Source organism: Mesitornis unicolor, unplaced genomic scaffold (assembly GCF_000695765.1).
Source record: "Mesitornis unicolor isolate BGI_N332 unplaced genomic scaffold, ASM69576v1 scaffold2716, whole genome shotgun sequence".
In the NCBI taxonomy this organism is placed as follows: Eukaryota; Metazoa; Chordata; class Aves; order Mesitornithiformes; family Mesitornithidae; genus Mesitornis; species Mesitornis unicolor.
Genome location: NW_010191496.1, coordinates 1 through 50,799, shown reverse-complemented (window position 1 = coordinate 50,799; position 50,799 = coordinate 1). Strand labels below are relative to the sequence as shown.

General features: G+C 38.6%; 2 protein-coding genes across 2 annotated transcripts; one reads left to right on the top strand and one right to left on the bottom strand.

Annotated features, from left to right (window-relative positions):
• The first annotated feature begins 7,732 nt into the window (after positions 1 to 7,732).
• EPS15L1 (epidermal growth factor receptor pathway substrate 15-like 1) lies at positions 7,733 to 36,872 on the top strand. The gene is made up of 19 exons (XM_010186739.1): positions 7,733 to 7,768; positions 10,052 to 10,111; positions 10,439 to 10,675; positions 11,266 to 11,423; positions 11,862 to 12,018; positions 12,761 to 12,823; positions 14,343 to 14,428; positions 14,672 to 14,744; positions 15,286 to 15,447; positions 16,073 to 16,270; positions 16,549 to 16,713; positions 17,315 to 17,441; positions 17,564 to 17,614; positions 17,986 to 18,122; positions 18,675 to 18,735; positions 19,098 to 19,180; positions 20,692 to 20,824; positions 31,963 to 32,168; positions 36,726 to 36,872. The coding sequence occupies exons 1-19, from the start codon at positions 7,733 to 7,735 to the stop codon at positions 36,870 to 36,872; spliced, it is 2,340 nt and encodes a 779-aa protein (XP_010185041.1).
• A 12,215-nt stretch (positions 36,873 to 49,087) lies between these two features.
• LOC104535807 (Krueppel-like factor 2) lies at positions 49,088 to 50,744 on the bottom strand (the record flags this gene model as incomplete). Its single annotated transcript, XM_010186740.1, is given in 3 exon segments — positions 49,088 to 49,364; positions 49,848 to 50,609; positions 50,612 to 50,744. Coding segments are annotated over 3 exon segments (1,071 nt in total), but the record flags the coding sequence as incomplete, so codon positions are not given.
• Positions 50,745 to 50,799: the final 55 nt, after the last annotated feature.

Here is a 50,799-nt window from a genome sequence, read left to right as displayed (position 1 = left end):
TGGGGCAGGGCAACGCAGAGGCTTTTCCTCCCCAAGCTGCAGCTGCGGGGATTAATGCGGTCTGGAGGTCTGAGGTGCAGGGCTGGAGGGATGGGGGTCGCCGTCTGCTCGCGACTCTGGTTTTGGTCCTGTCACCCTGTTTTCCTCTCTGTCACACGGGGTTATGTGATGGCGTGACATGACTGTGCTTAATATTTGGGAGGTGCACCGGGAAAGGACTTGGTTCATAGGAATGGAAAGGAGACTTTCACCCATCAGCAGGAGAAATGAGGCTTCTGCAGGGGAGACCCTGAGCCATGGAGCTTGTCTGACACAAGGAGGATGGCACGTCTCTGGGCAGGGGCTGTTTTGAGCTCTGGTTTAATGTTTGGGATCCTTGGGCTGTTAGTGTTGTTGTAAGTTTTATCGATTTCTCACCCAAATAATGTAAGCCTGAACAGTGTGCTCACTGTTTATTCTCTCCCGTGCTTCTGTGAAGACAGTCAGTTTACATATTTCCTTTAAAACAAAAGAAAAGCAACACCACCCCAGCACCCCCCAATGCCTTGAAATTAAAACTGTTTTCTACACTGTGGCTTGGCCAGTCAGGAATTCAGAACAACTGCTATTAATAGTTCAAATTATTTAAATATATTTACTTCCTTTTAATAATGGACTTTTATTTCTGATACTCTGAAAATGTATCTTTCAATAGAGTTATGTGATGCTTGGTTAATGTGTGATTTGCTGTGTGCCTTAAGAAAGCACACTGCGTTTTAGCTTCCAAATAGCAGTAGGAGTCCTGATTAATGTCTGTTTAATTAAATGAACATGCTCAGAAACGTCTGAAAATGTCCATGAACATACAAATTGTTACCAGAAGTTTTCAAATTATGTGGTGCAAAATATATATGTAAATTAAACACTGGACTTGAAAGAGTTTGTTGTTGTGAAACCTTGATAGTGCATTGCTAAAAATGTATCAAATGCTTATTATACTAGAAATCCTGCTTTTGTGTGGTTTAAGTTCTAATTGATATTTGAGAGGCTGCCTTCAATAGTATCTTTAAAAAAAACCCAAAAAAACCCAACCCATTAGTACATTATCTTGGGGGGGGGAAGGGCCATTTTCTGTTAACATATCCGTTATTTTGACATATTATTTCCCAGTTAATTAATTGCAAGCATCTTAGTTTTCAAACTTTTTTTTCTATACTGAACTGTCAAGAGTAGTCTAGCTGTAATCAGGGCAGTAAACAGAATTTTCCTGGAAATTAATAAACTTTTTTAGTAGCCTCAATTTCATGATTACTACAGAGATACGTGCTAGTTACAGTAAATGCCAGAAATGCTTTGTATTAAAAAGAATAGGAGAGGTTACATGTGCTGTAATGTTGAATTATGTTCAATCAGAAAGATAAAAAATAAGAATATTGATATCAACATATTAGGAGCTAAAAGCAATATGGATAATTCAAGTATGTGAAAGTGTTTAATCATATTTGTTCTCATAAATGAATTTTATTATGGTTCTGTTGTTCTGTGAAGTTACATTTTTGATTATTTATGAAAGAGAACTTAGGTGTCTAAGTGTGCCAACTACTTCACATTAGAAGACAGCTGTCTTTTTTCAACTGGCTGTACCCAAAACCAGTTGAAGAGCAAGTGTGTAAAATCAGGCCTTGGAGTTAAACAACAACTGAAATTTGGTTTGATTTATTTTTGATATCTTTATTTTCTTGAATATTTGATCACCTTATCAGTGGTCTTTCCACTGTGCCAGGCATGTTCAACCTGCAGCCTCAGGAGGTTATGGAGAGTTACATTAGAGGTATTGGGGCAGTGCAGATCATTTTGTAGCTCAGTCTTTTGAAACAACTCAGGATACTCAGCAGGTAGAGTGAGGGCAAAGGTAATCTTTCTGGAGCAGCAGCAACCTTCTTTTGGCTCTCATCTTTGTGGGACACCTTGGTTTTACCTCTTTCACAGTACCTGTTTGTATCTGTTACATGATGTGACTAGAGTGGCCGGAAGAAAACTGTGAAACAAGAGGAAACCAGGGAAAAGAATTCATCTGATGCAGAGATCTTTGTGTTTGCCACAGCTTATGCCTGCACTTTTCCCAGACTTGTGTTAAGAGACATGGAGACGTATCCATGTGCGTACCAGATCTGCTGTGAGAGTGCAAGTTTGAGACTTGGAACTTCAGATTTGTATGGGAAATCAATTTAGAGACCAAACAACAAGGTACCAGGGTTTTGAAGTGTCTGGGAGGCTCTGTAAAGTGTTGGTCATAGGTGACATTTTTGGGAATATGGAGTAGGCATAGAAACCAGAGGGTTGTTGAACTGTAAGTCAAACTAAACTGCTCTCCTTTGACCACTTATCAACTGTAAACTCTTCAAAGTGTTTTTCTCTGTTTGCCAGCATTGATACTGTCTTGTGTAGGTTCTTCATCTGCAGAGTTCATCAAATTACAGAATCGTCTTGAGTGGTAGTGATGTGGTCACGTGTGGTGATGGGTAGGTAGGCAGCTATGCTATTTTTATCACTTGAGCCCATTTTGTCTGGTCTGCTTCATCACAGAGATGCAGTCATTTAGGTAAGTCGGTCAGAGGGGCTTAATCTTTGTAAAATTCTGCATGTAGATAGTCAAGTGATGAAGTGCTTTCCAGGAGTGCTTGGATGAATATATTGGTGTAGAAGAAACTTCACAGCACTTAAGCACATCACCCTGGATTCCTGCCACCTCTGCCAGGTAAGTCAGGTGTCTGTCAGGGCTGATGATACCAAATGAGGATGGCAAGAGTGGTGATGGGATGAGATCATTCAGCACTGCTGCTGGAGCGAGTTGCTCTGTATCTTGGTATGAATCCAGTCTCTGCATGCTCTAGGATACTCGCCAAATTAACGAGAGGAGCTTGTAGCTGGTCTTTGGCTGGCTTATCTGAGTCTCTGGATAAGTGAGAGGTATATGGTTGGGTGATAGCGGGCTAAAACGTACTAGATTTTATTCAGAGTTGCACAGGCTATTTCCTACTTCCACCTTTTCTCTGAATTATGTGTTTCCTACTTTGGACAGGAACGCAGTGCTTACCTGTGCTGATTGTGTAGAAGCCAGCAAGAAGATGAGTCACGTTTCTTAGTTATGGTCGAGGCTTTCCTCTGAGCTTCTGCCCAGCTTCTGGAAGAGCGAGAGCTTCTAGTGTTCTGATGTAGGATTGTCACAGTGGTTTATTTTGTTGATGGATAGAAGCGAAGTACATCTAAGATGTTTAGAAAGCTCTTCTGAAAATGCATAATCTTTCTAGCCAAGTAGAACACTTAGATCTTGAAAGAGCTTGGTGTTTGCTTTTGATTAATAGGGCTTAGTTATTTTGGGTAGCTTCTTAAATCAAGATTTGTATGTTTATTGTAAACTTACAGGAAGATTCTCTTTGTGTAAAGTAAAATTTCATGCTCTTCATTGGTCTTTCCTTTTATCAAATTCCTGTCTGCCTTCCCCTCAGTTTAGGCAGAACATCTGGAAGTCCACGTGGATGACAAGGAAGCGGGTAGCGTTTGGGAGGTGACATACCAATGATCAAAGTTACTGTGAAATAATCGTCCGTCAGGCGTCTGATTTGTGTCCTGTAGGTGGGGAGCAGTTGTCCTAAGTAGGTTCTGGGATGTTTCGACATCTCTGCATCTTGGTCATTAAACAGTATTTTTTCGGGTTGTTTTGTTGCTTGTTTTTTAAGGCTTTTGACCCCTCTAAGGATTGTAAAGTTTTTCTTTTGGCATTGAGGCTGGAGAATAGTGTTGAGGTATGACCTGCACGTGGCCAGAACTTGTGTGGCAGTTGTAGGAGGCAAGTGAGAAGATGAGTGCTAGGGCTTCTACCTCGTCTGGCATTTCAGTTCCCATTTGCTTGGAATGTCAGCAAGAGGAAAGAGGAATCTGCTTTTTCAGGGCACGAAAAAGCAGGGCCTGCCTTTGTCTGCTGCTTTGGTGTAAATCAGTGACAGCACCAAGCTGAAGTCTTCAAACAGCGTTGTCAGGGAATTGTGACATTTGTTAATTAACCACTCATTGTATTTTTTTACTTTGTTTCAGTTTAAGATCCTAGTCGTGAAAATGCATAAACACAGACACATTTTGATACCACAGTTCTGTGTGTGTATAATTGTCTGCTGAAAATATTCCATAAGTATGTGTACAATGCAGGAGGTGGTCAGGTCAGCATTATGTTGAAAACTCTGTCTTTGATATCAGCCTTTCTCAAAGTGTGACCTGAAATTCCTTGGCAAATAGTTCAAAGCTGTTCTACAAAACCTCATTACCATGTAGTGTTGTTAATTAAAAGTGCAAGCATACATATGGATGCTGGTGAATAAGAAGTTTTGAAATGTGACAGTAGTCTGTTGGCTGCGAGTTTTTGGGGTTTGCTGTTACCCACACTTTCAAGTTTCCAGTTTGGAACACAGCAGATTGCCTTACCAGTGTGTAGTTTTGATAGAAGTAATACACAAAGCACTATACACTTTTTTTTCTCTCGGTCCCTGAAGTTGGGCTATCAATGATTGCAGTTCACTCTTTGTTTTCTTAACGTCTCTTCTTGTTTTTCAGTTTTCTACTGGGAATCCATTATACGAAACTTACTACAAACAGGTAGTTGTTTTTGGTTTTTGTTTTTGTTTTTAAAAAGTGCAGTTTCCTCTTCCCTAGAATTTTCCTGTCTTTTTTTTTCCCCATTACAGTGCTAAACTTCTGTAGATTCTCTCTGCTGAGTGTTAATGCATGCTTGTATAAATCCTTTCGACCTAGAGACGAGAAGTTTCATTCTTTATCTCTGCTTTCATGACAGATGTGCTTCCACTGAATGAATTTTTGTATCTTTCAGGTAGATCCAACATACACGGGGAGAGTTGGGGCAAGTGAAGCTGCACTGTTTCTTAAAAAATCTGGTCTCTCTGATATTATCCTTGGAAAAGTAAGTTGAAGGAATTTGATAATGCAGCATTTATTTGCACAGTTGTTTAAAGCTAACGTTGAGCAGAACAGATTTTCAAAAAGGAATTTGGTGTAATGCAAATCAGATGCTTTGAACATTGGGTTAACCACAGATTGGTAACAGCTTCAGGTATTGCTCTGAGTTTTATAGGAATCTAGAAGGAAAAATTGTCTTTCGTATAACATTTTTCTTGTTAACTGGAGATTTAAATAAGAATGACTTTTATTTGGTATCTCCACAGATATGGGATTTGGCTGACCCGGAGGGTAAAGGATACTTGGATAAACAGGTAAATGGAATGTGTCTGTGGACCTTTTATGTTACCTTCCATAGATTAGCTTTGTTTCAAGAAAACCCTGAAATTAATAGCAGTTATCCTTGGGTTGCTGTTTTGAAAGTTTTGTTTACGGGTGTTTTTCCTAGCACTGCTTCTATCTGAGTATATTACTTAGTGAGGCTGCTGGGGAAGTTTTGATCTAATTTTCTGTCTCTTTTGTTTTGTAAATAATCAGTGTGTGTGATGTATAGATACAGTGTCATTAGGTCTTTCACGAATCCAAACTATGATTTTAAGATTTAATTTAGAAGTATTTCTTACATGAAAAGATACAACTAGCATTACTAAGAATGGCTAGGAATATCAAGTACCAAGTTACTTGTAGATATGGAGAATTTTAAAAACATCATTAGTTTTTAAGGAAAATGTTGAGATTTACTTAATAATGGGAGAGTCCTTCTTAAAAACAAGCTTTGAAGTTTTCTGCTCTTTGTTCCATGTAAAGTTTTTCCTGAATCATCTTTAAAGCAGTGGAGTGGTTGTCACTGTGCAGTTAACTGAATGGGGCTGTACATCTGTTGTTTCCATACTTCACTGAGTCGCACATGCACAGTGTTAGTAAAAATCATAAATGGGTAATTGGAGACTGATTTAAACCAGTTGCTTTTTTAAATAGAAAACACTGTTGTTTGTAGGGTTTCTATGTCGCATTGCGCCTTGTAGCCTGTGCACAGAATGGCCACGATGTTAACCTCACCAGTCTGAACTTGACTGTGCCACCTCCTAAATTTGTAAGTAATATATACCTAAATGTATGTGTGTGTTATACGAGAACTAAGTCTGCAGTTGGAATGCTGGGATAATCTTCTGTTTCATAAATGTCACTGTTCTGAGACTTCAGGCTGCTGTCAGACTGTTCCTTAAGACAACTGCAGTCATGGGTGCTGTAGTCCTGTCTTCCTGAGTAACATCTACCAGCCCCTTCCTGGACTGCAGAACTTATGCAAGTTTAACGACAGTCAGCTTGCTCGGGAAGCTGTTGTAGCTAGACTCTAAACTTCTGAAAAATAAAATTTCAGGTTTTTTTTTTAAAGGTTATTTATGGGCTAGGTCAACAGAAATGTGTAGTCAAGGGTATGACAGCAGCTTTGCCTGCAGTAGCTACTGTGGAACGTCCTTTAGCTTGTCTTAGTTCTGTGTTTGGTTTCTTAATGTCCTTATCGAAGTACTGTGATAGTATAAATCTGTATGACTCTTTTTTTTTTTTAATTTGGGTACATGTGCAGCTTTTTTTCCTTTTTTCAGTGTAGTTGAGCTTCGTGTATATATCTCTTAAAGCAATTAGTGAGGGTTAGAGGCAGAAGTGTCTGTATTTATATATACATATAAATAAAAAATTCTTTAACTTTTAGCATGACACTAGCAGTCCTTTGCTGGTCACACCACCTTCAACAGAGACTCACTGGGCTGTTAGGGTAAGTGTAAAAGACAACACATTCCATCCATTCTTTAAAAGTAAATATTTTCCTTGTCTGTAATTTTCCCAGTGAGAGTTCTGTATCAAATACAGTTCCCATTTCAGAAGCCCTCCCTTTCTGATGACAGAATTGTGCACAATAGAGAATATTGAGCTGTAGTTTTATATTTGAAATAAGTATTAAACAAACCTTTGACAACCCCTGGTGTGATGTTTTCAAGACACAATGAATTTTAATCTTCTGCCTGGATTTCTTCCAGAACCCTAATAGTAGGCACTTTCATGTTTGTATAAAGGATCCCCACTGAGAACGGCAAAGCATTTCACCAAATCCATCCCAAAGTATTAATTTAAAGCTTGAGTTCGTATGTTGTAATTAGTATTCAGTGATACACACACTGTATATCATTGGGAAAAAAGTAACTTTTTATACATACATGGGAATATTTGTGTTTGGTTAATTTTCAAATGCAAACATTTTCCAAAAGGTAGAAATTTAGTAAAATTATTTTGAATGCTGATTTGTTGTATCTTTTTACTTGCTTGTACATTAAAGTGGGAAGCAAATTATTTGGGAAGATTAGTTTTTAGTTTTACAGAGTTTGTCAAAGTTGGTTTAAAATCTGGCCAGCAGTGTTTTAGTCAGAATGCATTGTTCTTTTACAACACTACAGAAATGCATCCTGTATACCACATGTTAAAATCTCTTAGTTATCATAACCTTAGCTTTGAAATTAAGCTCCTAAATCTAGCTCCTTGGGGTTATGTTTAAATACAGCATGGTGGCACTTGCAAGGAAGCTTGGAAATTTAAACTGAATACTTGACTGACCAGTCTTAATTTCTTGCAAGATCTCATTTTCAACACTCACACAGGCACACTTTTTTACTTATTCAGGCTATTTCTTACCAACTAGGTGGAAGAAAAAGCAAAGTTTGATGGTATTTTTGAAAGCCTTTTGCCAGTAAATGGTTTACTTTCAGGAGACAAAGTAAAACCAGTACTGATGAATTCAAAGCTACCTCTTGATATCCTAGGAAGGGTAAGTATGCTGTTTAGATTCAGCTATTCTCTATTTAGCTTCTCGTAGTTGCAATGTTAAATATTTAAATGTAACTTATCAACATAGATCAGGTTTTGGCTGAGATTTTACATCAAGTGCATGCTGTATAGCAAGAGCATTAAGTAGGCTCTGAAGTCTTCCACTTAGAAATAATAATAATAGTAGTAGTAATTTGGGCCCTAGGATAGATTGGCTTCGTTATCTCTCTATTCATTTTAAGAGCTAGACATTTTGATTTTAATTGTTTAAAAACATGAAGAAGCTCTCCTAAACCATTATAGCTTTTATAGTATATTACACTGTTTTGTCATTTTTCCAAATACAAGTTATTAGGCATATCATTCAATCTATCTGCTGTTTGTACAAGAGAACACTTTAAAACATCGCAGTTTATTGTAGCTGTCAAATTGTCAAGTATTTTTTCCCATGTATTTTTATAAGTACTACTGAGATCTGAGTTTAGTGCATCGGTTGCATATTTGCAAGAGAAGCAAATCTTATTTGTCTGCTTCCATTTAAAATATGTATTCTTTGTTTTGCATATTGATATGAATGAATGCATTCTGTGTAAGAGCTGTATCTGCATGATATACTTTCATCTCTTCAGGAAGAACTGCCTCTTTCTCTATATTATCTACAGAATCCAAGTGTGACTTGTTTTAATTCTGTACTTGAATGTTGTGAAGTACACAGTCTTGAAGGCTTTATGTTCTTTTCTTGTTACTGTCACTACAGAAATGCAGGAAGCTTTTTCCACTTCCAGAAAAGTTTGTGGGCGAGATAGGAGACTGAGGAAATGGGCAAAGGACTAATCAGCTAGCTTAAATATGTACAGGGGGCCAGTGGTAAAGCTGGAAGTGGAGTTCAGATGGTTGAGCCTCAGTCTTAGCATTCTGTCTGCTCTACCATGCTGTGTCCAAGTCATACTGATGATTAAGTGGTGTTCGTTGATGGCTGAGTATTAGAGGGCACAAAGTTTTGTATCCTTCTTAAATCTCCTGCATGTTTCATTGGCTGGCTCTACTTGACCTAACAATGAACTAAAGTTGCTAAATCCTTAAATTCTCTTCTTCAGGGGGATGGATGTATATTTTTAACTGTGTCGTGGTTTAGGGCTGGGCTGGCCACTAAATCCTGGACAGACACTCTCTATTAACCCCTCTCCCCTCCCCAGAAGGGAGAAGAACAAGGGAGAGAGACTTTATGGGTTGGAAAATAGAACTAACAGATTTAATGAAACAATAATACTAGTCCTATAGGATAATAATGTAAACAGGGGAAAGTAATGGAATATGTACAAATATATATATATATAAAACAAATATAAAATCCTCCCCCCACACCTTCTAATGATGATTATGCCACCAGAGGCTCTGCGGAGCAGGGCACTGGAAAAGTCCCAGTCTGGACCCAGTAGCAAGTGGGAGCAGGATGCAGGAATTGGATTCAGGAACACACAGATCAGGATTGGAGGCAGATGAACTAACAGGGTTCTGCTCACACTTCGGCCATTGCAGGAGCAGAAGAGCAGAGGGCAGAGAAGGGGCCGAGACCCTTGTCATCCCTCAGCTTTATACCCAGTGTGACATACGTGGGATGGAATATTTAGTTGGTCAGTTTTGGGTCCGCTCCTCCCCACAGGTGCAGCTACGGCACCCATGGTGAGACAGCAGCCTTGTGATGTTTACATAACATTCAAGCACTATCACTTGTAGAAGTGAACGCTGTTCAGAAAAACATGCCGTTAGTTTCAGCAAGTACAGCCACTTACAAGAGACTGAGCTCAAAAGTAAAACCACTAAATAGAAAATTAGTTCTATTTAGCTCAAACCAGGACAAGCTAAAAATGAAAGCTAGAAATTTAGGAATGGAATGCAAATTAGAAATGCATTGACTTCTCTAAAATATTTTAATTTATAAGGCAAATTTGTACAGTCTGCTAGCCCACACCCTCTGGACAATCCTGAAAGCCATTGCTGGATGTTTTCAGTCAGCTTGATGCCTCCATAATTGCAACTTAGAAAGACGCAAACCTTGCCTGTGTTGTATCCAGAATTTGTAGAGCCAGCATTGATTCACGTTGTCAGAAAACTCTAATCCAGTCTGTTGCACCAGAGAATGTTTAGCAAGGTCTAATATAACTAATATGATCTTTGCAAAAAATCTATTAGGAGTCTTTAGAGAGCATGCTTAATATAATGACCATTAACATCAAAACCACAAAATGTAAATTGTTCTCTAAATCCTTGTTTTTATCAATAGGTCTGGGATCTCAGTGATATTGATAAAGATGGTCACCTGGACAAGGATGAATTTGCTGTGGTAGGTTGCTTTAAATTCTCAATTCACAGTGTGTCTGCCAGAGCAAATCGCTCAGTTTTTTCTGAAGGGCTTTGCAGCTTTCTCTGCTACAGTCAACTGTTCTATTACATTGTTCAGATGGAGTTATTAAATGATCTTTCTCAAATCCATCTACTGCCTCTTGCCTGTGTCATCAAGATTAAGGAATTACATTCAAAATTGTCTGCTCTGGTTTACATCTCTAATCTTACTGTCTTTGTTTTACTAATATGTAAATGACTGACACTGGAAAGTCTTGTTACTTTTTCTTCTAATTGTTAATATTATCTGACCTTTTTGCCTTTGCAGGCAATGCATTTGGTTTATAGAGCTCTTGAGAAAGAGCCAGTTCCTTCACTATTACCCCCTTCTCTCATACCACCTTCTAAAAGAAAGAAGACGCCTGTATTTCCTGGTGCAGTTCCTGTTCTCCCTGCAAGTCCTCCACCAAAAGACAGCCTCCGTTCTACCCCATCTCATGGTAGTGTCAACAGTCTGAACAGCACAGGGAGTTTGTCTCCCAAGCACAGCATCAAACAAGCACAGGTACAAATCTTCCCATCCCCTGTTTCCTTTTTCTTTTTTTTTTTTTTTTCTATTGGTAAATTGCAGGAAAAAACAAATCTGCTTTTTTATTTCTGCCTCATGTGAGCATTTTTCTGAAAATGTTTGTTGAGTGATTTGGATGGAGGGAATGAAATGAGACTGATAAGAGTTGGAAGAATGGAGGAAAAACAGGTCAATTATAGTCAGAGTGACATGAGGTAGCAAATCTTGGGGAATTTTCACTTTCCATAGAAAGTGAATCCACAGAAGGGTTTTATTAATGTATCTGTTTTAATGCCAAAGAAATAATTAATTTAGCTTCTAAAGCTACTGTGTTACTAGTCCGAGGACTTAGTATGCTTACTTGAGTCCATATTTCCAAAGAATGAATATTCTTCAACTGATTAATACCTGTTTATCAGTATTTATAATCCAGATTAAAAGTATTAAGATAAAACATTTAGAGGAAAAGGGGAATCAGATTTGATTGTGCAAGATTTTAAGAACATCCAACCCCGAATAATGTCATATATACTCAATGTATTGATAAATGCTGTTTATCTTTTGAAATATAAAACTTTGTTTTGCAGCCATCTGTGAATTGGGTAGTACCAATGTCCGAAAAAGTGCGATATGATGAAATTTTCTTAAAAACAGACACAGACATGGATGGTTTTGTGAGTGGCCAAGAAGTAAAGGACATTTTTATGCATTCAGGTCTGTCTCAGAATCTCCTAGCACATATATGGTAAGAATTCCCTAGTAGCTGCATTTTTGTAACTTGCTGATCTGGGAAGTCAGGTTATCCAGCTAGAATTGTAATCCTAACACTAAAAGAAAAAAAAGCCCCCAACCTCTTTTACTTGTCCTGTTGCTGTGCTACAATACATGGGCTATATGAAAAAAAAAAAGGAGAAATAAATACTCTGCTTTTCTGGGAAGAGGATATAGGTCAAGTCTGTGAATTTTGATTGTTTTTTTGAAGTTTTAGTGTTCTAAATATTTTCTCCAGCACCACTGCTCTATAAAGTTAAATATGTCTAATAAAATACTGCTCTGTTTATGGAGCTCTTTCACGAGAATAAACAAGCTCTGATGAGGCATAAGCAAAAGAAAATTACATGTGTATGGGTGGTAGAGGAGAGATAAGCTTTTCTGTTTATAAGTATGATCTATTTTTTACCAGGGCTTTGGCAGACACAAGACAGATGGGAAAGCTAAGCAAAGATCAGTTTGCACTAGCAATGTATCTCATTCAACAGAAGGTCAGTAAAGGGATTGATCCTCCGCAAGTGCTCTCCCCAGATATGATCCCTCCCACAGAGAGGAACACTCCCATACAGGTAAGTCATTGATTATTTGTAGAGAATGCTGAGCTTACGTGCTTTGAAAGTAGAGGGCTTTGAATGTTAATTTTGTAACACTTTTTTAATGTTGTGGTAAAGAATTGCCAAATACTTTTTACCTCCTCTTAAAAATTCTTTAACATTTGAAAATACGCATAAACTTTTAACAAAGCAAGACTGTAAGTAAAGAAGAATGCAGTAGAATATTCCATAAATAAAGCAATAATAATGCTGAGAAAAGCCTAGCATGAAAAATACTCCTCTGTCATAGGGAAGTTGGGGTTTTTTTTAACTTCAGGGAACTGTTAAAAGCAGCTGTTAAAAGCTGGTTTAGTAGCCTGTCCCTGACTGTGATCAGTACCAAATTCCTTTCGTGAAAATGTAATAATTTTTTTATGGCTAAATGGAAATTGATGACTTCCTAGTGTTGGGAATTAGTGGTTGAGTCATCCCTTGTAGCATGACAGTCCATACTCCTATATCCATCACTACTGACACCATTTTACTGTAGCATCTACTTTGTTCCTTTCCTTAATAGTGTGTTAGTATATTTCTGAAACTTAAATGAGTAAATACTTCTGCTCTGTCAACACATTCATCTTTTCTATAAATTGTATAATATTTTCCTTTACTTTTTTTTACTTTCCCTAACCAGAAAGCTTTTGAGCCTTTAAATATATTTTAATTGTTGCTGTTGCTCTGGTCCTTTTAAGGTTTTTCCTATATCCTTTTCCTATAGACTCTGTCAGGTTACTTGACCCCTGTAGGAACTGAGATCTCAGCACTAACAGAAATGCGTCGTGTGAGTAATTGTGATGTCCAAAACAATGCAAATTTGTTTGTGTACGCCACTTGTAGCTTTAAAAAGTTTTTATTTCTACACTTTCTCCTGTCTCTTTGCTCTTGTGTTCTGTGGCACTTGCACTTGGCATGAATGTAAAGTCACGGTATTGGCTGTCGACCTGGTGACATTGCTTCCCTCAACAATTCAAGATGCATTGGTCTGTCAAGACGTTCTTTGACAGGCAGCTCAGTGTTGGCATGTTAATGTTACTCGTGTTCTAGTTCTCCAAAGCTGTGGACAATAAATACACCTTGGTTCAAGAGCTTTAAGTTTTTCATTATATTCTGTTCATGGTATCCTTTTTTTTTTCTCCATCTAGTGTGGTTCAGTTGAATATTACATGAGATAAACTGTATGCTACTGTGAATATCGCAGATTAATTTTCTGTTCATGTGGAACAATGAACTGTGTTATCTTAACTAATACAGCAGCTTCATTTAAGTTATTTCATCATCAACTTGGGTAACACCTTATTATGATCCCGTACAGCATACAGTACAGGTCTCTCAGCAAATCTGTATCTATCTGAAAATATAAAAGTGGTATTAGAAGTCTTTGATTTGCTAGCTTGAAGGATTATTCTGGACTGGTGATGTTATTTATGATTACTCAATGGCATATTAAGAAAAGAAATGCTCACCCAAAAGCAAGGACTTAATTAACTTATTTAAACCTGTTGTTTCTACAAAAATGTCACATTTTACCATGCTACCTGTTTGTGGTTTATTGGTTGAGTTCTTGGGGTTTTTTAGTATTGAATAAAACCAAACTATCTGTGGTTATCGCAGTAATCTCAAAGTGAGCGAAGTAAGCAAACTGTACTTTTTTATTTTTAAAATACTATTTAAAAATGGTAGCTCTCCTGATTTGTCATACTAGCAGTGAGTTCAGTGTTGCAGTTTTTGCTCAGCTGCAGTGATTTTCTCAAAGAACTAGCACTCCTTCTCGTAATAATGACAAATTTTGTACCAAATGCTGAGATCCTTTCCTAAATACTTCTGATGACAATGTTCTTGCCTAAAAGGTGAAGAATACACTCTGAACCTTGCCTGATGTACACTTGGGTGGTTGTAGAAATACCCTGCGCTGCAGGAAGTTAGGTATAATTGCAGAAATGGGCATTAAGTTGAGACAAGGCTTAAGACATCTGAAATTAATCTGATTTTACTAAGTTCCCTGGAAGCTTTGCTGTTGCCTATAGCAGAGCTGAATTTTGAATTTTACTTCTACCATTGCCTGCAGTTTAGTCATTGATGTTGTGCATGTCCCATCTCTTAAAAGGACATAGAGAAAATTCTCCTGTCTCGCAGGTAGAATTGTGTGGCATGCTCAGTGGTTGTTGCAGATAATTTGATGGCTCCCATAGAATTTTGCAAATGCGTGTAATGAGGATTGCGTCCCATCTTTGTCCTCAGCCTTTAAAGGAAGATCTTCTGTTACGACGTGGCATTTTAATAGACTATTTCATTCTTAACAGGATAGTTCAAGCTCTGTTGGATCAGGAGAATTTACAGGGGTGAAGGAACTGGATGATATTAGCCAAGAAATTGCACAGCTGCAGAGGTAATAGTTGTGAAGTATTAACAGAAAATCTTGGAGTTGGAGAACCAATGAAGTATATAGTACTGATGTGTCTGTTACTTTTGTTTCCTTTTAGTCCACTTACTATTGCTTGTCACTGAAGTTAGTGGTAAACCTGCCACTGATAGGTAGTCAATTACATAAAGCCAGCCTGGATTCTACTAGGTGACTTCAGTGTTGTGTTATTTAACTGATCATTAATACATGTGTCTGTTTATCTTACAGAGAAAAATATTCTCTAGAGCAGGACATTAGGGAAAAGGAAGAATCAATCAGACAGAAAACCAATGAAGTTCAGGTAAAAACTCTGATTATCGTTATTAGTTTTCATTTTAATCTAAAATAATATATGGGGAAGTAAGGATTCTTTCTTCTGTCTTTCCTTAAGTTGTTTCTGGGCAAGTTTTTCCTCCTTTCTTGGGATTTTCCTCTAACTTATGGAAAGTTCTTTATTTTTCTGTTCTCCATTAGAAGAGTTCTTTTCTGATGCTGGTTAATATAAATAGAAGATGATATGTGAACAGTTCGAAATGTCCTTTTTTTTTTTGTAGTGCTCGACTAACTGTAATTTAGGAAATCATTGTTCAAAGAGTATTGGTTTTGATAATTAGGATAGCTCAATTACACATGCTCTGGGTCACGGTCTCTTTCCATCTTGTGGGCACTGATTTGTTTCCTGATGTCGCATACAAATTCCTGCAGAAACAAAATGTACGCGTGCAGGGAAGAGCCTGTGTGACAGAAAATCTTGAGGAGTCTGTTAGCCTCTTTGTCTGTGATTGATCACTCCTGTAAGACAACAGCTAAATGTAAGTTACAAACTGTGGGATTTTCCTCAGGAACTGCAAAATGATTTAGATAGGGAGACAAGTAACTTGCAAGAGCTAGAGGCTCAGAAACAAGATGCCCAAGACCGCCTGGATGAAATGGACCAGCAGAAAGCCAAACTGAAAGATATGCTGAATGACGTGAGGCAGAAATGCCAGGAAGAAACACAGGTGGTGAGTGTATGTCAATTCTGGACATGCTTAAGTGTATTTCGTCTTTCTTTGGAGGAAATTGTTTATCTAATGACCTATTAGGGTAGTTGAGAAACATTCTTCCTGACAGTCTATTGACAGTGGTGCATATTTTGATCACTGTGAACCTCGTGTCAGCATTCTGAGTTAAAAGAGGGTTTTCAAGGGCATACAACTGCCAATATAGCTAGCATGTCATCTTCACGTTGAAACTTAGTGTATGAGGTCATGTAAGAGTGTATGAGGAGAGTCAAATGCAACTGTGTAATTTTAACTCTTAATCAAGAGTTAAAAATCAATTTTATAATACTTGATAAATGTTTGAATGGAAAAAGACCCAAGTTCTGAAAATTACAAGGTAACCATCTAAGAAACACCTTTTAATTACCTTTATAATTAGTGTGGTGTTTCTGTCACTTAAAATATTAAAGTTTTGTGATTTTACTGAATATTCTGTGTTTGTGTACACTTCTTCATATTAAGTTCTTGTTATCTTCCTTAGCATTTGATAGGTTGTTTTACAACTTCTTATTTATTATAAATTCATAATTTATTAAGTTACATTTATTTCATGTTTCACTCTGATTTTTGTAATGTTTTGTTTCAGATTTCATCACTAAAAATGCAGATTCAATCTCAGGAATCAGATTTAAAATCACAGGAAGATGACCTTAATAGAGCAAAAGCAGAGCTGAATCGCCTCCAGCAAGAGGAAACTCAGCTAGAGCAGAGTATCCAGGCTGGAAAAGTGCAGCTTGAAACAATAATAAAATCTTTAAAATCAACACAGGAAGAAATAAACCAGGTATTCACTGTGGTTTATGTGACTCCTTTTTTGTTTCTTGAAAGGCTAAGAGTTGAACATCAACTAGAAAGATTATTTTTCAGAAGAGGAAAAAACATACTGGCTCATGAAAGAAGCCTTTTTGACTGGTGCTTAATAGGTTAATTCCCAGTTTGAGTCAGTAAAAGTTCAGCTCTGGTGGGGTAATATGCAGCTGTCTTGCTGCCGTGTTTAACAAGAATGCGAGAATGCCACTGTTGTTGAATACATAACATACTAATGTATTTTTCACTGCTTAGGCAAGTAGTAAACTTTCTCAACTTCAAGAGAGTCATCAAGAAGTCCATAAGAGTATAGAAGAATATAATGAAGCTCTCAACGGGGTTCACGGCGGTAGTCTGACGAATTTAGCAGACATTAGTGAAGGCCTTGGGCAGACAGAAAGAAGCAATTACGGAACTATGGTAAAAAAAAAAATCCTGATGTTTAGTGTATTTTATAATAATTAGGTTTGTAACTTGCACCTAATCGTCAAAATGTTGGTGTGATGCTCTTCCTGCCCTGTAGTGCTTTGTAAGGCAAAATCATTCTTGAGCTTAGAGCTTCAAGAATTGAGTTAACAAGAAGCAGTCTTGAGTATGACTACTCAATAGTAATGTTCTGTATTTGTAGTACACAAACGATTTGTGTATCCTTTCCTTTTAAATAACTGTCTCACCTGAAGCTGAGCTGTAAAACATCTGGGAGGGGAGAATTTTTGATAGCCTTATGGTTGGGAGTTTTGTTACGTGTTGTTATTTAAGTATTTGATAATTGAATGTATTAATATAAGAAAGAGTTTAACCTTTTATTATTATATGTTTTGTTACCTTTTGATGTGTAGCTCAGGGTTACACAGAACATTTCTTTCTACTGTGAAATTAATTCTGTTTAGAAGCCACTTATTCAGAAAGTTGTTGAGGAAGTAATCAGCAGAACCAAGATACCATAGAATTTCTGCTAAATGGGTAACTGAGCATTTTAATCATAGTAAGTTGCTATAATGTTTCTCCTCTTAATTTTTAGGATGATCCATTTAAGAATAAAGCCTTGATGTTTACCAATAATACACAAGAATTGCATACGGACCCATTCCAGTCAGAAGATCCTTTCAAGTCTGATCCATTTAAAGGAGCAGACCCTTTCAAAGGCAGTAAGTGACCAGTGGCTTACCTGAGAGCTTGAAGACCAGTTGTTGAGTAAATGGTATTTTCACAAACTTTTGTCATGTTGCTGAAGAGTGGATAAAACAAATTATTTTTCTATTCTGCATAGGTGACCCATTCCAGCATGATCCTTTTGCAGAACAACCGCCTGCACCAGCAGGTAATAGCCCTTTTGATGACAGGACAGATGTAATGTGAACAATCTGTAGCCAAATACAAAGTTTTCCAACATTTTCTTGGCTTCAAATTTGTAGTTTGCATGTGGGAACTTAAAAACCTGACAAGGTGTGCATTCAGGATCAGTATGCTAATAGTGTGTGTAACTCGTTATTAAAGTCCTTAACCTTAATATAAACATGTACTTGGTCAAACCTAGTTAATATCCTGTATCTGGAAGCTTATCGAATTTACCAAATCGTTCTGTGTTTTTATAAGAAAAATTACATCAATGAGTATGAGGTCTAACATAGACTGGTTCTTTATGGACACACTAGGTACTACATTCTGTTTACCTTTTAATACTCCTCCTAGATCCATTTGGAGGTGATCCATTTAAGGAAAGTGACCCATTTCGTAGTTCTGCTCCTGAAGATTTCTTCAAGAAACCGGTGAAGAGTGACCCATTTACCTCAGATCCATTCACAAAGCCCCCTGCGTTACCCACGAAGGTCAGTAATTTTAAAACCTACACTTAACAGATTTCTTTACTATTGACAAGATTATTGTCTGAAAGCTAAAAGGAATGAAATATCACTAGATACTTTCCTCCTAATTGATCATTTATGATTAATTTTATTCTTAAAATTAAGTATGGATTGTTAAGGCAATCAGCAGTTTATTCTTTCCAGTTCCACAATAATGATGTATATTCACCATGAAAATGCAGTTAGGTGGATTTTTTCTTTCCTCTCTCTGTTGGTAATTTCTGTGTGTAATTCCTTACTTTGCCCTGGTAATTAATATTGCTTTTATTTCAGTGTGATACACTTTTCCCTTGAATGTGTTTTGTTTGTAGGTACTTGGTATTTTATTCAATGCTTTCAATAGCCAAATGGACTAATAATGCAAACTTCATATAAGCAGTCGATTTTATCATACTGTGAGTCCACTGGACAGAGTGGTCTGAAACTGGAAATGTGTTAAGCAAGAGATTTTGATAGACATAAAGACAAGTGCATGGTACAGCAGAACAATAATTCTGTATATCTGTTCTTATTTAGCCTGACCCTTTTGAAAGCAGTGATCCTTTTACGTCTTCCAGTATCTCTTCCAAAGGTCCAGGTAAGAAGAAAAAAATTTCTCATTAAGGTGAATAAGAAGGTATCTCTTTATGAAAGAAGAGTCAAATTTAAAAATATAGAATAAAGACTCCTGTGGACTGTTGGCAAATACAATTGTGATCCTATTATGGATTATGAAGATTAAGTCTTTGCGTACGCTATATGCTTCACGTTTTTCTTTTCTCCCCCCCCCCATTCTGGTAGAAAACCTATTGTTTTGTAGAATTTTCTTTTAATATCTCATGCCAGCTCAAAATGCAAGTGTTTTAATCACCCACCTAGTTTTGTACTTCATTGACACCAAGCATTCTTCATAATTCTTAAGTATTATTTTAATTATTATTTTGCCTGTATCTGTTTCAGATCCATTTGGAACACTGGATCCATTTGGAAGTGGTTCTTTCAGTAGTGGTGAGGGATTTGCAGACTTCAGTCAGATGTCAAAGGTAAAGGTTACAAGGAAAGCGACTGTCCTTTTAAAAATTTATGTACAGATATATTTTCTAGGGTTGTGAGATGATTGCAACTTTTCAGCTGACAACACACTTCTAATTTTTTCCAATTGACCTCACCAGTTACTTAGCAAAGCATTTTCCATCTATCTCAGACATGGCAAAGTCTTACCAAGATGGGTAGATTCAGCAAGAATAAATCAACTTTTCATAAACGTTTTTCAAATACCAGAGGAGCAAAAGAAACAACTTCTAGTTTTTACTGGTAATAAAAGGTAGTTGTTCCAGATATTTTTATATTTCAGTGTCCAGCCCTCCTCTAAGTCCTGAAGTGTGCTGCTTGGATACTTCATATCTCATAGTATCCTGACTTGTTAAACTTCTCCATGAGTACAGGGAACCAGAGGAAGGTGGAAAACACAGTGTGCAGACATTTCATAGCTCTCAACAGGATTACCGTTTCCTTAGTTTCTTGGTATAAACAGATTATATAGGATATTTCAAATAGAGCTAGGTCCTTACCTCCTCAGCTGGATCAGTCACCGCCTGCTATTACCTTTCCGAGATGATATTTGTAATTTACAGTTGACATCAGTTGTCCAACTTTTTACCTTTATTTCTACAATAACACTGCAGGGTAAATTTTAACTAGAAAATAGATTATCCTGTCGCTTTGACTAATGAACCTTGTATTTTTTTCTAACTTTTCTTGCTGTTTTTTGTGGGGTTTCAGCTCTCCGCTAGGTGGCAACAGTCCGTACAAATAACAGTGTGTTTGGCTTGAGTTTGAAGTTTCAGCGAAGCTCCTTTAGCAAAGGTCCGACTGTGAGCTTTAGCTTTGCCTACAAAATTCCTCTTTCTTCATTTCAGGATGATAAATTTCCCTGCGTGGTTTAATTTTTGGTGTCTTTTTAAACCAAAAATGACAGTCCTTCACAAGAGCCAGCTGAATATAGGAAACATAAAAAAATATGAGTTTGGAATTTTCGCTGAGCTTTTACAAACAAACAAACAAAAAAACCAAAGACCACCCCAAAACAAACCGACCTTCCCACCCCTCAAAAAAAAAACCAGAAACCAACCAACAACGCACCAACCAAACAGCTGTGTGTAACTTTAAGAAGCTGTCCATTCTGCAGTCCAGTTCCTATCATGGTTCTGTTTATCAGAGCGAAGGCCAGACTATAATGCAACCATATTGGTTCATTGCGGAATTGTAAAAAGTGGAGTTTTACTTCCTTTTATTTTTTTCATCAGCTTTTTGCTAGGACTAAAAGTTCTAGAGTACGTCAGCGATTAAGAGCAGAAATAATTTTGAATGTTAATGAAATCCTAGCACCTCTGTCAGTGGGTGTTAGCCTCTTACACCACTGACATAATTCTGTAAACCTGTCCTCGTTTTTTTGAAGTTAATTCTTTTACTTGAGTTAACTTGCAGCTTTCGTTATACACATATATTCTACAATATGCTTACATTATCTTTCTTTTCCTTTCTTCTCATGTAGTCAGTACCTTCAGACCCCTTCGCCTCCTCTTTTGGAGGGGTGGGATTCTCAGAGGACCTTTTCAAAAGCAAATCAGACACACCAGCGTTACCACCGAAGAAAAATGTCCCTCCACGACCCAAGCCACCCAGTGGTAAGGAGGTTTTCTTTTTTTAACAGCCAGTTTTCTCCTTTTTTCTGTATATTGTTGGACATAAGGACAAGTTGACAGTCTTCTATCTCATTAGCTGATATTTCAACCATGGAGGAAGGTATGAGATTACCAATAAATTGGCAGAAATTGTCAGGAAACCAGACTGGAACATTTCAAACTAGAAAAGAGATGATTAGGAAGTGGTGTGACACATCTGTATGTGTATGTCCATTATGTATGGAAATTTAGGGATGTATAAAGCTCCTGAATTGAAAATAAATCTGTCTCAATGGAGATTCAGTTTCTACTTGTTCAACCTCCCTGGAGTTGATTTTCAGAATACTCAGATACCAGTGAAACTGTTTAAAGAACCGAAGCCACTTAGAGCTGTTAGTTGCAAGTCTCCTTGTACCAACAGTGGTATAATTCAGTTCGTACTAGCAGTGAACATTTAGTTGGCTCAAAAAAAAATTATTAATAGGCACATAATTTTGCACCAAACATGTGGGTCAACATCTGGTGTTCTCATTTATCCACTGACAGTGTTAGGAAGTATATTACAAAGAAAACAGATACATTATTAATGTCTCCCTGTCTAAATGTGGGGATTGTCTGTCTTTCTGCTGTTACATTTTGTAGCATGCACCCTACACCCATCCTGTTTTTAACAGGCATTGCTGATCTGCCTGGTTTTGCAAACCAGTTATGCTAGAACTTGCTCCTTGAACAACCTGAAGAGTGCTTTTTATTACTGGGGTATCCTGAAGATGCCATTAACTATACCATAGATTGATCCAAGGTTTGGAAAATACTCTTTGATACAGTAGACTTATAAGCAGGCCATTGCAACAACATTAGTTTGTTCCTATTACTGTGATTTTATTGCTCAAGAGATGATGAAAACCCTGAGATCAAATGATACGGTTCTGTGTAGGTGGGTATTGATGAAACTTTGATAAAATTATTTAGTATTCACTGGGCCTGTAAAGTTGAATGAGTCAAACAAATACTAAATATACCTATATATCTCTTTCGTGTGGTTTCTTTTTATTTATTCTTCGAAACATTGTTACTCCTAGCAAATACAGTGTGATAGTAGCAGCAAAGATGAGAAATACATGCTGTAGGGCTGGCTCATCTTCATGTTTTGTTGTTTTTATTTAGGGCTCTCTCTTCCCTCTTTTGTACATATTGAGGAATTTTGGAGAACATTGACCTTCAGTAATGTGTTTTGAATTTAGACAGGTGCATTCAGTCTTTTAAAAAAATTGTTTAAATGTGTACCTTCCCCTCTTCTTGAGAGACAACAATATTTGTCAGGTTCCGCTGCTCTACCAAAAGCAAGTGTTGTTATGATAAAACAGACTATGGAGGAAACAAAGCAGAGGTTTTTTTAAAGCAAACGAGCCTCATGTGCTTATGCAGTTACACTCCTCCCTTCCTTCCACAACTAAGGCAATCTTCAGTGGTTACTTAAAGTATGAGAAATTATATAGTAATATACTGTGATTCTGGCAAGAGATACAGGCGTACAAGTGTTAGAAATGGGAACGCTGCTCAGAAAACAAACAAGAAACTTCCGTTGTTTCTTACCTTTCTCATTGGTCTGTTTAATTAAAAAACAAGTAGGTGATAAAGATCTTGCTGAAGGATGAATAAATGCTCGTTATTACCAGACAAATCTGTAGTTTACCTTTGTGTTCCCAATTTCTTCTCTTTTTAGCAAAACTTTCTTTTAAGGGGGATTTTTAATATTGAAAAGCACCTGTATGGTTTGCTTGCATTTTGTTAGGCAGGTGCAATGAAGATCTAATATAAAGCTTTACTTGCTCAACACTCAAGTAGAAAACACTAAAATAATTTTGCAGAGCATTGAAAGCTCTCTGATTTCCCCAGTAGCTGTTGATAGGGGAAACCAGCAAAATCCACCAGGGATTGTTCCCGATTCAGTGCTTTTCTACAGGGAAAGTTTTTTAGGACTTCTGTGACTTGCAAGCATTGTCTGATCAATCCATTGTGGGGTGTCCTGGATGATCAGGGTGTGATTCAAATGTGCCACTGCTCCCTTGGTGCCTACGGGTCTGTGTTTTTTCCAGATGCATGAGGAGCTGAGCATCAGCTCTTGTTTCTTCAAAGACAAAGCAAACCTTTGGAACTGAACACAGAGCCAGGGAAACACTTCAGAGATAGCCTCTGTTCACCGTTTAGTCAAGGTCAGGTGAAAAGGCCTTCAGATATACCTGGAAAACCTGTAAAAGGTTGATTTGGTTGGTTTGTTTGGATTTAGTGTTTGGATTTAGTGTTTGATTTGGTGTTCGGTTTGTTTCAAAGCTTGGATGTTGAGAAGCAGCTGTGATCTGCTGCGGGTATGAGCCGATAGTGCAGCTCACAGCCCTCTGTGGTTGTTGCTGTCTGGCAAGGAGAGGCAAACACTTACTGTGTGGCATGGATCAGACACCCTTGAGATCCGTATCTTTCCCTTCTCGAAAACTAAGGTTAAGAGGGGGTATGACAATCAAGAGATTATTTAAAGTTGTATCTTAGGCTGAATCTCAGGGTTACACTTGTTCTGTTCTTCATAGTTTTTCTTCTTTCTCATACCTTTTTGAACCAAAGTCTTTCAAGGTCTTTCAGATGTTACAGAGTCTTAAACTGATCTTTCTTTGGTCCAAGAGGAATTTCATGTTTGTTTTTCTGATTAAGGTAAAGTGCAGAATCTTTAAAGAGAATTGGAGGAAGACTAATAATTCAGTGAATAAAAATAGAGAATGTCAAGGAGAAGGTGTTTCAGAAGCAGCAAACCTGGATACTAATGTGCATCAAAGCTCCAACATACCTGTTACATGCAAAAATTTGAAAGATCAGTATCTCTGTCCTTTACCTGGGTTAAGATTGTCTTTTTAGATTGAGGAAGATCAGCTGAGAAAAAGCTCTTTAGCTCTTCTGACTAGACTGTTGTAATAAAAATCCCCAAGGGAGTATGTGCATGTTCTTTCTCTTCTGGAATGCATTCTTAGTCTGTGAAGTTCCTAATGGACGTTAGGTTTCCTACAGCTCCTCCGGGACGTGGCTGCAGTAATTTGATGTTCACCAGGTGGTACTGGAGAACTTGAAGCTTTCTTTGGAGAGAAGTGGAAGGTTTTCTCTATTTATTGATGCTTGTCTTGAACAATGCTCAAAAAGCATCAGAAATGATCCAGATATAAACAGGCCTGTGCTTTGCATAATGGGCTATGATAAATGGAAAACAGGACATTATTAACTACTTATTTTAACAAATTAATGGTAGTGTATATTGACATGCTTGAAACAAAGGTGCTCCGTGACAGGGATCTAAATTCGAGTAACTTTTGTAGATGTAGAAGTACATTTTATTTTCTGTCGTAGAGGATTACCAGTAGTGCACTACTGAGTTTCTGGTCGCTTTACATTTCTTATACTCGTTCTTGGATTTTGTAGGACTTTTCGTGTAATTAAGAATAAAACACTTGAAAGAGCTGATACACTGAAACCTGTCAGTTAAAATGGTTTATGTAGGTTCTCACAGGTTAACAGTTATGTTTTCTGCCATGAGCTGCAGATTAGAATCAGTCAGCTCACCGCTAACTAGCTTCTAGGTAAAAGTTGTTGATTACAAAACGAGAGAAACAGATTTTTTTTTCTCTTTTTTCTCTTTTTTTTTCTTTTTTTCTTTTTTTTTTAAAGTACAGGAAGTTGCTGTGTGGGTGTCAGTGATTGGGTTATAAGTAAAATTCAATGCTCTAGTGCTTTGATCGTGGGACCTAGTGCTGTTGCCCCACCCTTACCACTTCCTTTAAATGCAGCACCATGCATTCCACATTGCGGTTATAACAGTACTGTTAACCAGTGATATTAGTGGAAGAACCTTCACCACTAACCAGTGTGTAACCTTCAACCCCTTCTAAATTTTTATTGCTTGCTTATAGTGGTTTTGACCTTTCTAACCTTGAAAGAATATAAAAGTCCTAAAAATGCAGGAAGAAAACGTACTTTCCAATTTAATTGTGCTTTCTTCTTGCAAAGATTATTTAATAAAAACAATTCTTTTGATCACTAGCTTTTTAAAGCCTGTTAAAGTGATATGTTTTATATTAAATATATTGTATATTAGTGACTAATAGAGATGGTGAATATTGTATTAATAGGGGACTTCTTCAATGCTAACATACTTCCAAAAAAATTCAGTTTTTCTTTGGGGTGCCAATACATCCTTATTCTTTGTAGCTCTGATGTATGATGGTAACTAAATTTATAAATTGGCATTTCGGAGGTCAGTGGTTAACACCTATGTCTTTGAGTTAAGGACTTCGATTCTGTTCTCACATTGTTTTCATGACTGGTAGTGTTTTTGAAATGTCAGAATAGCGGAAAGAAATGTCAAGAAGGCAAACCAGGGGACTAACCAGCCTGCCTGGAATTAGGAAATGTGGCTCTGATCCCTCAGAGGTGCCTGGCTCGTGTGGAGGACCAAAAGACCTCAATGCAAGCACAGAGGTTTGCACAGTGAGTTGGAGTGACTAGAAATTATTACCAAGTAATAATAATGATGTTATTGATAATAAATTTAAGCAGCCAAGGTGTTAGAGTTCAGCATTTTTACCAAACCACAAGTTGTAAAACTGCTAGATGCATTTTGCTGTCCCACCAATGAAGTCAGAAAAGGCCTCTACTGACTTCAGCAAAATCTGACTGATCAAGTCCTATTTTCAAAGTCTTGCCAGTTGGCAGATAAAGAGAAATGATATCTGAACTGGTTGATAGCTTAAAAAAATGAAAATAGGTCAGAGCTTTAAGATTATTAAAGATCTATTAATATCTTAATAATTTATTGAACTAATCTGAAAACTTTTTTGCTGTGATGCATTTTAGCTGTGATCCATCATCTACAGAAAAAAATAATTCCTTTTGGGTGAGGTTGCTTTTGCCCTTTCCTCACAAGGGTGCTTGCTGGACAAGATTGTTGTAAGCCCCAAGAAGCTAGACATGCAGGAAAAATTAACAGCCAACTCACAGAGCAGCTTTCTGTTCTGTTCATAGGGTGTATGGACCTTGGAAGGTAAATTTAAACTAGATTTGCCTACTTAAATGTTCATTATTAAGAATGTAAACTGAAAGAAAATATTCTGAAGGGAATTTGACTTCAGAGCTTTCATGAGTGGATACCCAGGTGCGGTATGCACAAGTATTCCAGGCTTACCTGGACCAGGGTTGTCTACCTGGAAGCTTTTGAGCTACATTCACTCTGTGGGATGTTTTTTGCACCCCTTGAACCATTTTTTATGCCTCTTACTACAGTTGTGCGTAATTGGATGCTTAATGCTGTCAGCAACCACTGTGCTTGCTTGAATCAGAAGGGCAATGCAGGCAGCTCACAGAAAGACGATGTTTATACAGCCCTGTTCTGCTGCCGTCTTCCTTTGTATTTGATGCTTCCTCCTCCTTTATGTCAATGATAAATATAGTTCTTTTTCGTATGTGTTACTTCTCTAAATGTAAGGCATTTAATGGTTTGACTGTTTTTACCATTTTAGACTTATTTTTCATCTATAGAGCAATACAAGAGCACTGTCTTTGCTACTTTCTGAGTTGGGCATATAAATGTGGGGTTTTTTTAGTAGTGTTTGTTTGCCTGTGCTCTGTCTTCAGTGTCTCAGTTACGTGAAATTTAAGACTTACCAGTTGGTTCACTATATTTCTTAAAACCCCATGCAAACCAAAGCCTGAATGCCTTGCTGTGTGCACTTACTGATTTAATTTCTTAAAAGGAAATTGTCTTGGGAATACTTAGTATTTAAACACATCATGTTTTTGTGGCCATTCTTTTTGACCTCCACCATGTACAGTGTTCCCAGGCTATGGTTTTGCATAGAAATTTGCTCTGTGTCTTTAATGAGATCATTTTAAGAAGAAAGAAGCCATGTTAGGTATAACAGATGTAATCGGGAGTTACGAGCAAAAGAAAGGATTATATTAAGCAAGCAGAAAAAAGGTAAAATAATTCCCTTGCATTTGTTTGCGTGGGCATATTCAAGTTGTAAGGATCAGTCATCTGGTCTAGAGGAGAGTATCGAGTTCCGTTCTTCATTCGTTGCATGATCTCAGGAGCGTTATGTTTATTTCTGAGTGGTACCACACACCTGTTTCCTTAGAGCTTCTTGAGTACTCGAGGTTATTACCAGTAGTACAGTGCCTGTTTACCTTTATTTTCTCCTCATCTGCAGCCGAGAGTGAAAAATTCAGCCTCAAAGTTTGACTGACAGGAAAGCTTTTTTTTTTTAAGTATTATTTTTCATGTCTTTGCAAGACCTGACAGTTGCATTAGAACACAGGCATCCCTTGTTGTGTAGGATAAATGACTCATGGGTGGAGCACCTGCCCAGCCACAAACTAAAAATTCCATTCACGCTTTGATTCGGTTGTTTGTGCTGATCTCTCGCAGTAAAGATATTTCAGTACTGATTGTTGAAAGAGGTTGTTCAGAGCCTGTTTCAGAACAGGTTGTTAGGCTGAATGTGTAACGATTTCTCTATCCTCACCTCTGAAGAAGTTCCTAGTTTTCAGAATACTTCTCTTAAGCTAAGGTTTTCAGAGTTACAGGCTAGCTCAAGGTGCAAATTTTGCAAATATTAAGCAAAAATAGTTTTGAGGGGTTTTTGCATAGGAAAAACTCTTCCTTCTGTTGCTAAAAACATACATAGTGATTTTGTGCAAAGAACCTTATTGCCAAACAGTTGAGATTGAAATACAGTGCAGAAATAGCCCCTGTTGAAAATTGATTTTTAGTTCAACTGACCTTCAAGCACGTTTTGAAAAATAGTCATAATCTTTCTTTAAGTTCCTAAAGTTCACGGTTTATGCAAGTTTTACTCTGCATCACTGGAAGAGCTGGATAATTTAACAGCATGGTGAAACACATGCTGAGCAAGTTAGGAATTATACATAAATTTGGTAAAGTGCCAAGAGCAAGATGTGCTGGGAGGCACCTTACAACACTGCAGTCTCCAAAGTTTTCTAAATCAACGCTTCTCCTGGCAAATAAACAATGTGAGAGGTAGGAACCCTGGTATTTGGGTTTATATTTTCAAATATAATCGCAGGTATGGACTTAACTCACACCATCACTACTTATCGTGTGTAGCACGACTCTGACTTCTTACAGCATATTTTTCACTTTAGAAAGTTTCCTGGAAAGGAGCAGTTGTTTAGTGAAAGTTTAAAGTTGTGTTGTCTCAACTCTGCCAGGTTTGCCTGTGAGCTTGCATAATCCAGTCTTCAAACAGAAGAAAACATGCTGCTTCTCCTAATTTGATAAAATGTTCTTCTAAGCAGAAAGTTAGGACCATCCTTGAAACTTGGAATATAGAGAAAACTCTTTTACTTCATTGTTTCATTGTCAAGATCTTGTAATTCAGCAAGACAAATTCCGTAATTCCGTCCTACCAGCGAGATTATATTTGCCTTGAACTATAGATCTCGACCCTAAAGCTGCTGTGGGGCATGAAATTAGATAAACCCTTTGCATGGGTGGAGTTCACTACAAGTTAACAGCATTTGCTGTGGTAAACCATTTTGTTCATCATCTCTTTTTGCTGAAGTGAGTCCTCGGTGTGGTTTGGGTGCACCACTTGGGTAACTGCTGAAACTGCTGTGGTTTCAGAATAGGACCTGTTTTGCTTTTTTCTGAAGTTTTTTCCCCTGAAACTATTAGCAGAAAAATCAAATAAGTAAGGGTTACAACTGTTTGCCTGCACTTTCATACTGCTGTGCCTCAAAAACAGCAAGCAGTATCATGTGAAAAAGTAATAGTTTTAAATCTCCAGTTAATATAACATTAATGCAATCTCGGTGACTAATAAGAGTGTATTTTGCAATATTACGATTTTACCAGTGTCCTTTAGTTCAGCTGGTAACTTTTGAATGTGGCTTGGGTATTTTTGCTTTACATTATAGAAATTCTGCACCAGCATTCTTGACATGCTAAAACGTGGGAATACAAAAATCTGTGTGTGCTTTAGTTATACAAACTGCACTGGGAGGTTCACACTTGGTGTGAGCCAGCGAGGACGTCACAAAGAGAATTTTAGTGTCATTATTACTAATCTGTGGCTAATAAATGAGTAAATTTGAACATCTAACTGAACCAAACACACTTCTGCCAGGCCTCAAAACCACGTTTGCTGAGTGTGGCAGGATAAAACAAACTGTAAGTAAAGTGCAAAGTGTAGTGAGAGAGGGCTCATTGAGGACTCTGTTGTGAGTGCCAGCATTGGCATATTCAGCATGGGCACTGCCCTTAAAACTGCTCTGCAAAAAGTAAACCTGATTTGATAGGGGCTTCCCTCTTTCACCTTTTCTTCAAAGTAAAATTAAAGCCCTTTTCTCTTCTTTAACCTACAAGAACTGAAGAAAATGGCACTCAAATTACAATGAAAATTTTCAATATTATAAGCAGTAGCTCATATTCATGGTGACATTTCCTCTACAGCAAGGTTATTCAGTGTGATCTGTTGTGAAGATGAAGCACGAGAAACCCCGATGCTCTTTGTGTACCTTCCGAAACCACTGGGAGCTTTGTGCAAAAACATTAAACAGGCCACCTAGAAAAAACAGGTTTGCTGAGCAAATACGTTGCAAACCTTGCATTGGTATTAACAGTCACCAGTTCCACAAAGTGGTTTCGGCAAGATAAAATTTAACCTAAGAAGAGGGCAGCTTGAAATGGGTCATTTTTGCCTTTATCAATCAAAATTGGTTCGGAGCTATATAGAGTGAAGGATATGAGGAGGAATTTGCTTGCTAACTGGCAATAAAGGAAGGAGGAAAAGAATGTAGAGGTGACCTTAGATTAGAAATGCAGATACTTTGATTAATTAATTAATTAATTCTCATTGTAATTTAAAATAAATATAATTATATATATATATACGTTAAATATAAGTTAATATAAGTTGTTCCTGGAGATTGACATACAAAATGCTGAGTTACTGATCTCTTAGCAGGTTTCTTTATTTCCTACCACTGCACAGCTGTGCCTGAAGGTGAGGTCTCCTGAAGGCCATGGTGACAAGTGGGATGGAGGTGCAGGGGTGCATTTTGGAGAACAATACCTGGCCTTTTGATAGGAAAGGTAGTTTGAAACTGTGATGCAGGAAGGTCCATGCTTGTGGGGAGAGCAAATGCTGCTGGTATTTCCTGTATATTTTGTCACTCCCTTCCATGACGGACAAACTACTGGTCTGATCTGCCTGTCTTTAGAAGTCCACATGTGGTTGCTGGTCTGGGTATCCGTATGTCCTTGCCACATCTGTTAACCGGGATGGAGCATGTACTGAGCCATGAAAAGGAGTGCTGGGGTGAACTTTTAAGAAATCTCGTTTATCCTCCAGCTTCAAGGCAGTTTAACTGGTGTGATTTCTAGAAACCATTTCTCAAACCTCATGGACTTGATGATGGAATGCAATGAGTTCCCTAGGCTGTCCTTGAGTATTATTAAATTTTAAAAATGTTATAGCTGCCTAATATAACTCTGTCTTGGTAAAATCTAAATCCAGTAACCTTCTTCTTGATGGAAGATTTGCCTACAGGACTATGATCACGTTCCCCTTTAATACTCTTTAAGACTAAACAAATCCAGTTACATCTCCTATTGCATGTGCCTTGTTTTCTATGCCTCTTTCTTTCTGTTTGTTCAGCTGGGGGCTTTCTTACTTCACATTTTCCCTGAAGCAAGTGTCTGCAGGTGGTTGCTGTGTCACATCTGAGGCCTGAGGATGATGTTAGCACTGAGATAAGAGTCTGCGTGGTTCCTTCAGCCCCTCGTGAATCTGTGCCTCACTGAGTTTGGGGACCATAGGTCCCTGCACCCCATGCAGTCACTAAGGAGGTGCCACTGGTGAGGTGTGGAGCCCAGTGATGGCAGAGCACTGTGCTGCTGCCAAGCTGAGTGCAGGGAAGTCTGATTTTTGGCTGACCTCATGGGAGAGACTCAGCTGTGATTTAACGGCAGGTGAAGGCATGCTGCTGGATAGGTTAGTTATTTTAGTACAAGTTTGCTGATCTTTATTTCTCTTTGACAAATGGGGATTTCCACAGATTTGAGCAAATACTATGGAGTTCACAAGCAACTGCCGAAGTAACTTCTTAAAAGCTATCAGGCTATGTCTTAGACATGCCATGTACATACTCTAAAATTTGGGAGTTCAACTCCATTTCTCTATGCTTGCCTAGTATGTGTATCCTGATGGGAATAAATTCTAATATTCCTAATAAATTATAGTTCAAGGAATGGGAGATTTCAAAAAAGATTTTCCCTGGAGACTAGATTGTGTGCCTTTTTAAGTGGAAAAAAATTACATTTATCTGTGTAGTTATGTGACCTGAGGACACAGTACTTTTTGCAAAGGGAATTAAAAATTTAACCATTGACGTTCCAATTGCAACAAATAAAATATAGAGTCATTATTTATGAGCATACACAATAGTTTCTGTGATTTCATTTATTACTAGGGTAGAGTATAGGAGCAAGCAGTCACCTACGAAAGGTGAGTTGCACAGCAAGCACCACAGAGCAAGGTGACTTCTTAATCCGTCTCTTTTCCTCTTGTCCGTGTTGTGGTAGAAAGATAAACCAGTTCCAGGAAAACGTACAGAATGGATGTGTTCTGTGAAGTCACAGATAAGTTACTGTTTAATTCCATTTAACACTATTAATTATTTATCTTTAGTGATATCTACCTTTTAATATTTTTGGTTTTATATAAACACAAACTTAAACTTGAAATGTCTCGAATCCTGGAAAATCAACTAAAGTTGTATTTGTCAAATTCTTCTGACCAAATGTCTTTATATTGGGCTTTATAATTTAAAATCTTGATGGTATTAATGTTGCAGTAAATATAAGTAAGATAATAAATCCATTAAATAAAACAATTGTTTGAGATTATTTGCACTGAGAAATGAGTACCGTTACATTTGGTGAAATCTTAAACTACCGCAAGAAGAATGGATGATGCTAAATTGCACCAGTAGTTTCCTATTTAAGGGGATTGCATTGGTGGTAAGTAACTTCTTTTTCTCCTTTTGTCTTGTTTTTGTTTTTGTTTTCCCTGAATTTCCAGGTAAAAGTACTCCTGTAAGCCACCTTGGGTCTTCAGATTTTCCCAAGCCCCATGATCCATTCCAGCCATTTGGGGCTGACAGCAGTGACCCGTTTCAAAGTAAAAAGGTCTTTGGGGACCCATTTAGTGGAAAAGATCCATTTGCTCCCTCCTCTTCAAGTAAAACTTCTAAAGACTCTTCCTTGGGGTTTGCAGACTTCAGCTCTGTAAGTTAAGTTCATTGTCTCTGAGCAAACCACTTTCTGCTCTGCTTGCAGCAATCTATTGGGTTTTTGTTTTAACCACAAACCTACTGTTCACTGGCTTCTGTCTCTTAGTACCTTCATGCTGTCCTCATTGTTTTTGTATTAATATTTCTGTAATAAAAAGGCGTTATTTCAATAAAAAAGAAGTTTCATACTAAATTTTAAAGGGTTTACTTGCATTTAAATTATTTTAGTACAGTGTGCCTTTACTCACAAATTCTTTGTAGCAGAATCTGTGTATTGTTTTTGTTGCATGGAGGCTATTTTGTAAACTGATTTTTTGGGAGCCAATGATGTAAAGATTCAAAAACGACTGTTGAAAACGTTTATATAGCGATTTCACCATATCCTGAAAAGCAAATCCTTGAAGGGAAAGATTCCGTAAAATATTTGTAATTGTGTGGAAAAAAAGTTCTGACAATCCTGTCACAATGTTTGCTGTATACGCTGGAATGTGGTCACAAAGATACATATACAAGACAGAGATGGAAAATACAGCTGTTGAATTTTGTTCCAGTTACTGATATTGTAGAAAAGCCCTTGTTAGCCCAAGAAAACAAAATTGTTTTGTAGAACCAATACAGAAATGTCCGTACTGCACTCCGAAAGACAGCATTGAAAGGTTCAAAGCAAAGCCAAGTACCCATCATTACAAAATATCAGGGTTTCTAAAAGCCTGGCTTTCTTTTTAGTGCTGGCAGGTACGGTATTGAATTGGAACTCCTTGTAAATGTAGTAGTAGTGTGGTTCTTACTGCTTCCATGAGTAGATCGAAATCTGTTCCATCCTCAGCCTTGGGCTGCTTCCTCCCTTTGTGTGTTTTTGTTCTGTCACATTGCCATGCAGTAAAATTGCCAACTCAGTCTGTTACTGAACTCCAATGGACACAGTTCAGTGTTCAACATGTGGAGATCTTTAAACTGAATCTTACAGGTTGCTAATTTTTGATGTTTTCCCCCTAGGTATTAGTTAATAGTAGATGTGTATCACTTTCCTATTTGATATTGTTAGTTGAGGTCATCTGTGCATACTTTAGCTGACCTCAGTGCTTTAATTTATCGATGATGCTGACAACATCCAAGTTCAAGATATGATGTATGCTTTACCACAGATAGTACTAGCCTGTTGAATTTGCACAGTTAAATTCTGTGATTGTATACAAAATGGTGACATTCTTAATAAAAGTAAGACGCAAAACTTGCTTTATCTGCAATTTCTTGAACAACATGTAATTTCTTCCTTCAATGCAAGACAAATATCAGAGTGGAATGACTGTTACCAGCTATTATCATCCTGCAGACTGCATTTCTTAACGTAAAAGTGTGGCTTACACCGAGTGATTGTATCAAATGATTAACCAAAAGCTCTAATCTCCATCCCAGTGGGTGCTCTAGTGTTAAATTTGTTGTGCCATCAGGAGCCACTTGAAGTTACTGTTAAGTGGCACTTCATCCAATGAAATTAAATTTTTAATTGGGTTTTCTGAATTGCTTTCTACTGCTGTAAGAAAAACAAAAATGTTAACTGAATTTGACTGAGAGAGAGTAAGTCAGTGAGATCAAGAGAGACTTGATCCCTGTTCTTTAGTTCGCTGTTTTTTTCCTTGCCTAGAACACAATGAAGTTGCTACACTTGGTAATCCATAATCCTTCTGTATGAAGTTGTAAGTGTAGTTGTTACCTTGTAATCAGCAAGAATATTGTGCTTGTCTTTGCCTAATGTTTGGGAAACATTGTTCATAGTGGAAATTAAAAGCAATTTTACTTACAGAAGGTTTTTTGACACACAATTGGAGTCCATGGCATCCGAGAACAGAATCGTAGAATCATTCAGGTTTCAGTAACTGAATAACCTGAGTTTTAATTGGAATTCTTTACTGTTGCAAAGAAGTAACATGAGGACCTTCACTATTTTTTTTCATAGCTCTCTAGAATATTTGACTTTTTTAGATATACTGGCAAATTTATGCATCTACAGTAGATCTTCATGGCATTCTTAATATTTCTAATGGCATTGCATATAACTCTTTGGAACAAAACAAAGTCTTTTGGTGGCTCATATTTCAGGTATTTCTAGGTTTCAGCTTCAGTTTACAGAACAACAAGAGCAGCAATCTTTCTGCCAGCAGAAAGCATTTAAATTTCCGAGAAACAGAGCATTTAGAACAAAACCAAATTTTTTCCCTTAATCCAAGCTGGTAGTTCAGTAAACACAGCTCAGTGTAGCTTTTTGCGTATTTGATTGGTGTGGCTGCTGTTTTCCTCCTTTTATGCCTTGGGTCTAACTGTACTGTGGAAAAGGGGAAAAAAAAAAGTTTTAATGAAATAACAGAGATGTGATCACATTTATAGACTTTTTGAAACCTGGATGTATGCAAAAAAAGTTGTTACTGTATGAAATGACTTGTAATTCAGTTACATGAGCTTTTACACTGCAAGAATCAGTGGCATTAATGAACTGTCGTGTATTTCAATATCTGATGGTCAGTTATGCTCCTGAAAATGTCACTTTATGCTAACAGTTGTAACAGGGCACATCCAGATTTGTGTCCAGTGAACCACTTGCCTTTCCCACCCCTCCTTTTGTTTTTTTTACACAGCACTTTTACCGCAAAAATATAACTTGTGTACCATAAACAAGTCATAATTGTGACTCTTCTAAGCTTTGGAAGACATAAACTATATAAGTAAAATTCTTTTCTCAATGTTTAAAGGTTTTGACCAAGGCTTATTGTGTTTCTGAAAATAGCAAATGCTATTCTCCATCTCAGCTCTATGATCTTTTTGAATTCTTGGCATAAGTGGGGAAGTTCTACTTCCATTTGAGTCCATCTTTAATGTATCTTGAAGATAATAATCTATTTAAAATCTTAATGAGCTTTTAAATCTTAACCTGTCAGCTGCCATTATTTAAATGAGTAATGATAGTAGGTTTTCTTCATTTTAAAAGTCAAATATTATAAAATGTGTGGCACTTTTATTGTATTTCAATACCATTGGATGCCAAGGTCCTCATCTGAATTTTGATAGCAGTGACAGCAGAGGTATTGTTTGAAGAAAAGTAATTTTAAAATATTCCTCTTTTTTGCATCAAACCACCTGAAAAATCATTGAGAGAAATAAAATGAGGAATTGTGAGCTTCCAGAAGCACATAGAGAAAACATCATTTAAATTAGGAGTAAATGAGAACTGGACTTGGGTCGAAAGAAATCCAAATAGATGGATTTATTTAAAAACACTATAGATGGGATGCAGAGTGGAAAAGGCAGGGGTGGAGGCCATCATGTAGTACATATGGAGCTAGCTATATTTTAAATATGCAGCTAGCTGAATATTAAATGCAACTTTCATTTATGTTGAATATTCAGTTCAGTATTTTAAGCTCGTGTGGGAAGGTGTAGCCCTATCAGCTGGTGCAGTGTCAGATTTTGCTGTGTTCAGAGTTGAGTTTCTGTGTTGTGGACCACAGGGCAGTTTTTGCAGTATACATTCAGCTGAAATTGAAACTATAAATTCCATACGGCTTTCTCTTCCAAAAAAACCCTAAATAATATGTTTTCCTGAACATTCAAAAAAAGATGGTACAAAGCACATTTTAGAAGCGGGATAGAATGCAAACATTTGCCTGCAGCTGTGCGAACGCTTCTCTTAACATCGTCCTCTTCAGCAAATGCTAAAATTAAACACTGAGAGAGTATATTTTACTTTTAGATTGTTATGATTTCAAGAAAATACTTTAATATTTTGTGCAAAAAGTTTAAACAAGCAAACTTTTGCATACTTCAGTGGTGGATACTGGAATATGATTCGGGAATAGTTTTGCTGCAGTGTTCTTAAATGTGCTTTGGGAAGCTCAAGCAGGCTTAGAAGCTGAATGTCAAAATGTCTTGTATTTCCTTAGTGTTTTCTGCTGAAGTAAATTGGATTCTCTTGCATTACTTCTCACTGGAAAAACTCTGCACGTATTTTATGAACAGTAACAGAAGCGCTTTATGTAACTTTTCATTTGGTGATGAAACTTCCCACAAATCGGCAGTCTCCAGAGTCATTATTAAATCCCCTCACCCTTAGCAGGAAATACTACAATAAAACTCACTACGCTGGAGTTGCATAAGAATAAATAACTCTTGTTTTTTACCAGCTATTTACTATTCTTAAAAATGGATGTAGGTTGCTATGCTCCCAAACCACTAACTTGCTTTTTTTGTGTTTGTGGAGTTTTTGTTTGGCTCCAGTCCTCTGGCCATTTTCATACACAACTGAGACATGGATGCAGGGACATGCAGCCCAGATGGGTTAGTTTCCTGGTGGGAGGAGGAAGGAATTAAGGAAATAAATTAAAGGATGAAGTGAGGAGATCAGTGAGTCCACTTTTATCTTAATCCAGAAGAACTACCCTAAGACAGCTTGGCAAACTTGAATCATATATTTAATGAGTCTGATTCGCTGTATTTTTCACGTAATTTCTTCTAGCTTTTTGGTAAACGTATTAATTTATTTTCCATTTTCATTTTTTAGTTTGGCAATGAAGAACAGCAGCTGGCATGGGCAAAGCGTGAGAGTGAAAAAGCAGAGCAAGAAAGACTAGCTCGATTGCGGAGACAAGAACAAGAAGACCTTGAGTTGGCTATTGCACTCAGTAAGGCTGATATGCCAAACTCTTAAATAGAGGTTCTTTGGCTCCACCCTGGCCAAGCGAAACCTTTAAATGTGGCTTTTATAAAAATACTAAATTCTTGGTTTATGTTGTGCAAATAATTTTAGTCACCTTCAACTCTAAACAAGACTGGCTGGTTACGTCAAACAGGGCTCTGTGTGGCTTTTCAAGTGTATAATATGCAGGAAACACTGTATAAGCTGTATTATATGTTCTAGATAAAATTTACTGCTTGTAAGAAGTTTAACATATGATCCTGAGATACTGAAAGCAAAGTTTCTTTATCTGGAAGACAATGTTGCACATAGTAAACTGCAACTGGAGACTGGCTTTTTATTACCTGAATTCCATTGGTTTTTTTGAGGCTGCAGTACGAATTTCGAAGAAAGTGTCATAAAAAGGTAATATTTATAGAATTAGCTTTCACTTGTTGCATTTATTTAGTAATTCATTGTAGGCTAATCACTATGTCATCTGCATTGTCTGTGTTGAAATCTTCAGCATAAATTAATTATTAGTGGTCCCTTTTTATCGAGGAGATGTGGCTTTTACAAAAAAATCTGGCAATTTATATATGACGGATACAAACATAGTGAACTGTAAAAAATATTAATTTGAAGCCTCTATGAATAATTCTAACCTAAATGTTTGTTTGTTTGCATTGAGTTTTAATAATTGTATGTGATGTTGTAAAAGAGAGAGTTAATTCAGTTATAAATTGGACAAATAATTTGGCAACTAAATAGTTAGGCGAAATCTTGCTTTATCGCAGAAGCAAGTAGGATTGCAGGATTGGGATACAAGTTTGAGTGCTGCTTTCATGTCAAGTCAAAGCAACTGTTTGTGTTACCCAAGTGATTGTGTGAGACAGTCGTTACCTCCGTTTCTCTCATTTCACCTTTCTTGTACTATGGGTTACAGTTAAAACGTATTTTAGCTGAAAAGGCCAAGTTGAAACATTTTATTTGCCAAATACACGTTTATGCATAAGTTATAGAAGTACTGGTAGGCTGGATTGGCTTTAAGATACAACTTGCAGTAGAAAGTCCAAGTAGGAAGAGATTTCATATTCACCTGTAGAACTCAGTGCTTCCACCTGGTAAGGATAACCCAGAATGTGTTTCACACGTCATATAGAAAATCAGTCCTTATGATAAGTCTGTGAATTATTTACTTACTAAAAATGCCTTTTCTGATTACAGGAATTCTAAAACTTCAGTTGTCTTTGCCTTGGACTCTCATGTCTAAATAGAGTAGGCATCTAGCACATTTTTTTGAATGTCCTTAATGTGTGTCTGCTTTCCCATCCTTGGTTCTGTGGGAATACAAGGCTTAGCATTCTGTGTGTTTACTGATGCAGCCCTTATCTTAGAACATTTTCTCTACTTTTTTTAAATGTGATAGTCCATCTTTAATGAGTTTCTGTTTTTTATGTCTTTGCTTCCTTACTTTTATTTTTCATAATACGGAGATAGTGCCTGCTCGCTGAATGAGAACAATCTCTCCCCATTCTGTTGTAATTGCCTTATTCTGGATGCTTTCCTTACAGAGATAAGAATCAGATTGGATCTTTTTAACCTTCCTAATAGTTTCCAGCTCTGAAATGCAGCTGAGATGTGACATTTGTTTCTGTGAGTAGATGGGTGGACACATGCACACATCCATCCATGCAGCAATACATGTGACAAAACTGAAACCTCGGATCTCAAAATGCAGTTTTAGGAGTCAAAATTCCCTGTTTGCTGGGTGTCTCCTTTGCTAATGGTACTGCAGATAACGTGAATCTTTAATTCCCCTCAGAAGGGGAATGTTAGCAACCATGTAATGATTTTTAATGCCATCTTTAAATGACTCCTTGTGAATGCAATAGGAGATATTTCTAATTTGACAGAATCTGATTTGAAACCCGTTTCAATTGTAGTATTTTTTCTCTGAACTATGTTAGATTTAATGATCAAACATACTAAAATGTCAGCAAATTCTCTTTTCTGTTGGTGTACAGGATTTGAGGTCTCTGAAAGCAAACTTGGGTCTGTCTGTAGCTAACATGAGGTCAAACTTTTGCTATGAAAGAGCAATTTTCAGACTTGGATGACTGGAGGATTCTCAGTGAAGTTAAATTGTATCCATGTGTAAGATTCTCCTTCTCACTTTCATTTGGGCCTGAGTCTTTGTAGTGTCTCTTCTTCTACAATAAAGCCCCATTCATTTGTAGGGCCATTTTAGAAAGGAAAACCGCTTTTGGACTACTGCTGGGATGAGATCACTCCAGTGGGACGGGACGGATGAGCTAAAGAGCTTGGTTCATTTTCTGAGTTATGTACCATAACAAGACTTTCTGCTATTTTGTCAGTGCTCTAAAATGTTGTAATTTATCATGCTTCTAAGGCAATGAGTCGGTGTTTTCAGGAAGCCGGAAATGTGAATTCATCTAGCATTCCATGTAGCGTTACAACTAATTGCTTGTTTTCCTATTTCCTTATTGACTCATTCTCCATATTTGCTTGGACAGTAAATGAAGATCAAGCAAACGAGCAGGGACAGAACACGTCCTCTATGCACAGTGTCATAGCTTTAGTAACCGTAGGTCTACCAAAACACTCTTAATTCAGATTTTTAAACACTGCAGTAGAAGAAAACTTAGCTGTGTTATCTCTGATTGTGTTTAATAGTTTTCTGTATAAAGAGGAAGATGATTCGCGTTCTTCCCTTACGCTTGTTTTGTATAATACCTGCACTTGTTCTTCTAAGACAAAACTTTTATCACTAGATAATGATCACCTTCTTCCTCCAGAACAGTGAAATTTAAAGCACAAATAGGCCTATCACTATTTGGGCAGAGAAAATGTGTACAATGCAAGATATATAAAAAGTGAGTATACACAATGCATATACAGTGTACATTATGAGATCCATATTATTTGTCTATGCGTGTGTGTATATATATATATAGTATTGTATAATGTAATAAGTGTGTGTATATACTATATATGTCCACGTACTACGTCTAGTGTATAGTTACTTGTGCTGTACATAAAATGTGTATATACAATGAATATGTAGAATATGCACATATATTCTATATATTAAAGCTTGTGTGTATGTATGTATTCTCTATAAACAGGGATACAGAAATGGAATTTTTACAGAAATGCAGAATAGATCGTGGCTCTTAGAATTTCAAAGTTCTGGTGAAAGAAAAAGAGAAATAACTACTTCAAATAAATTCATTTCAAGATTACTTTCATTGGCATGAAAACCTGTGTTTGCTAGCTGTGCCAAGTGTAAGAGAGAAACCTGGCAGAAAGTAGGTATCATCTGCACTGGATGTGATTTCACATTCTTTGAAGCTTTTAAAGTGTCTTTTTGAAATGCAGGCTCAATTTCTGATCTCGCGTGTGATGGTCTTGTCATCTTTTTTTCTCTAGGCTGAGGCAGTGATTTTTTCTCCTACGTTTGCTTGTAGTTTCACGTCTCTTTTTCCCCTTTTTTTAATAATTCTTTTTAAGGAGCCATTCACACACACACCCCTAAGCAGTTGCACGCTAAGGTGGAAAACATGTTTTTGTTGCTTCATTCCAGTTATAGAGGTTGCACATAATTGTCATCTGGATTTCAGCTCTGTTTTTCCTCCGTTTCCACCTAAGTTTCTAGTTCAGGAGGAATGATGATCCATTGCATTCTTGGCGTTGAGGAAAGAATGGAGGCGATTTGCCTTTCTGCTCGGATAAATTATTGGACCCCGTGGTATGTTGAGCAATCGCAAAGAGTTTAGTAGGCTTTTATAGTGGCACATGTGTGTTTTATACCGAGTATCGTCACTGCTGGAATGACTCACGGAAAGCCGTGAATTGCACACCGCGCCGAGGCACAGCAGTTCAAACAGGAAAGACAGACAATTATTCACCTTGAACCTACGCATGCAAACTTTGCGTGTAGGACACAGGTATTGAATTACCCACATTATCCTTTAGAGACCAGTACATCCACATTCACCTCAAGTGGTTTCCCTAAGTTATATTCAAATAGTCTTGTTGTAAAACATACCAGTCATTCTGCAATAAAAACAGATGCTCATAAAAGTAGTACTTCTACAACAGTGCTGTATGAAATATTTTTATATTGGCAAATTTTTCCTTATGAAATCTCTGCCCAGTGAGGATCATCATCGGTCCTTACTGGATTTTGTTTCATGTAATGTGCTCAAAGTGTAGGAAATTCCAAGCTGTGTCTGACTGTGTAACTTTTTCTTTTCTTTTTTTCTTTTTTTTTTTTTTTTAGTTCCTGTCTGTGAAATCTGTTGTCACAAATTCTGTAGAAATTATTTTGTCATCTTCTGCTCAAAGATAATGCACTTTTCTTGGATTCTTCTTATAATCCTTTTGGGGGTTACTATTTCTTCTTTAGTGTTTCTCCATTGAGAAGAGTATTTATTCTGTAGAACTGAGGCCCAAGGAATTTTGGTCCAAGTGGAATTGTTGCTTTCCCTCGTGTGAGAGTTTGATTTCTCCCTTTTGCATTTTATTCTTCCCTCTCAGGAATTTCATTTCTGTTTAATCCTCATCTAGAATTGGGACTCTGTTAAAGTGAATCGATCTGTGCTAATGATGATTTAGTTCAAATATGTTCCCGTGCCAGTGGAGCAGGGAAGTTTTTGTTGTGTGTCAACCATTGCATCTCTCTGTAGACTTCCCAACAAACATCATCTTTTTGACAGGAATTTTGCTTGGCGTATGGTGGAATCATAGAAGATTTATTTTCAGAGTAAATGTGTTAACTATTATTCATTGACACACCTGTTTTATCAGTTGATATACTGCTCTTTTTACTTGAAAGTTTTATAAATAAAGGGTAATTTGTTATAAAATGGAATTTTCATTTTTCCAACTTCTGCCTTCCCCTTTAAGTTTCACTTCGAAAGGAGAACTCCTAGTGACTATGGGTCCTGCTGTTACAACTATCGAGTGCTCTTCTGGTGTCCCTTTTCATATGACGTTCTTTAGTCTGACCTACAAAAGGTGGAAACACAAAGTGGAAACTGCAATGACCTAAATTTGACTAATATCTCCAAATATGTACATTATTGTAGTTATATTTCTCTTTCAAATATCTTAACAAATTGAAAGATATTTTAATTTTAACCCATCTCATGTGTTTATTGTTTAATATAAGAGAAATGTTATTGTTTAATATAATAAATGAAAAGTTACTTTTTGGAGCTCTGAGACTTTGGCACTCTTTCTTTACTTTTTTTTGGTCCACAATTTCACTTTTGTGTCAAATTTGTGACTTCTGCTTTGAACAACTGCTTAATTTTCTATATTGAGATCTTATTTTCTCTTGGCCACAGCCCTCGGTGCAGTTTTCCCTTCTTCCTTGTCCCGGCCACATCTGGTCTGTACAGACCAGTCAGAAAATCCAACGCTGCAGCCTTTCCAAAACAATTTGTGTGCTGCAATGCTAAACATCCAGGCAATTTATACTGGGAGGGGCCAGAGAGATCACCAGAGACAAACCCTTTCTGCTCGCTGGAAAAACACACCCCGCCATCGCGCTATTTGGTGGTGTTCACTTTGAGTCACTGTTCTCTCATCTGTTTTATTTTCTCTGCTTCTGCAGACGTTGGCATGGTTAACAACAGATCACCAGGGCAGGTTCCTCTGGAAATTAGCAATATTTTTAGTACGTTGACATTTTGGAGCCGGGATTTGACCATAGCGTGTCAGACTAGCACAGCTTCCTACCCAAGGTCTCTCCTCTTCCAAAAACGTGGGCCACAGGCCTGTGTTTTGCTCCCACTCAAGTTTTTGGTGTCTGATAATGCTCTCACCCCACTGCTTTCCCAAATACACGCTATTGTGTGTGCCCGATCTGAAAGGAATCCCTGTACCAGGGGTTGTGCAGAGGCCCTTCATTGGGAAGGGAAGCAAAGTGTAGGCATCCAGTTCAAGAAGAAATATTTGCAAGTGGGAACTCGACGATAGAAGAGCTCTAAGCTACAATCCTAGCTGTTAAACCTCAAAACCAAATGTGGCATTTGTCGACTGTACCTAAATATGACCCAGGCCCAGCTCCAGTTGTGGAAGTCAGAGCTTTCGGAGCCCTTTGCTGCCATCCCTACAGCTGAAATTGCGATCGTAATTTTCTTAGGAAGGCACTGCCAGGAGAAAATCGCTGAATCTCCTGTCTGCCGTGCATGACTATCCATTTAGTCACTCTCAACTTCTTTACCTCCTGTCTGGTTAGCATTTTTTTAATGTAATGACTGCAATTAAAACTTTTTATTGGTGCTGATACAGCATCTCATAGAAATGCTATAGCCTTCCCTGCTGATGAATTCTCCTAACACTCTTTGCCAGCTGCAAACATAATAGATTTCTGCTGTTAAACTTCCCATAAACATTGTCCTCAATCACAGCTTTTCAGAAGGGAACTGCACAGAGGAAGAGAGTCCTGTGCTCTCTGCCCATCCCCTGCCCCCCAGGAAGGGCACTTAGCATCCTATATCCTTTGTTTTGTGGGTGCTTTCAATATGAAATCCTTAATATATCAAAACCCACTTATGCTGTCACCATCTGTGGGCTGTGTAAACAGTGGTTGTTGGGATTTGAGGACTTTTTGGGTGTGTGTTTTGTGTTTAAGCCTCAGGCTCAGTAGCTTCTCGCCTCATATATCCAATGTCACCAGGGATGTCCAGTGTGATAGTCCAGATGTTTCCTGATGCCGTAATGATGGGTCAGAACTCCAGGAATGCTCTGAGCTGTAAGAAGTGCAAGAAACCAAAGTAAAAGTGGTTTAAAGGACTACGGTATCTAATTACAAACCTGTAATAGGTAAGTGCATCTGCAGTTTCTGTGTTCCTGAATTTATGCCTACTACAAAGGGCAGAATACTTTTGATTTGCTAAAAGGAATTATAATTGAAGCAGGTGAATAAGCAGGTGGCTGATGCTAAGGATGGTTACAGAGCAAATGAAAACTTTGTTGCTCCTGCTCTCCTTGTGCTTGGAAAGGTGTTTTGTGTGAAGTTACTACTTCTTTATTATATAAAGCACTGCATATGACTCATTTTTTGTGTCTACATGAAATACTATAAGATCAAATAATTGTGGCTGAAAGGTCAGACCTCAAAAGATTAAATCAAACATATTTTCTGCCTAACAAGTTCAGGATAAATCCTTGCCTCCTCTGTGCGTTTCAAATTTAAAGCCTTTATTTTGTGGCAGAGGCTGTTCCCAATCTCAGCCTAAGTGACAGAGAGTCAGTTTGTTGGGATCAAATACTACAGAGCTTTAAGGAGTCTCTGGGAATCAGTAAGTGAGGCCAATTAAGCCTGTGAATTGTGTATGGCTACGTGCTTTATGTTCCTAGTGTTTGGCTTGTAAATCTCTCCCTTTTCCTCCAGATTGATGCAAAATACATTTCTGAACGGAGGAGTGCCCATGCCTGGGTCCACAGCAGAGAGAGGTTGCTGTGGTCCCAGCCAATTTTGGGAGCTGCGACCACTCTGCTTTTGGCACACAGGATGAGTCCAGGGCAGGTGGGACCTGTTACAGACCCTGCTGAGAGTGGCTGCTCCAAGGACACCCAGGAATTTTAAGGTTTGTAGATGCCACCAAGCACATTTTGGATGTTAGCAACGGGGAGAGCTTTCTCCCTATTAAATTACATGGGTTTTGGATTGAATTTTCCTCTTTATGCTTCCCCTCAGCACTGCTAGTTACCATAGTGATGGCTACATGACTTTGTTGTAGTTGTTTTATTTAAATATAGCAAAAGAAATTGCTAGAGCTTGGGATTCTGGCTTTGAAAATTCAATTTAAGTAAAGCCTAACAGCTACTCTGTCTTATAGGTGCACAAAATAGCTTTAGAAACCACAGAGCTTCTACCACCGAAAACCACAGAACCGCACAATCCTATAATTTGAAGAATGGGCAGACTTTTTTTGGCACTTCTTGTGGATGGAGGACCAAGGTTTAGAGCGAGTCAATGTTTTTGGGTAGTTTGTAAATGGCTGTGAGTAACCAAGGACTCTCACGGGCTGAAATCTCCCATCCCTGCACAAGGTGAACCATGGCCAAAATTAAAGCTTAAGCTCTCCCAGCCCTGATCGCCTGCAAAACTGCAAATCTAAAGTGAACTTCCAGAAAAGCCAGACGGTTTCTGTTCCAGTCTTCACCTTCAGGCTTTGAAAAAAAATGGGTTTGGAAGCACCCTTCCCGCCTGCTCGCAGGGTGCTGGTGTGGTGCTGGGCTGCATCACATAGTGCTGTGTTTCAGGGTGCTGCATCGCAGGGTGCTGTGTCCCAGGGTGCTGCTGTGGCACTGGGCTGTGTCGCAGGGTGCTGTGTTTCAGGGTGTTGTATTGCAGGGTGCTGCATCGCTGGGTGCTGCACTACAGAGTTCTACATCACAGGGTGCTGCATCACAGGGTGCTGTGTCTCAGGGTGCTGTGTCTCAGGGTGCTGTGACACAGGGTGCTGTGTCTCAGGGTGCTGTGTCACAGGGTGCTGTGTCGCAAGGTGCTACATTGCACGGTGCTGCGTTGCCCTCGAAGGGTGGAGGGCGAGCGATCACAGCAGCCCCCGGAGCAGCAGGACGCGGGGCGGCTCTCGGTGCTGTTTCAGCAGCCGCCGCATTACGGTGTTGGCCAGGGCTGAGTTCCCGTGCACACCGATTTAACGGACTCTTCTCAAGTCAGCGGGTGAGAGAGGAAAACCGTTTTCAGCGCAACGAAACCCGGCGCTCTGAAACCCGGCGTGTAATTAACCGACTTTAAACAGTGACTCCCCTGGCTGGGGTCTCGAGTTCAGAAATATTTGCTGAAACTTTCACTAGGAACATTGTGCAGGATTTGCGAGTTTCTGTACTTAACATGCTCTATCTGATCTGGCGATCTATCTGGCAAATATAGTGAGCCCATCGCTGTGGTATCTTATAAGAATATGTGTGAAAATCTTGTTTACAACGGACTCTACATTTCCTCCTGTCAGGTTTAACTACAACTTCTTTTTTTTTTAATTTCCCTTTGTGTCAAAATCAAATCCAGGATAGCTGCAGATCGAAAGGGCAGGTCTTGGCTGCACACTCCCTGGGAGACATTTGAAATTCTAGGTCTTTTGTGTTAATTACAACAAAATTACTTAAAAGATGATGACCTGGTAGTCTGTAATTCAACACAGAGCATTAGTGATCTCCTGTTGGCCAGGGGAGGCTTGGTAAACTAGTGGAATCACATGGGCACCTCTTAGGATGTACTAATTTAAGACAATTTAAAATTAAAAAAAGAAAAAGAGAGTTTACAATTACTCATAATAGAATGTGAGAAGAATGAGATCAGCAGCTCCTTCTTTGTGCTATGAGATTATCTCAAGATTCAAGAACCTGCAGTTTCCTGTAAAGACCACACAGAAATTATCGTATATGCCCTCCCTTCAACAATTAAAGTTGCTCACGAGTTTTTATCAGTGTTGTGTGGCCCCATTCCTCCCCACTTCAAGAGGCCCATATTTCTACATTTTGCATGGGATTTTTTATATTTCTTTATGAGGATGGCTTTGCCCTATTTTCAGTTTAGTCGCAACAAATCTAAAAGCTCGGAGGACACCACCTGCTCATTTTTGCACCCCAAACAGCACACAGCAAAGCCCATCTCCACTGATCATCATGATCTGGGAGCTGTTTGGCAGTGCGATAGCATAGAGCAAGTGTCTTATCTGCAGCCCTTCCAGTGAACAGGAGCAGAGCTTGTGACCCTTTTGGCTCGACCGGAGCAAAGGGAACGTTGGTACCATGCAGAGGAGGGAGGAGAAGCACCCATGCCACTGCGGTGGGTGCTGCAGAGGAGCCACACAAGTGTTTTTTAGGGGTTTTTTTTAAGTGTTGGTGAATGCAGTGTCGTTTATCTCGATGCCGTGCAGCGTTGGTGGCTGTAGCTCTCTTCCACCCTTGTAATTTGGGAGGATACAGAAGTGGCCAAAGGGCCACCTACCCCAGCCTAATGGAGGTTAGGAGAGATGGCTGGGGCTGAGCAGCATCGTCTGTGTTGTGGTGCTGCCAGGCTCCTCCAAGTGCTGGGGGGGGCTCTGCTTGGGACCTTGCTGACCCCAATGTGGGGCTGAGGGGTGCCAAACCTCTGTGTCCTACATTACTAGTTAGTTTCATGTAGCACTGAAACCTGGGAATGACAAAAAAATAAATCCCAATTTCCAGTTCTTCAGAAAGAGCAAGGGAAAGCCAAGTGACTATGGAAAGGTAAGGGTAAGAATTCATCTCAAAAATTGTGTTATAAACACCAAAGGACATGCTGAAATATGAAAATCTTCGGCTATGGGGAAAGAGGAGGAAACCTAGAACTGTTGCAACAATGAATGTGCTAATTTTAGGACATCTTTAAGTCATCCTCACTTTCTGGAATTAGATTGTGCAATTTTTTTCTAGCAAATAAATGAGTTGGTGTTTTTTTTTAATGAAGAAATGTTAAATCTCCCTTATATTTCACTTTGAAAGAGCTATAAAAGTGAAATGTGGAACTCATTCTTCCATGTCAGTGATTAGAAGCCTAAAATACATCTGTTCCACATGAACAACTGCAGACTTTGCTTTCACAGAAGAACAGCTATATTTGTAGTTACTTTAAATGCATTCCTGTTGATTTCATTCTTGTGTACTCTAACTTGTAAAGTCAGAAAAATGACACAATCCTGATTAAAATCAAGTTCCAAGTACCCAGATGTTAAGGAAAAAAGTGCTCCAATATTAAGCTGACTCTGCATATGTTATTACCAGTGATTTTGTTTGACAAGCATCAGGGCTCACCACTAAACCGTAGCTGTGAAAGCAGAGGATCCTCATTAGAGTTTCAGAGTAATTGCACAGATCCAGTGCTTGGAGCTATGATCTCATTTACAGCTGTGGAAGAGCTTTTTGGGGGGCTCCATTCGACATCGCAGCTCTTTACGGCCACAGCTATTGCAGTATCCAGCTCATTTGAAATTAGTTTTCAGAATCTGGATTCCTTATTTTCCTCCAAAGTAATAGTAAATACCTTTAGCTCCCAAAATCTAGGTGGGATTCAAAATTAGTAAGTGAATTTGAGTTTTTGGGAATGAGTTATGAAGGTGTTTTAACCTGTGTTGTGAAAATATGTTTAAATTCCACTACTGTTCTATTGGAATTCTGCACTGAGCTCTGGAGAGCAGGGATAATTTATGTACAAGAATGCCTTAAAATAAGCCTCCGTAATTACAAAAATGCAGTGTTTAAATTTATAGTAAAAACCCACACACTGCTGGCAAAACTATAACTGCATCTGGAAAACATTAAGGATGCTATTAAAATAGTCTAGCATAAACTAGAAATGAGACTGAAATTACAGTGTTGCTTACTTAACCATTTTTAGGAAGTGTATTTTGAATACGATCTACTTTCCTATTTGATTTTTTTAATAAAACACCGTGTTGTACCTTGTTTACTGCTGAGAAATCCATGGCTCAGATTTTTTTAAGTGTCTTCTTAGAGCTGTTGATAATTTAAAATGTAACCAGGTGGTTGTTGGTCTGGCCAGAGGAACAAGTAACAGGGAGATCTCAAAGGAGAATAAAAATCACAGCAATTAAAAACTTATTTTATTAAAAAGATGAAATGTTTTCAAACATTGAAAAATCACATTTTTATAAAAACAGAAATAGGCAAAATACCCATTTGTCTTCTATTTACATATACAATATTTCTCATTGTATAAAATTATTTACAATATATAAAAAAATTACAGTAAAATAGGTTATTTTCTTACAAGACATCAAGCCCTGTACTTCTAGTGTAGATCATGGCAAACAAGAATATTATTGCACCTGTGAAACAAACAGTCTAACAATAGGAGTGTTCTCTTAGCCATGCCTTCAACCGAGAGCTAAAATAACATCATTAGCTACAGTAACATTCATTTAATCTCTTCTAGGGTCAACTTCAGGCAGTTTCCATACAAACATTGTCTTGTAAAGCTTAGGACTGGGCAGTTAGAATCGGAAAAAAACAAATATATTTACAGCTTCTTCTGTACAATCTGTATGGAGTCTTATGGAGTTTACCCTTCACAGAAGCTGCATAAATAACCCCTGTTCTCCTGGCCGGGACGGGCAGGTTCACGGATGCAGTCACGTCAAATTCTCTGCAGGAGATGCCTGGCTAAGCCTCCTTGTGTCGAATCCTCCTCAGCGTCCATCGCTGGAGCGTCGGTGCCTCCCTACGTAGTACCAGCTACAAGTCTATTAACGCTCCTGCACCTGAGCAGTTAAATAACGTCCACAGGTCAGGGTCTGGGGGGCTACATGTGCCGTTTCATGTGCAGAGCCAGGTGGTCCGACCTGGAGAAGGCTCTGTCGCAGAGGTGGCACTGGAAGGGCCGGTGGCCCGTGTGCTTGCGATAGTGACGGGTGAGTTCATCGGAGCGGGCGAACTTCCAGCCACAGCCTTCCCAGTTGCAGTGGTAGGGCTTCTCACCTGTCGGAGGAAGCAGAGAGAGCGTGACTCAGCGCGCCACTCCTACGTTCAGGTTCGGGCAGCATCACATGCGAGGCAGCCTCCCCTCTTTATCTCAATTTTGTTCACCACCAAACCCTGTTACAATAAGATCCAAGTGCTCTTAAGCCAAACGCAACTGCTCTAAGCAATGTCTTTACTAATCTCTACCTGCAGCGAAAGTCTTGTGAGAAAGGGCATTGGAAGCCCTCAGAAAAGTTGACATAAAAGTTGACATCTATCTACCTATCTATCTATCTCTCTATACACACACACATATAAATATATATATACACACACATAGGAAAGCTGTTAGCTATTATACATCTGATCACCTGTTGTAGCTCAACCGCGAATACCCCCGGAGTTTAACAGACTACAGGGTTAAAGCTCAGGCTGCAAATTGTTTTATAAGGGTGGCTATCACAACCGGCAAGCAGCATGAAGGCAACCGGTGGTATTTACCTGTGTGCGTCCTGAGGTGGGCCTTCAGGTGAGAGCTCTTGGTGTAGGTCTTCCCACAACCCGCGTAGGTGCACGTGTGAGTGGCTGTCCTCTTCCGCGGCCAGGACCGGCGTCCCCTTTTTGGTTTGGAGTCCAGCAGCTCCAGAGGTGAGGAAGGAGGGGTGAGCATGCCTCTGGGAGCAGAGGGTTGTAAGGGCAGGTTGTCCTCGAAAAGGCCAAACTGGGAGGTGTTCTGGTACTGGAGATGGGTCTGCGGGTGGTGGAAGCCCGAGGCTGGGTGGTAGCTTTGCTGGAAGGACACGGACGAGGGGCACATCATCTGCGTGTGGCAGTCATTCACCATGAGATCATCGGGGCTCAGCGGGGGCGTCTCAGCCCCAGGGATCTGGGGGGAACTGGCCACCCGGGGCTGCTCATAGGCCATCATGCAGGTTGCGTTGCCTTCCTGCTTGATCTTCGGGCAAGCCTGGGGCACCAGCCCCAGGACCGGTCCATAATTGTCCATGTCGGGTTCGGGCTTAATGGTCTCAACGAACTGCGGGCCCCCGAAGTTGGGTGTCACGAAGAACCGGCCGTGGACGTTGCTGGGAGGGCAATAGTTAGAGTCCATCTCGGAGCGCATCATCTCCGGCACGATGCCGGCATTGTAGGGTGGGGGGCTGCCCTGCTCCAGGGCACTGTAGCATCCCGGGGATGGGTTTGTCTGGTAAAAGCTGCCGCTCTCCCCTTGGGCAGGGGGATAGTCCCCACCGGCTGGGCCTGGCCGTAGCCGTCGCTGCCCATGGAAAGGATAAAATCCAGCACGTTGTTGAGGTCTTCATCCTCTTTGCGCGGGGAGAGGCCACCCCAGGAGCCGGCGGGGGTCTTGGCCTCCTGGTCGCACTTCCACCTCTGGGAGAGAAAGAAAAGGGAGAAAGTTAGAGGTGGTGATTTTTGGGGAGGGGGTATTAGT

Excerpts from the sequence above, each read along its gene's own strand:
- EPS15L1 (XM_010186739.1), top strand. The coding sequence starts at position 7,733 with ATGAATTCAAAGCTACCTCTTGATATCCTAGGAAGG. Across the intron at positions 12,019-12,760 it reads AGAGGAACACTCCCATACAG|ACTCTGTCAGGTTACTTGAC; the intron begins GTAAGTCATTGA and ends CTTTTCCTATAG. Across the intron at positions 19,181-20,691 it reads ACTTCAGTCAGATGTCAAAG|TCAGTACCTTCAGACCCCTT; the intron begins GTAAAGGTTACA and ends CTTCTCATGTAG.